This window comes from Spinacia oleracea, chromosome 5 (assembly GCF_020520425.1).
Source record: "Spinacia oleracea cultivar Varoflay chromosome 5, BTI_SOV_V1, whole genome shotgun sequence".
NCBI lineage: Eukaryota > Viridiplantae > Streptophyta > Magnoliopsida > Caryophyllales > Amaranthaceae > Spinacia > Spinacia oleracea.
The window spans coordinates 6,217,724-6,278,671 of record NC_079491.1 but is presented as its reverse complement, the minus strand read 5'-3'; the positions used below and the strand labels follow the sequence as shown (position 1 = coordinate 6,278,671).

The following is a 60,948-nucleotide window of genomic DNA, read 5'->3' as shown; positions in this document are numbered from 1 at the left end:
CTACCGAAACTGTTCAAGATCTTCCACTGAGATTGATCAACGAACTTTGTCATGAAAGAGTGTAATTGTTCAATCCTTTATTTCCTTTCCATAAGTAGTAAGTATAGATGCTTTTTTAGGACCTTTAGCATACATTTAACTTTTAGACAAAGGAGATTTTGGAAATCTACGGCTATAAATCATCAACTTAAACAAGTTAATTACCGGCCGGGAAGCAATATTAAGCAAAGGTAGGTGTGGTCCGGCAAAGGTGAGAATATAATTAAATTGCTAAGTGTGTGTAAAAGGAATATAATTAAGGCTTAGCTAGGCTTAATCTCCAATTCTAGCTAGGGAATAATTCTCCTTTAATAATTCATGACTAATTAACTATCATTAATATATACTCTTAATTATCTTGTGCTAATTAAAGGTCGATGACAATTGACAAGTACGGAACTCTATATGAAATATAGCTTAGTAAATAAAGGCACACTAATGCACCAAACTTATAGAGTAGCTCCTAACACACACATGTATCATCCTAAGTATGGAACTCTAAACATATATACGAGGGTACCCTCGAGACTCCGGTCGAGGTTTTTCTTCAAAAATTACCGTATGTTTAGTCCGGATAAACCATATACGCCTATACTGGTTGGTTTATGCCATTTCTTATAACCTAACAACGTCTCTTTTATACTATCTCCGTTTCAAAAAAATCTTATACTTACTATTTGCACATGCAGACTCATGTGCCATGTTTGACCGTTAATATATCAAATTCTGTATGCAAAAAATTATAAAAAAAGTTGATATTTATAAAATACATTTTGAGATGAATCTAACAAGATATCTCATGATAATTTTTGATAGATATAATAGTGAGAATTTATGGTCACAAAGATATCTCATGATAATTTTTGATAGATATAATAGTGAGAATTTATGGTCACAAAGATATCTCATGATAATTTTTGATAGATATAATAGTGAGAATTTATGATCACAATTTTGATTGTCGGACACAATTTTCAAAGCGTAAATAACTTTATAAAACGGAGATAGTATATCTTAACAAGTTCATCCACCAAAAAATAATTTAAACACTTTAATTTCTTTTGGTTGCTAATGTATCAAAATTAGAAAGATACCGGGACATATGATCTCAACCCTAGTCAACAATATGTCAATATATGTAACATGGAGCTAGCACTTTTAGGCAATTAGATTTATGCTAAACATATATACTTGTTATATTACACTAATATTTTTCTATATGGCTATATCTCTAATATATCATACCTCTAAGGATATTTATAATAATGGCTCAAATCAATCGAATAGAGGTTTATAATTCATTATGCCTCCTCATGGAAATCATTTGAAATCATGTTTAACTAATCCGGAAAACACAATTTTCAGATGATCAAAACCGGACTTCGAAAAACCAGCATAATGCATGAAACAAGTAGTATTTTAGTTTTTATGCAGGTTAATTAATGCATATATGATGCAAGTAATATTTAGTTTCAAGCTTCATCACAATCTATATATCATTCAAATTCCAATTAGCAAACCATAATAAATCCACAGGAACACAAGATCAAACTAGGTGATCGATCTATTCCAAAACAACTGCTGATGAAGTGCGCCTTTAGGCTACTGATTAATGTTTCGGCACCTTCAAGCTACACGATCTTCTATCAAATCATATACTCTAATTAATGCAAGTAAATTACCAATGATGTCTTGGCCCAGTGGTTAAGACTGAGGGTCTGTATACCATAGGTATCAGGTTCGAATCCCCCTGCCCCCATTTGTAATTTATATTGCCCCTGTGGCTCATTCGCACAAAAAAAAAAAAAAAAAAAAAACTAATGCAAGTAAATTAAATTAAGAACTCAAGAAGAGTACGTCTCCTATGCAACTAAAGGAGTACTGGTCTTTCAAAGAATCATACTACCTCCGTTTCAAAAAGATCTTTACAGTTACTATTTGCACGAACTCCAATGCAATATTTAACTACAAATATATCCAATTTCGTATGTGAAAAAATTATAAAAATTTGATATTCTGAAAATATATCCTGAGACCAATCTAACAAGATCTTACATGTAACGTTTTGATGTATATAATTGGTAGAATTTACGGTCAAAGTTTTTATACTTTAGACACATTTTCCAAAGCGTAAAGAACTTTCTGAAACGGAGGTAGTAAGTCATAAGGAGATCTATTATGTTCGACATATTTTGATTTATTTCAAACAAAACAAGTTCAGATAAGTTAAAGTGGCTTAACTAATTGGTTTCATTGCATAACTAATTAGTTTCAGTGCTTAACTAATTAGATTCAATGCTTAACTAATTGATTTCATTGCCTAACTTATATGACATCAAGGTGGTCTTTTGTGTAAGACCGCATTATATAAAGGTTTGTAATATACGTCCAACAAAAATAAGTTTTTTAAAAACATTTTCACACACAAATAAGTTTATTTCAAATAAAATAAGTTCAGATAATATAAGTTCAGTCAAAATAAGTCCAAAAGAACACAACCTATGAAGGCTTTTGGTGATTTATGCAACACGATTTACATAACATAGAATTTAGGCAAATTTATCAAAAACTACCTCATAAAATTGTGTTTTTCAAGAAACTAGCATAACAAATTAAGATATATCCATATATATTGCATTACAATTAAAACATCAAAATTGATCCATGGAATACAAAATTTGAATTATTTCACATATATATATGCCCCCAAAAATATGTAGCACCCCATAATTTTTTTTTTTTTAGAAACTCCAAATGACCCCCAACTAAAAGTAGTGGTTCAAATAAAGAGAGCAATATATAACCTAGCTAAAGAATAGCTAATAATAATATAGATATATTATGATGATGAGTAATAATGAATTCTCACCTTAATTCATTATGCCTTCTCAAAAATAGGTAGCTTTCTTAGCTAGGTGGGGAGCTATAACTCTATAAGATGATCACATGTTACCTTGATTATTATTATTATCACCTCCTCCTCTTTGATTAACAACATTCATGTCGACATTCCATGGAATAATCGGGTACGACGGTTGCAACATAATATCAGACGACGACGGCTGATGATAATAGTTTCCAAACTGTTCGTGTGGCGGCCTAGGCGGCGGAGGCGGCGGTGGTGGAGGGACCACCCCGATCCCCTGCATTGCTACGGTGGTTGAATTGATTTCATGGCAAGCGTAGCGAAGCAAATCGGCGTTGGCCGCATCAAGCTCCTTTTGAAGCTTTTGAACTTGGCGTTGTAAGTACGAAATTGCCCCTACGCAGCCGTAAACTGGGTCCCTGACTCTTGCCTCCGCCTCGTAAGCTAAGGAGTTGACGGCGTCTTCCCTCTGGTGAGGGAGGAGTTCGTTGAGGAGTTTGGTGACGTTGCTGGCGCCGAAGATTTTGTGAACGTTGGCGAATTTTTGGGGTTCTTCGGGTGGGAAATAAGGTGCGAAAATGCAACCTGGCATGCATTTTCTTCGAAGGAATTTGCAGGCTGCGCATGGTGAGTTGTATGAGCTTGATGATGATGATGATGATGCCATTTTTGCAGTGGAGTTTTGATCTTCTGTGTACAATAATATGATAGAAGAAATGAAGGAAAGCCATTAAAGAGATACGAGTATATGTTATCAAAGATGATCGAGTTAGGCAGGATTCAAGAACAAAATTAGGTTTGCTAGGGAATTTATAATTCAGAGTGTTACATACTTTAATTTAATTTAATTTAATTTAACTTTTTTCATAGAAGTACATTATAAATTGAGGATGATCACCTAATACTATTAAGTTTGATTTAATTCGTGTCTTACTTTTAATTTGATCTTTTATACCCAGTATCATTTTAGCTAGATTTATAACAAAGTGATAAATTTAAACTGCTTGGTGGAATTAGATTTGCAATAAAAATAAATCCCCCATTTGATTTTAACCTTAAAAACACACAAAAAGAAAAACCCACAAATTTATTGAAAGAAATCTGAAATTGGTAAAAAAAAAAAAAAAAAAAAAAAAAAATCAGAAGTTGCTGAAACTTTTTAGTTGATCAGAAATTTATTTCTTATTTTTGTTGATCTGAAATTGTTGAAGAACTGAAATTAAACACATGTCAAATCCCAATTCACCAACATAACCAAATCATCCAAAGCCCTTTCTTGTAATTAACTTTTTTTTTAAAAAAAAAAAATCATTCAAGAAAAGCTTTGATTTTCCCACCAGATATTTTGAAGTTTTTTTTACTCTACCAACCTTATGAGTTATGATGTGTATTTCATATAAAAAAAAAACTTATGATGTGTATTTTTGGGAAATTATTTTTTAGCAAAATTTCCAAAATAAAAATTCCCTTCAAAGTTTCTCTCTCACTTTCACTCTCAGTCTCAGTCTCAGTCTCCATGTGAAAAAATCATAAAAGACACAAAGACCATGATAATGATGATGATCAAGAGCAGGTTGCAGCTATAATAGACTAACAACAGTAATTCTTCTGATTCATGGGATCTGGACTCTTTTTCACCTATTTATCCAACATTTATTTCCAATTTTTTCACCTCCTTAAATAAGCTAATCTAAGAAGATACTACTATATATACTACTAGTGAACTATATTATAAAATTCCACAAAATTCAAAACTATAGGTTATAACTTTCTGTGTTGTATAACCTAAGCTATATAGAATTATAGATCAGACTTGAAGAAGCTAAGACAGTAGCAATAGGTTATAACTTGCATAGCTTGTTTCTCACACTTTACCTAAATAAAAACATTCACACAGATGAACTTATTTAAGCTGATCAGGAAAAAAATGAAAGAAAGAAAAGGAAAATTAAAATTAACATAAAAAAGACTGTACCTTTTTTCTTTAAACAAGAGTAGTTCTTGTTCCCTGATGTTAAGGAACAACTGTTTCTGTTGGAGTTAACTAGTACTCAAATTTATGATTTTTTTACAAAAAAGGAAAAAGAAAAGCCCTAATTTGAAGGAAAATGGAGAGAGATTTGCAGAGAAGAAGGAAATCATAAAAATTGATGACAAAAAGGAATGAAAGGAAGGCAGGCAAAGAGCATTTTTAGTGGAGGGGAAATCAGAAGAGGAAGAGGAGGAAAATTATATTCATTGCTAAAAGACAAATAAAGTCTAATTAATGGAGCACTATTTTCATTTTTATTTTAGTTTTATTTTTGCAAAAAAAAAAAAAAATAGTATTTGGTATGAAATTGTGAATAAATGATACTGCAACTTAATAATATTACTATAAGTGTTTGTGGGGTTATCTCCATTTCTGCCCCTCTAATCTAGATTGATCTTCTGATCTGCTCCCCTTACTGATCATGCACCCACAGAAACAAAAAAATAAATTGAGAAGATGAATGATAATGTAATAATGGTTTAATTACCTCGTTAAGAATCCGACCTATTCACTTAATTTTCACTGCATTAAAATTAATAATGTTAATTGGAGCTGATTTCAATTAAGAAATATAACACTCGCTCTATATGTTGCTGATTGGTTGCCTTTATTTCCTTTTCAGTCCGCTTCTTTTTGTTTCTGTTGTCTTGTCTGAAGTCTTTTGTTTTATGCCTTTCTCTTTCGCAATAAAAATTCAAACTAGTTTTCTCTCCTTCGCTTAATTGGTTACTCCCACATATTACTGTCTCTAAAACAAATTAACCAAAAGAACCTAAAAATTGACTTCTTAAATTGGAGAGAACAAGCCCTAAAATTTATATTAAAAAAAAATTTGAATTAGCAACCCTAACATGTGTACAAGTAATAATTAGTTTGGTAGACCAAAGAAACTAACTGTATGGATTGTGAAGACAAACAAATAATCCAACGAGTCAAATATGCATGGTGAATTATTATTTCATGTTTGTAAAAGTTATGGCCCATATCCTTTACTTTTTATTTATTGTCTTAACCAAGGTTAGATAATTACCATTAAATATGGAGTGGAAATTAATTATAGGAATAGGGTATTTGTACAGTCCCTTAGGGTGTGTTTTTACTTATGAACAATAACAATCCCTATCATTACTCCTAAATAAGGTCCTATCACTTTCCATACCCCCAACAAGTCCTAACAGAATCAAGATTAGATGTGACATTTATAAGTAGATTACAAAATCAAATAGCATATACATTATAAAAATATTATTAACATGGTTGCTATCAATCACTAACTTTTAACCATGATTGAGAAGCATATGCTTTAATAGTGGATGCAACACAAAATAAATCTTTGTACAACTTATAATGTGTTCACCTGTGATCTCCTAAACTTATTTGAATTTAAGTTATCTGAATTTATTAGATCGTAGCTGATTGAATCTTACCGAGCATGATTGAACTTTATTAGACAAATAAAAATATATAATTGTAACTTATTGGACATAATAAGACATGATTGAAACTCAACTGACCTTTTATTATTTGTTAAAATATTAATCTAGAAAAATCTAGATAATATAATTGTAAATTATAATCTAGAATAATCTTAGAAAATGTCTAGAATTATCCTAAGAAAAATGTACTAAGAAAAATCTAGATAAATGACAAGTGTAGAAAAATCTAGAAACTAGGATACAACAACTATAAATAGGTTGTATGTGCATAAGTTTAGAGGTGAGTCAATCAAGAGAGCTCCCACAATATATGAGGGGTAGAAACAAAAGTTCTACCAAAGAGATAAGTGAGAGACATGGGCTCTCGCAAATATTGTTGTACAATTCTTATTACTGTAATCAATGATAAAAATGCAATTTTGTTATATTAATCAGGCCCATCAAAACTTTCACGTGCGTCCTCAAATTTCTATCTTTATTAAACTTAGAAATTTATTTCTTTAAAGTGAAGATATATAACACACCTTACTAATATGTGGAAGTAGAACTACATCAAAGAGCATAAGGCCAGCACCATATTTTAGGGTTGTTTATGAGGTGTTCATAGCATCTAGAACATAAGAGCAAGATTAAATTAATAAGTTGTAAAAAATAGGTTGATAAGCAGTACACGTTTATTTTATGTATGTAAATGTACCCTTCATCTAATCTAGGGTTTTTGATTTAATAAGCTTAATTAGTTAGGTATGTACCCTTTTCTTCTCGAGAGATATGGTACATAAATGATTAGACAACTGTTTACTCCCTCCGTATTTAAAAAATTGTCTCAAATCACATTATTCACTTTATTAAAAATTAAGTCGAAATAAAAGCAAGTGGGTTGTAGTTTTGTCTGTTTGTTAATTTAAATAATAGAAAGTGAGAGGAGACATGTGAGAACCACAAACTATAAAAGTACGGGGAAAACTTAAAAGGACAGACAAAAAAGAAAATTAGGGCAATCTTTTAAGGACGGATGGAGTATGAGATACTCCTGTAACTTATAAAGATTAGACAATTTCCCTACTCCCTCATCCTAAACATAAAAAGAGGGTGCATATTTGTGAACTAATTTTTCGTTTACCATGATTGATTTTACATTTTCCAACGCATACTTTGACTCTTACTATTTCGAATTATGTATAACTCAAAAAAAAATTTTAAAAAAATGTAGAAAATATACATCGATACGAGTCTAACAAAATCTCAATTCTCATGTTATTACAATTTTTCTTGGATAGGAATCACAAAAAAATGAACAAAGGTCTAATCACTCTAATGTGAATAATGTGAAAAATAAGATGGTACGATATTTATAGAATGGAGGAAGTAAAACACTTTTTACTGTGTGAGGCAAACCAACAGTAAGTAAGGAGGTGAAAATGGTATTACCAGAAATGGGCAACTTTGAGGGCTGGGCTGTAGCCAACAGGGTCGGGGGTAGGGGCCCAAATAGCAAAGTAGGCTAATAGGGCAGAACGTGTGGCTAGCTCTGTTATGTCCTCATGTCTGGGCCCACTCCTAGTCATTCATCGACAACCTAATCTTCTCTTCTCGTACAATTTTGAGTGAACATATGTATTATCTACTCCATAATCCATATCTGCATATCATGGACTACTTGTCTACTTGTTCGTCAAATGTTCCCCTCAATTTTATTTTTCTATGTCATGAAGTCGAAGAGTTATGCTCTGTTTTCTTTACCTTATTCTTATTGCTTAATATATATTTATATCACACTTGAAAAATCAGATCAATCACACTAGACAAGATCAGGAAAAAAAAAAGCAAGAAACACTCACGTAAAACATTCGTACTAGACCAGAAACTAGAAAAATCAGACAATACCATGTAAAGAGAACAAAGCTTAAGGAATATTCTGTACTTACAAAAATGTTACCTATCACACATACATGATGTCATTGTAATACATAAACTTTGGGATGGATAGTTTCACGCTTTCAGCGTAGTAAATATAAATATATATGGGGTTTATTGGTTATTGATTATACGTTAAAAAAAGAACAAAACAAATTTCAAAATTGAGTGTTTCACTTATATTTTAATTATATATATTTCAAAAGAAGGGTGTTGTTAATTATTTTTCATGAAAGAATAGGAACTAAAAACTCAGATCACAAGTCCTATGTATAACGGCTCCCCAATCGATATTCATACTTACAATCTAGGCATTACACAAGCTTTCATGGCAGAAATTTGTGCGCTTCACAAAGGACTTCAAGAAGCTAAAAAGCTTAACATTAAGAATCTCAACATTGAAGGAGGCAACCTGATGGTCATCAATGCAGTAAAAGGGATTTGGAGAATCCCGTGGAAGCTTCATTTCGTCATTCAAGATATACAAGACATTCTCAAATTCTTCGACAATTGGCCAATACAAGACATTCCCATGGGATATAAAGCATGGGTGATGATAAAGGTCGCAAGTTACGATAACATTTAGTTGTCACAATCTTACGTGTCGCACTTTAATTGATACATATAGGCGCCACATAGGCTATGTGTCATCAGGATATTTTTACTATCAATTCAATATTTTTACTATCAAAATATGTAAATAGATTAATCGATATAAAAAAGGAGACAAATTAGAATATTAAAATTTTCTTACCTTTTTTGAAACATGTATAATAGATTATATAAGTTAAATATTTTAGTTTCCAATTTAAACCATGACACATAAGCATGCCATGTCATCATTGTGACACGGTTTAAAGGTCGCGTGTTGCGACCTTTATCATTTTCGATAAAGCATATCTATCGAGAAGCCAATCGAGCAGCAGATTGAATTGCAAATGTTGGTCACTTAATTAGCAACACTATGTGTATTGATTCGTATAATAGTCCTCATGTACTTTCCATTTTAGATAGTGATTACTTAGGAATATCCCTCGTACAGAGGGGCTCTTAATATACTATTTTTCTTACCTTATCAAAAAAAAAAAAAAGTCCTATGTATAAATACATTTATACTTTTAAGTACAAAGTATGGAGTAGTTTCAGTAAAATTTCAAAAACTATGGAGTACAAAGTACTATAAGAAACGGACTTCATGTTAGTATGTTACGGAGTACTACTAAGAAAGAAAAAACGGAGGAAGTACAAAATAAGCTTGAACTATTTTACTTTTCAATTGGGATAATTATTGATCATATAAATTTGACAGGAGCTCGTGTGGTGATCACAAATTCAGAACTCATTCTGTAGCGATCACATCAAAGTATTGGGCGTGTAAAAATAATAGTATTATGCTCCAATCAAATAATGGTCTAAGTTGGCGAATGTTTCTTCGTTATTATTATTGGTGAATTTACCTTTTCAGAGCCGTAGTAATAATATTACTACTCACTCTGTATTTTTTTTAAGAGATATACTTGGCCGGGTACGGTTATTAAAAAGAATAATTGAATGAAATAAAATAATAAAGCAAGTGAGGTTGGATAGATATTTTAATAATTAAATATCGGGGAACCATATCATTTTGGTGGGTGGAGGGTGGAATGTGGGGTGGGTTTATGAAAATATTTGTTTAATAGGATGGTGGGTGATAGGGTATATTAGATGTATTATTTAATTAGATGGTGGGATTGATAAGTTACTAAAAATGGTAAGTGTATCTCTTAAATAAATACGGCCGGAAAAGACAAGTATATCTCTTAAAAAAATACGAAGGGAGTAACGGTTTAAAAGTTGATTTTGGCACACCCATTGTGAAATTACATGTAATTTATTACTCCGTATATCCTACTCACAAGAAGAGAAAACTAGAAAACAAAAAACAAATGAGTGTCAAAATCAATGCCCTAACACTTCAAATCGTTTAAAATTATATTGTCTTCAACAGAACTTATAGAAGAACTATATGTTACGTTATGTCAATTGTAAACTTATAACAATGACCTAATACTATTTAATTTGGTCACACTATTCTGAACTATTTAGTCTCCACATGATGAATAAGGTGATCGAATGTCTTTACACAAAAGAATTTGTGTCAAACTTGATATGATTTTGACTCCCTAGAAACTAAGAAAATTTCATGGTCATTCCTTCAAGCTGAGTATGATCGAATCTAATTTCATGATTTTGACTCCGTATATTATAAGATATGAGTATTGTTCATTTATAATACTCCGTATATTCAACCATCATATCCTTAATATATAAAAGGTGCATGGGTAGCAATTTCGTCTTATGACTCATGATTTATCACAAAATAATCTTTCATACATACTTGAACGTACGTACGAAATGAGGATTTGAGTCTCGCTCAATGAGGGATCATAACTCGAAGGCCCCTTACCTAGTTTATCTCACATTAAGGTGCATGATGTGCTCCAAACTTTCAAGAATTTAAAGCATATTTGTTTTAATTTGTTAGGTAAGAAGAAGGGACTCTAACTGGAAGTCTGACACAACACCTATCACAGGTTAATTAACCAGCTCAAGGTTGACGAGGCGGCTATCTGATATGTTGCAAATACATATCAGTCAAGAAAACGGCAAAATAAGGAAAAAATGAAGTACCATTCATGTAAAAACAAGTATCATTTTTTTAAAAAAAAGTACCATTTCTTTTTAAAAAGTATCATCCAATGTTTTTTTGTGTTTTTCTTATTTTGTCTTTTGCTATGATATACATTTGCAAACACATATCAGATATGCAAAAATACTCCCTCTAACCAGTTCAGCTACGCAGATATACGCTTGAGCAACTCCCAAATATTTCACATGAAGTGGCTCAAGTTTCTCCACCAACTCTATCAACATATGTTGGTTAATTAAATCATGTACGCATGAATTAACTAAGATACAAATAAAAGTAAATAAATATACTTCCACGCAGGCAAACCTCAACATACGGAGGAAAATAATAAGGGGAGAAGAGAGTATAGAAGATGACTTACCTTCAAACATGAAGGCAGAGTGAGAAGAAGCCTATAAGCCTATTCAACTCCCATGCACAACAATCATCAAATGATTCAAATCTGTAAGAAATTGTCACACTTAGCTCATTTTTATGATCACACCTCTTAACCACAATAAATTCATATCACTCTACCCTAAAATATTCAACAAAAAGTGATTATATTCCTTTTGTTTGGTGGGACAATCATGGTGTTCGTAGAAGATATACGTACATCTCAATATCTCATGTATTATAGAAATTAGCTACAAGTAAATTAAAAATGATGAGTCACATGAGTGAGTGGAAGATTTCATAGTAGAGTTAAGGGTCGGGGTGACAAATTGAAAATCAACGTATACAGAGTGACAAATATTAACCAGTTTAGTCGGTAAACTTTTAAAATGTAATATAGTAAACATAAGATTGAATTCCGTGTATGAATACCCTATCTCACATACGATTGGAATCATCACAACTGCAGTGTACCCGAGTATTCATAAACGTACGACGACTTACTAGTTAATTTTCTATCTAAACAAAGGGGTAGCTATATTGGGCCTACCGTTCGTTTAACTGTTACCTCTCTTCTGATCAAAAGCTTGGCTTAAGCGAGTCAACTTCCTCCGACGGCCTATGCCTCCTTCCTAATCTTCTTTCTAGCTTGCAAATGAGAACCCTTTAAATAGGAATGAAAACAAATCTATTAAGAATAATTTTCAAAGTGTTAGTTGAAACTAGCCATCACATAATCACATTATTGAAACATCATCTTTCATGGAGTTTCATAACCGCCCAAATCTAATAAAAACCCAATTGGACCCCATTTCTAATCATTTATTTTTTGGCATTAAGCATATTTGATATCAGAATTTTCCATATATTATAAGATGGCATATTAAGTTATTAACATTCTCTCCTTACTCAATATAGCATGATGCACATTCCCTTTTTTGGTTACACACCGGTGGAAAGCTACCCAATTTGCAATTTCTTATTAGTTCTTCTTGCTCCTTCAACGACCCTCTTCTTTTCGACTTGTTTATATTGGGTTAAGTGATGCATAATTCTTTGGTTAAACATAAAAAGTACGATCAAGTACTACGTAAATTTTGAAAGGGAAGTTTTCTCGTGTAGTACCCGTTCTTAAAGTAAAGAATTTTTTGTTAATCATGGGAAGTAAGCAATGTCTCTTCAATCTTCGCCTTATTTTTATTACTTATGGAGCATCACTCAATCTTGTTAAGAAAAGACCAGAAAAGATCATACTTATTTTTTACCTTTTCACGCTTGTTAGCTTATTGACATGTGTCTTTGTTTACGCATTTTTCAAAATTACAAAAATTGGATATTTTTTATTTGAGGGTAAAATGTTGGATAATTAAAGAATATACAATAAGACAAATTTTACAAGACCCTACTTCATCATGTTTTTTCCTTATATACTTCGTATTAAGGTACAACCATACAAGTATGGTCATACTTAGGCCGAATGAGAAACTTCCAGAAAATTTCAGAGCATACCTCAGAAAATTCACATCAGAACACGATATTTCAAGCAAAGAAAACAAAAAGATCCATGATAATGTTTTTTCCTTTGAAACAAGTGAAGCCTAACATGAAACTCACATCAAATTCTTCCTAAAGTTAACACCAAGAAATTAAGAAATAGTTCAATAATTAAGAAGTTGGTTAGATTTTAATGGATAGTTTAAATTGTCTCTTGAAAGCATCCAAAAATATGGTTGTTCAAATTAACGCCTTCCAACGCCTTTCGCACAAGTGAAGTTGCGATTGTGGTCGGCGAGAGTAAGATTCCTCCATTAATAAATAATGAGGGATGATATTAATCATTAGAGATACGGCTGCCTAATCATTTCTCATATGATTACTTATCTTTGTATCAATCAAAGACCTAACTAATGGGTAACATGACTAAAAGGCTCTTTTAATAATCTTATTAAGTACGTAGTGGGATTAGTGGGGACGAAACACTTAAATATAGAGCCACTGGCGACATTAAAAGTTCTACAATGAGTTTACAATCATTATAAAACACAACTATCAATGATGTCTTGGCTTAATGATTAAGGTTGATGCATGTGTACGACAAATCACAAGTTCAAATCGTCTTTTCCTTTATTTGTGATTTGTACTGCCTAAGTGTATAATATAGCTAATTCGCACCTAAAACTTATACAATGCAACCCATGTATAACCTAAAGTAAAGAGAACACTTTTTTTTTTTTGCAAAACTAGAGTTGTTGCTAATACTTCGTTATCTTCCAATAATTATTTTTGAGACGAGTAGACGACCATAATATAACCTCCAGCCTTCATTAACAAAAAAAACGTCTTAACAAAACCCGGTTTAACCCTCCCTGCCTCCGGTGAGATTAAGCAAACTTGCTCAGTCACGGAGATTGATTAATTTATTAGAACGCGTAGAGTCATAAAACTTCCAACAACCATTTCTTTCCCTTTGAACATCACTAATGAAGGGAATCATACACATGGAAATATAGTACAAAATTAACATAGTATATTATGAATGCACTATATAGAATGCCAAGATAAAATCCATAGAAGAGATTTCTTTGTAGAAATGTGTTTGACTTGTGAATTGAATACCTAATTTAGTCCTTTGCCTTTCAACTTCCCATATTGGCTTTCCCTTTATTCATAAAGTATGTCAATATAATCTACAAAATCAGATGGTACAATGTACCAAATGTTTGCCTCCCTAGCTAGGCTCGTAGCTACAGAATACTTTCTAAGCAAGGCTTTCATAGTGGAAAGAATTTCACCTACCAACCAAAAAAAGGTTGGGGATTCAATCCCCATTAGGAGTACTTTGAGAGAGCGTTTCCTACCAACTCGCCCACTCTCAAAGTTTCTTGCCCGCTAACTCGGACCGGATTGACCTATACGGGTTCTGGTCCAATAGGGCGCTTCATCTTACCTTTTTTTTTAAAAAAAAAGGCTCCTAGCTATGGAATACTCGTACTTTCGTATGTGTTATTTCAATGTATTCTAGCATTTCGATATTCCCTTCCAACAATACTCTCAGAGTCTCAGCTCTAAATCCTGTTAGAAACAAATGAAGTTTTTCCAAAAAGGAGACTGTATTGGGCCTTGGGTCTCGGGCCTCGACCCATCAAATAGGAGATCAAGGTTTTTATATAACTGGGCCATGTAATTCAAAAGAATTTTCCATTGGCTCACTTATCAAGGCAAACCCATCACATATTAACATAATCACATGGAATCGGACATACGCCACATACCAATTTGTTAATAGTTCTAAACTTTGCAAATCAAAGACAAATTATCAGTGTACAGAAATATTGGACTATAATCACTAATCAGAGTATTTTTTGGTGACTTTTCTAACTAAATAGGAGAGCAGAATTAAGATATGCAGTAAGAAAATCTGAAGATCGGGACTTTTTACTCGAGTCACATGGATCGAGCATGTGTTCCTCAAATTTCCACGACCCTTGACTTCAAAAGGCAATAAAAAGATGGAAATAAACCAAAATCACATCATTAACTTTTAAGAGGAGACGTCAACAAACATCGAATGACAGTATTATGTACTATCGTCACCATTCAGAACTGTAACCATACATGAATATTAATTATCAGTGTACAATGGTTTGTAAAAGTTAAAGCATATAGTGGAATTTAATGATTCAAATTTCTGTACATGAAATTGGATTAAGCTAAAAAGATGGATGAGATTATGGTTGAAATATAGAAACCTGAGTTTGCCGTTGATTTCGCTACTTACAGAAAGGTTGGGACATAAAACTGGTCCTTAAACTTCAAAGTCTCGTTCAAGTTATGGTAACACCGTAACAGTGAGTATAATAAGGTCCTCAAATTGCCAAGTTTCCTCCCATTCCAATGATGACGGTGTCCATCATGTCCACCATGTCTGTGATAACATAGGACGAGAAATTTCAGAATGGTATTGAGCAGATTAGCAGAAGCTGAATAAGATGAGCAAAACAGCATATCCTGTTATAGTGTTATATCTAAACTAAGCATACAAAAGAAAAGTTCAGTTCAGTTCAGTTCAGTTCAGCTCTAAAAAAGAACAGGGCCTAACTTTGTAAGCTGTAATTCTCTGAAACATATCCTCATATTCATGAAATTTATCAAATGACAGCTGAATCTTAACTCGAGTAAGGTGTTTCATGATTTGAATTTCAATATAAGAAATATTGTGTGAACTTGACATTGTATTATGTTTATAAATGAGTACCATTTGGAGGTCACTACCAGAGTACCAGGCAAATTCACTGTCTATAGTTCTATGATTTTCTATCACAGTAAAAGAAATAAGCGAAAGAGATTGCATGTTTTCATGCTGAACTGAAATTAAGATATGAATCTGTCTTCATGTTCATAATTCACAAAAGTATAACCAATAGAATACTTACCTAAGAATTTGTCTGCCCCCTTTTTCTGAAAAACAAGTAAGAAATATAGTTAATAACACAAAGAAGAACATGAGTGACATGAATGGTCAAGTAATAAGTGGGAACCCAGGAAATAAATGACACAAGTTTTGTTTTGATACACAAAACAAACAGTTGATTTTGCAGCACAACCATCATGATACGGAGTACTCTTGTTACAGCTAGTAAGAGAACATTATTTCTGCATAGAAATGAACTTACATATGCAAAATACATGGTGATGAAATGCAGAAATGAAAGACAAAACTAGTTGAGGCAAAGTTTCATGCAAATCACATTTAGAACACAGATTTAAACATTAGAAAAAGTTTCTGAAATGAAATAGCTCCCAAGTTATCATGCGGAACCTTGGGTTAAAAAAAAATGTAGCCACAGCTTATTTCACTTGGACGGTTACATTTAGCCAGATATTTTTGTGATGACAAGATGTTCTATTGCACTTGGAACTTGAAATTAACCCCCCCCCCCCCCCCCCCCAAATTTAAAAAAAATCCAGATATCAATCAAAATACATGATTATCAGCCATGGATCCACACCCTCGGAGAATTTTATCCCTATGTTCGAGTAACACGTCCCAAATACACTAGCAAGTGGAAAAAAGCCACTGTAACAAAAAATATCACCCTAAAACACGTCACAAGGACTAATGCTGGATGGACATAGTGAGATTGTTGACTATTAAGATTTATAAGAACAGTAGAAAAAGAAAGATCAACAACATTGTCAAAGTTCTGAGAGATACCTCTTTAAAGAAGTGATTCAGATCAACTTCTGCAGGTACTTGAGGTACTCCTGTAAAAGACATAAATCGATCAAAGAACATCCATATTTCTAGATAAGTGTAAAACAGCTTAAAAATTAGCCTTATCAATGTACCTAGATCAATCCCAGTGCAACAATCAGCAAGAAGTGAGGTAAAGCTCTGAGGCAATGCAACGTCTGTGCTTCCAACAGCATGACCCTGAGCTGCTGGCTCTGGACATGAGTAGGGGACATGTTCTTGGTTGATTGAAGGTCCCCAAAATGGCGTATGTTCTTCATTAGACCTTAAAACAAAAAAGATCAATTGTCAATTCTCTTTTTAGGCCTTATTTTGAAGAAACCTGCTACGTGTTTTCATGGTTGTTGCTTTGTTATTCCTTATGAAAAGGTTGACTGTTTCTTTAGAAAGTGATGCTTGATACCCCTCGGTGATCATACGCTGTGGCAAGCCATTTGAACCGTTTCTTTGTTCCTTCAAGCACTGTCAAGGTACAAAGAAGTGTTGAAGATGTTACTATGACTGCACAAAACTTTCACAAATTCACAATCATACTGATTTTACCTTTAATGACTCCATGAATTTCTGTGACTCTATAAAAGAGAAGAACCGAAGGGCGAACTTCTGAATCTGAAACATCACATAGGTTACATTTCAGGCTCTTGATTAGGAAAGCTAGACTTGCTATAATGAGCAGAAAAAAGATAATCCTAAACAAGTTTCTATGAAGTCGGTATTATAAGCATGAAATAGTCATAAACCAATATCATGTGCAGAACATCAACTAATGAAGATAATCAGAAGCATGTTTAGCACTAGAAGAAAGACAAAGAGTGTAGTTACTGAAGCAAGGAATTCATGTGTTGTAAGAATTGGAACTTCTTGGAAGTTGAAAGGATAGAGACAGAACAACGATGACAGGGCACAAAAATGAGCTATGTGCAGATAACTTCAGTGCACTTGTGTTCTTGGAAAAGGCTTTTGGTTTTGAACCTCTAAATCATACTTCCTAGATAGGTTGGTGGCAATCAACAAAAATGGTCACAACTCTCTACCAAAACATGTCTAGCACAGTCAGCTTTCTGAAAGGCAATTCAAAATTTTTGCAGACGAGAATTCTCCTATTCTTAAAGAAAATGTTGCCTGAATAGATCACATGTGCAAGGATCCTGAGAAACTAACAGGAACTCAAGTGTGTTAATTGCAAGGTTACTGAGATATATTCATGGAAAATTATTGCAGTAAATTATCAGCAGAGCCACATACTTCCAGATAATATCTCCTAGAGTTTAGACTAAACAACTTCAATGCTAAACTAATGGTAAATATTATCTATAGAACATTCTTTGCAAGAAGTGTGTTTGTCAATGCATGAAAGAAGATAATCAATCACTAATCAGTGGGAATCCCGGTCTAGAAGCTTGCCTGACCCATGCCATCTCTGTAACTGGCAAATACTACTCTGCTTTTCCTGACACATCCTGAACCATTGATACCCTGTGGCCATGTAAAATTCAACTTCGAAATGTAGTGTTCTTCCTGCAAATAACCAGCCATACAAAATAATATTAAAACAAATGTTAATGCTTCTGCTGTTTATTCCACCATCAGTAAGATAGTTAAAGATGAGTAACATCCTGTAGAAAAGGATTCATTCCCAAGCACGAAAAAGAGGAAGATATCCGTATCAAAGAACAATAATACAGAGAGATTTATGCATAGATAAAGAAGATAGCTATAAAACTGCATATTTGACTGATCTTTAATTCTTCAGGAAATCATGTAGTTGTCTTATAACAAAATAAATGAACCGGTACATTCCATAATAAAAGAACTATCACAGGCAGACTTTTGTAAATGACCCTATCTTGTACTGTTTATCTAATGTACGTTTTACATTATCCATTGAAGCTCTCAAAAAGCCCATATTGAGCTCTGAAAACTAACAAGGATTTCACATCATACATTCCAGAATAAGCTTTCGGAACATTGTATTTTGAGTGTTATAAAACAATCTCAAAGGGTACCACAGAAGAAATCAGAACCCTCAGCAGTACTGATGTGTACATACAGGTAAAATGCACGATATAACCAGTGCACATTGATTAGTAAGGTTATGTAAGCATTTCTGATCAAAATAGGCTTTCAGAATCATTCAATGTCACTTATACTTAATCACATTTCATGAACATAAGAAAACTACAATTCGAACACTGAATATAAACAGATTTATTGCAGCTTATGCACCCTCCATATCTGTTACCGAAAAGATATGTTGAACTTGATTACTTTTCAGTAAAGGTCCAACATTTTCGGTCCCACAAGAAAGATTAGCCTTAAAAGCCCAAATAAATTAGGACACTTTATGTCCATAATCACACAGTTAACAAACAACCCATATCATCTTAGACAAACACAACGAATTTCTAGCTTCCAGCCACATTCAATTCGTAGATTAACAATGTCAATGACCCACAACAGGAATTAACTCAGCTAAACCAGAAAATATGTAATTAAGGCCCATAATCAAGCAGCAAAACTACAACTCCATAAAATTTCCATAATTTTCTAATAAGGCATTCCATAAATTCCTTGAATAGACTACCCATTGACCCTTACTAGACTCCTATTAATCTGGATTTGACCGCGACAAAGAGGCAATATAAAATTCAGTGTCAAATGTCATTGAGAACTATAATCAAACAGTTGGTAGGCAACCCATTTAAAGGGGTACTCACATAGATGTTTTCGTCAAGGGAGACAACGAGGGTTGGTTCGGAAAAGGAGTGATCAAAGAAGAGAATGTGAAGAGAGACATTGGAAGAAGAGGAGGGAAGCCAAGTACCCTTCACCCGATTCCGCTTGCCTGCGTAGAGTGGCCGGAGTAAGGAACAAGAGGTAGTGGTAGAAGAGTGAGTCTGTGGGAAGTTGAAGAATCTTGCGTATTGGATTTTCCAGTGTGCGTTTTCTGTCATTGCTCCGGTGGTTACCTAAAATCAGAGACCCGACGTACGATAAATCAAAGGCAAAAAGATAAACAGCTCGGGAACTTGTCGAACGAAAATGGCGAAATGAAACCCAGAAAGCAGCAACCACCAAAAGAAGAAAAGAAACCAGCAAACAGACCGGAGTTCACTGCAGAAAAGGAAAATCGCAGAAAAATTAAGTCTTGAAAGAAGTTAGTGACCGGAAAAGCGAAATTTCAGTTTGAAGTTCTCGGGAAGTTCGAGCGAGTGAGGAGAGAGAGAGTGAAAAGTGAAAAGTGAAAATGAAGGAGAAGCGAAAATGGAAGTTCTTATTTTGGATCATACTGTGGAGTGGATTTTAATTTTAACAAGTCGTAGTTATTTTGTAAATTTGTAACACAAGCAGTAATAAGTCATTAGTTTTATTATTATTATTATTATTATTATTATTATTATTATTATAATGGGAAAACATCAAAACGTTACAAGCTTAACAAGCTACAAAGATCAAGTGAACTACAAGAAGTTGGAGGGGAGTCGAGATACAATCTGGGCCCCCACTCCTTTAGCTATGGCGAACCCCATCCTGCTGAAAATGTGGGCAGCTGCTCGTGCCCCAATGTCTTGAGCCCTGGAGTACGTCTGGACCCGCTTCAGCAAAGAAACAGCCCCTTTCTCTAATTCCCCAAAAGAAGAGAAGGAAAAAGGAAAGAAATTGTAACCCAAAGCCCTACAACGTGCCGCATACTTATCCTGCTTCCGCTGCGCTGCAACCGCCACAACCCGACCCGGAATGAAGCCTGACAACCCAGGTTGCGTCATAGGGGAATACCCAGTCAAGTCAACACACGCATCTAGACCGCCATCCCATGAGTAAAGCAATATATCTGCAGGACGAAGAGCTCCATCACTCTCACTAGTCAGCCCAACATCAACCTCCTTGCGAGCAGAAATACCCGACCGATAGCAAATATCCAAAAGGGTATCACGAACAACATTATGTCGATGTTTGATACCCACAATCCCAGCACAGGACACGGCATGATCCCCATAAATGTCCCCGTCGAAAACCCGAGAGCAAGCAGAACACGGCGTCGAATCAGAGAACAACGGAATACCCAACCGATAGCAAAGAACCGAACGATAAGTCTTATCGTTCATAGTCTGGCCTAACCCCGGGATGGGGACTGCCCGCAACCAAGCTGAGGAGTGATCCCCCTGCTGTGATTTCCATAGGGCAACAAGACGTGAAGATAAGGAGTAGGCGGATTCCGCATCAGCAGTAACCTTCGTGAAATATATGTCTGCCAATTTCTTCATGAGTCTGGGGGCAGCAATCTCACTAGGGCTACGCATAAGGTCGGTCTCCACGGTCCTATTGAAAAGACCAAGAGCATCATCAAAGGCCGGTCCCGGACCATCAACACCTGAAAGATGAAGAAGCGAATCCTGCAAACCAGAAGACTGCAAACGGGATGCAAGAAAAGCATAATGCCGAACATCACCAGCTGAATAAACACCCAATCCTCCATAAGAATAAGGCAAGGTGTCGGTCTGAATAAAAATTATTATTATAAAAAAAAAGTCATTTTTGATTTTTTTTTTTTTTTTTTTTGAGATAATAAGTAACTAGTTTTTGGTGTTGATACTAGAGTTGTCAATTCCAATCGAATCCGATGGATATTCATCCACCCGATTCAAATTATATGGACGAAAACCCAAAAATAAGCGTATGGGTGACGAATGATGGATGGATGGATCGGATAACGGACGGGTGGATCCAATCCATCACCCGATCCTTCAACCTATTACATTAATTGTATGATTTAATTTATCATCATTTACTTTCATAATATATTTATTTATTGTAAATAAAACTATATTAGACATAAGCGTAACACAAAATATTGTATTCCCTTAGTAGGATAACACAAAGATAAATCTAAAGCTTTGTAATAGTTATGCTATGGTTTTTCAAAAGAAAAATAGTCATGTGGACTATATGTGGACTAATTATTTCTAATTGCAATATGTGTCACTTTAAATTGTTTTTTATATATTTTCAAATAAATTTCACCTGATTCTCACCCGACCCATCCGAGGATGATGGATGGATCGGATGTGGATGAATAATTTTACGGATGATGGAGGGGTTGGATGACGGATAAAATGTCATGGATGGGATGCGGATTGAGCCTCACCGATCCAAATCCGATCCACTGCCACCCCTAGTTGATGGGAAGTGATAAATTCAAGGAAATTTTTACTTCTTCCAAGGAAATCCACATTTTTTTAAAGTTGATTTCCTTGGATGAAGTAAAATTCTTCCTTGGATTAATCATTTCCCCTAGTTGATACAGACTTATGCTTTCCTTTTTTTCACTTTTGTTGGGTTATTTGCTTTGATTTGCTTGATTCTGTTTTTAATAATCTGCAAATTAATTAATTATTGTTCATTATGATTTTGCAGTATTGTCATTTTTTATTTTTCAAATACAAAGGTATCTTATGAAAAACAGGAGAAGTGAAAACGTTAATTCTTCCGGGTACCCTTGACCCGACCCGCAAAGTCGGGTACCCGAATTTCCCGGGTCAGCTCACGGGCCGCATTTTCAACTACCCGTAAAAGCGAGTCGGGTACTCGGTAATGAACACCTCGGCCTACCTATATGGCTATACCTAATCTCCTTGTCGACCTAAAGACTTGTGTAGCTGAATACAACATGTTACTCTGTACATTAGCTTGACCAATACAACAATGGTACTCGAAATGTGATAATAAGAATATACATATATATACGTGTACCTCACAGATTGTCACATAAGGCATACACATCAGAGGTTGTTTTTTCGGATATCAAATATGTGTGGCAACGCACATATCAGCTAAACGACAAATATCTAAAGACAAAATAGCTAAAAAAAAGTACCATTCTGTAAAAAAAAAGTATCATTCTTGTTTTTAAAAGTACCATTTAATGATTTTTTTGTCCTTTTTTCTACTTTGTCTTTTGCTATGATATGTATTTGCAAGCACATATCTGATATCCGAAAATACTTCCTCTAAACACCATGCCCCCCTGTTTAAACTATCAAGGTAAGGTCAATAGTCAATACACCCGATTTCATGACGATATTGTGCATCTCTCAAAGATTCAAAAAAAGAGTAAAAAGAATAAAACTAATGTTCACGTAAATAACTGACCATTTACACAAAACATATAACCCTCTCAATTCTTTCCAAGTGCAAATTAGTTAAGAGGTAGTGTCTTTTGAACTGTGGTCATCTAACCAAGAGATAATATCATTAAAAATACCAAAAACAACCTCATCTGGTTCTCCTTCAAGAAGTTGGTGACAAGCATTTTTGTAAAGATTGAGCTTCTTGTCCCTGGTGCTTGCCTTCTCGAATAAGGCCTTACTCACTGATGGATCAGTTAATGCATCAGCCTCTCCATGTAAGATTAGCAGAGGTAAACTAACCTGATTAAACAAAATGATAATTAGAATCACATAATCATGCACGAATAAAGGAAGAAGAAAAAAACACCACAAGTTAAGGTTGGTATTGGTTAAGCCTTGAACTGAATTTGTGGTAGTTGCAGAAAAGGCACACTAGAAAGTAGAAACTAAGCACAAGTTTGAGGAAATGCCTCTTTTGGGCTTATATGGTTCTAAATTCCTCTTTCTATTTTGTTTTTCCCACAAATGAGCACAAAGGAGAGTATCCATGATGATGCATGACCAATGATAATCTTAATATACGTTTGTAAAAGCTAATGATTCTGGAAACAGAATATGCATGCATAATCAGTCCGAGTTGATAGCTATGACCATGAAAGCCAGTTCGGATTTAAGTTTTCTGAGATATGGATTTCAGTTATCATTTACCATAACATGTCAACTATTCAAGACGTTATTATAAACAGATAGAATATAATGATAACATAAGTTGAAAGGCTTCACATACTTCCTGCAATCGACGTTCTATCTCCTCTGTTACGTGAAGCAACTCAACAGCTGTCCTTAGTCGTGGTTTATCCTTGTAGGCAATGATATTGTAAGCTGTCTGGGATCACAAATTGAGACAAAAAAAACAAGGTTAGGTCTGCAAAAGTGCAAAATTCGAACAATGGTACAATAATTTTAGTGTTACAAATAAAATCAAGGGATAACTGCACTACTGTAAAATGCGAACAATAATTCCTGCTCCATGAAAGTCGTGTATTCCGTATTAGTTTAGACATGATAGATTAAGGGGCTAACCAGCTCTTTATTCTGATGGAAAGCAATATCATCTAAATCTTTTGACGGAACCAACTTTGACTTAGGAAGAGCTTTAGATAAGGCAATCAAAAGACGGGTTACTAAATATGGAGGGCGCAAGTCATCTGCAATCTACATAAGAAACAGAAAAATAGAAATTAACATTAAATTCTCAATTCATAGAAGGTATATATACTTGTAAGTTATACCAATTCCAGGGTGGGTAAAATACTTTGCACATAGGGGCCAAAAGAATCGCGCCACTCCAAGCTTTAGGTTGCTTCAGATGCACCTTCAAAGCTACAGCCCCACCCATCGACTGACCAAATAAAAAGCTCGGAAGGGCATGGAACTCTGGTTTGTCTGCTAGGAAAAGGCAAGTGTGTTGTCAAGTACCAATACAAGTGTAGATGATATACTAAGAAGAGTCAAAGAAGAACAAGAATTTCAGAACCTAAATGCAAAAAGGAAAAGAAAAAAAACAGAACAGGACCATATATAACAAGAGAAGATACTAATAAATAAAAATACTCCTTATTAGCAGAAGAATCTAGTGAAGAGTGAAGAATAGAGAAATAAGAAAATGTAAAATACCTTTGATTTTGGAGTAGTGCTCAGTTACATCATCAACGAGACTTTCAAAACTCGGGATGTAGCCATGAAGACCATCTGAAAGGCCAAAACCAGGGTAATCCAATGCAAAAACTCCATATCCTGCTGAAGCAAGTTTCCTGGCAGTTCCTGAAATCAAACACAGATAATTGAGTGTGTTTTTTTTAATCAACATGATGAACAAACAAGACGATTCTCAGCAACCACAAAAGCATAGCTACATGCCTTCAAAGAAAAATGTACAGCTTTCTCCATAGCCATGACAGTAGCAAATGATTCCTTTTGGAGGATGCGATTCAGGAAGCCAACTTTTGGAGAAAATTTCCACCCCTCTTGAGTTCTTTTCATACCTCTGTCCCAGAAAAATGTTACAACATGAAACAGAAAAACAAAGAAACTCAGTCATTGATGTTGCTGTAACTCACTTGCTACCAAGACTTGTATTTTAAGAAGATAAGCAAAATTCTGAATACTGAATAAAGTTTGATCTTCTGTGCAGTACTAGAACCAATATAACAATAATACTTACTACAGCAAGGTAACATGATATCTGGTTTTAGAAAGCTTTGAAAGTACAAGAACTAGTAGTAAAGAAGTAAAACAAAAGTTACCTCATCTATCTTTAATCCTTCAGTTGGCACCTACAGCATTGAAAAACATTTGTTAACCGAGAAACGATTAATTCAAAACTAAGCACAAACAGAAAGACATACATAGCTATATGCCTATATGTAGAAGAATATCTTTACATCTACATCAGATACCATAGAACTACATTTATGGCTCACTGGTAGATGGTATCAAATGGTGGTAATGGAAATAAATCTGAAAGTAAATTTGCAAGAAAGTATCATCTGAACTTGTGTTTTTCTTCGCGAAATTGGGTGTCCCATCAATTTGTATTCCCCCTTTAATAATTGCTACCTAATTGATTCTTTATACTCTCAAATGCACATAAAAATTGGCTAAAAGAGGTCAGAAGTTTCAATTTTCTTTAACCAAAATCGTTTATATAAGATTTTGTGATCAATACTCAATAGGCAACTAAGACCTTTCAATTGCAAAATGAAATTCAGGTCACCAAAAAAAAAAAAAACTAAATTACTCCACAATTAATCAAAATACCTTGAACAAGGAGTGGTCAATGGAAAGCATAACACCTTCAAAAGCTTCACGAGCGCGGCGGCGAGCAAAAACTTTATCGAAATTGGCGTCTATGATTCGCTTAAGCTCATCAGAAATGTCATTGAGCTTAGCTGATCGAGGAGGGGCCATTGCTATTTTTCGTCTACTATTTTCTCTCTCCTCTTCCTCCTTGATTGACTTTTTACATTCCTTTTCTCCATTTCCTTCCACACTAATTCAGACTACTTCAATTTTTCCCCCCAATTTCGAATAAAATCAAAAAAATAATACCAACTTGGTGGAATATAAAACAAAATGAAAACAGAGTAGTCAAAAGCAATTCTTAAAGGGTGTTTGGTTGAAGTCTTTGGATTGCGGTTGATTCCATTCCTTGGTTTGGTCAGAAACTTTCGAAAGTGGAAATGATTAGGGATTTGGGGTATCAAATTCATCCCGAACCTTAAGGAATTGAATCAATCCCCAGAAACCCTAGTTGCGTTTAGTAGAGAGAAGAAAAAGAGGTTGAATATCGGACTTACTCTTAACGATTACGACGGGGGAATTACTCTTTCCGTTTCCGGCGGGGAAATTGGATGCATTTCATTCCCTCCTATTCTCCGGCGTCGGCGTCGTTATCGGCACATGTACAGCAGTACAGCCAACACCGGAAAATTGCGCTACACAAAACTAATTATCGGTTCCGCCCTTCCGAGTCCCGACCGTTTCCGGTTGCTTGCGGTAATTAGATCAGTACGGGTCGGGTCTATTCAGTCAGGTTAGATTTCGGTAAACGGGATTTTAAGTCGGGTATGGATCAATCGGTCGGGATGGCAATAGTAAATGAATATCCGTTAATCCGATCAACCCGCAGTTATTAAAAGGATGGATACCCGAACTAAATGAATGAATGCGGGTGACGGATGAAGCGGGTGACGGATCTGATCGGGTGTGGATGATGCTCGTTCCATCCTTTAATCATCCATCGACCCGTTTAATATATTTTTCATCTTAATAAAAATGTTAAATATTTAAGAAACTAATTTAATTTCTTGTTGCAATTTTTTTTTTAAACCAATTGTTCTTGTTTTTATAATTTTTATGTACAAAATATTTGTTTATTGATGAAAATGAATATATATTAGTGATGATTTTAATTATTTTTTTAATATAAAATATTTATCCGTTAGTTACACGATCCACCCGCTTCATCCGCGAATGAAGGATGGGCCGGTGGATGTGGATGACGGGTTAAGTTGGTGACGGTTGGATGCGGGTGGAGCTCCATCCGACCCAAATTCGATCCAATGCTATCCCTAGGTAGGGGTCGGGTATGGTAGCTCTAGTTGGTAAGGATTATTTTGGTTTATATATGAGTTGAATTAAGTCAAATTTAAGGTTTGTTTTGTTCACTCTGTCCTTATTGCTTATTCCGTATGAAATATTACTCCCTCCATATTTATTTAAGAGATACACTTGCCTTTTCCGGCCGTATTTATTTAAGAGATACACTTGCCATTTTTAGTAACTTATCAACCACACCATCTAATTAAATAATATATCTAATTTACCATATGACCCACCATCATATTGACAAATAATTTCATAACCCCACCCCCACCTCCCATCCCAAAAAATGACATGGTCCCCACTTGTTTACTTATTAAAATATCAACCCAATCCAACTTGATTTACTATTTTATTTCATTCAATTCTAATTCTTAATATCCGTGTTCGGCCAAGTGTATCCCTTAAATAAATACGAAAGGAGTACTTATTTTTCTTACAATCAAACAAAATATAAAAAATTCAGACCAGAAAAGTAAAAAGCAATAACGGACAACATTGACCAGACTAGAAAAGTTCATATCACCCCATAAGCTAGCAAAAATTATATCAGACTAGGTGAAGAAATTAGTCTACAAAAAATCAACTGATTGTGCGCGAACTGACTAGGTGTCTTGTTTGATTTATCTCGCTAATGATTTTGAAAATATCAAATATTACTACTCCATACCTGATGGATCCATCCGACATCTGATAAAAATCAAAGTAATCCCAAATAAATAAATAAAATCTCACATTACAATCCCCATGAGCAAAATGATCCTGCAAAAAAAAAAATCCGAACAGATTATACACGACTTGTAGCTGACCGATGACCATTTCACATCCCTATATATATTGTTTGGAGTTTTGGACACACCTCAAATATATTTTTAGGGCAGTTTTAAGCCAAAGCCCAAACTAGCCCGAAAAGCCCACAGAGAAACTCCCAAGATATAGTAGTATGTTTCAATTCATTCCATGACATAACATGAATAATAATTCCAAGCAATCAATAAACTAAGACGGTTCCAATTTTGTGGACCCAGTTCTGAGCGGTATCGGTTTTTTGATTTTTGACGGGTATTTTTTTTTTAAATCTGATTTGATATAAACGTAAGTATGTTCTAATGTTTTATAATTCTTTTAACAATTTTTATAAGTGTGTTATCGATATCTTAATTATGTAAACACCTAAGTGCTAAGTTATTAAACTAAAGTTTGATCACAATGAACTAAAATAATACTTCAATGACTTTCTTCTCTAATTTGTTAATTAAAACATATTCCTACATACATGCTACACATTCTTAAAAGTATGTACATTTTCTAAAACATGTAAGAAAATTTATTTAAAACTAAAGAAAACAAATATACATATTTATATGTAATAAAATCTATTTAGGAATTAATGTAATAACAAATTAACTAAAACAAACGTAAAAGATTGTGTTTTTACTTGTTCATTTTTTTTTTGCCGCAAATTGCTTGTATAACCATATAAAATTAAGGTATGATTAAGAATAAGACTAAGTTTAATTTTGTAATAAAAAATGTAAGATTGAATGGATGAATTCCAATTTTCTTAACTTCCTTAATATTTGCTTTCATGTTTGATATAGGAATTAAATTAAATTGTAGGTAACTTTTAGTTGTTACGTGCATTGAAATTTCATTTTTTACAATATGAAATTAATTATCAGTTTTTAGAATTATTAGAATTAAATTAAATTAAAACTTTTTAAGGGTATTATAGTCTATTTCATAGGGGACACCAAAATGACATTTACCAAAATGACCCCATGAATTTCATTATAAAATAGAGATATATATCTTATATGCACGCGATGCATGCGAAATTATAAAAAACTTAAAATTGTATTTTTACTTAATATTGATGTATGGGCGTAAGCAAAGATCTTGTACATACTACGTGCAACTATACTCTTATGGTATTTTCTACATAATCATATCTTACCATTCTTAGAGAGTGAAGCATAACTTAGTTGGTTAGAGCTTCCATTCCGGTTCCAGGTGATCCTGGAATCGATTCTCATCCCCGCCCTAATGGCTCATTTGCACACAAAAAAAATTCTTTCCATTCATATGGAAAATAAATGCTATAATAGTTTCCTAATTTTATAGAAAGTCAAAGATCTCCAAATATTAGACCGTTAAATTTTACACGTATGGAGATTAACCCATAATGCTGGCACCAAAAAACTTTCCTGATTTGTTATTGATTTTCAGTTTTTAAAATCAATAAATAATTAGCTTTTTAATTGAAATCTTAGAGGGTAATTTAGTCTTATCCTAGAGGGACACCAAAAGTGGTGTTACCGAAATACCCCTCTTCGCTTCTATAATAGAGATAAGTTTGTTGCTAAACAGTTTTAGTATTTGGACGAGGCGGAAGATTCAAACCCCGAGACCTATTGTACACAAACCCTCAAACTTAACTACTAGGCCAACACCTAGATGAATCTATGTGAATTTATACTGATTGATTTCAAATTAAACAAATTTACTAATAACTAGCTTAATGATCGAATACTATAACTATTATCGTTTGAGAGAATTAAGTGGGAGCTCAATAGTACGCAAAAGCTTTCACCTCGCTAGGTAAGCTGGGAGGTGAGAGCACTCCACTAGCTTGTACTCCCTCCATTTCTTTTTGTTGTTCCCATTTCCTTTTTTGGCGTTTCTTTTTGTTGTTCCCCTACTGAATCTTTACTATTTTTGGCCATAGTTTTTTTACCAATTTACCCTAAGATTCCCCAATATTTACAAAAAATACCCTAAGATTCTACCCTTTCCCACCCACTTTTACCCCACCCACCTTATTTAATTATTTAACCTAACCCTACCCCCCCTCCCTTTATTACCCATCCCTTTCATCCCTCTGATTTCACTCTCTCATTCTGATTTCTCTCTCTCTCATTCTGATTTCTCTCTCTCACCTCTTCGGATCTCTCTCTCTCTCTTATTTCACTCTCTCTCTCTCTCTTAAAATCCCTCCCCTGTTCTTGAGAAAACCCTAGGTTTTCCGCCTCTGATCTAGGTTTTCCTCTCCAAATCTCACAAATCTGAAACGTTTTTGCCGAAAAACTTTCATACAAATTACTCGGATTGATTTTCCGATCAGATCCCCTCTATTTTTGTCCCCTTTTTGGTCCCTAATAGTCGCTGATCTTTGTTTTTCTGGTACGTTATGGGTTCTTCTTTTTCTAGAACTCGAGGTGATTCTGGGGTGGGAACTACTGGTCAAAGAATCCCCGATTCCAACTGTGATTGGGGATCCAAGTGCAACTGTCCCAATAACGAGCATTCCTACTCCGCCGAATATAAAAACAATCTGTATTTGGCCCAAAAAGAAAATACGAGTACTCGAAACTATTTGGAAGAATGGTTTCGGAAGAGGGAAGTGGAGCCAGGAGAGGAGGTTGAGTCAAAATATGACGATCGGAAACCCACTCCCTCAGATCTGCGTTTTTTCGGTGAAGGAGATTCCGATGAGGTATTACTTTTGATTTTTTGCGATTTTTTAAGGGTTATTGATGTCGGTTTTAATAAAATGGTTTGATGATTGTTTGCATGTCTAAAAAAGTGGGATTTGATAAATGTTGGATTTATTTGGAGTATTGTTCATTAAACTCGGATTATTTTTTGGATAAGTTGGTCTGATTTCCCATTGCATGTGTTAAAAATGCAGATCTGGTATTATTTCGAAATGATTGGGAATTTTTTGGAGATCTGTTGGATTCATTCGGGCTTTTTATGTTATTCTTTGCTCTGTTTTCTCATTGCATGTTGTTAAAATTGAGTTCTATGGGTATTTTGTGCTCTGTTTTTTCATTGCATGTTGTTAAAATTGAGTTCTTATTTTATTTGGAGGTATTTGGAAATTATTTGAAGAAAATCGGAATATTCCTGTGTTTTGTTGATCTGATTTCCCATTGCATGTGGTTAAAAATGGGATCTGGATGTTTTTGGGATATTATTTCACATTTTTTGGGTAAAAATGGGATCTGGATGTATTCGGATAATTAGTTGGATTTTAATGGAATTATTGTGTGATTTGCTCTCATTTATCTCATTGCATGTGGTAACCATGGTGATCTGAAATTATTTGGAACTTTATTTTGAGTTGTTTGATTAAATCTGATTTTAATTCATGGTCCCCTGTTATTTTATGAGGGCACTAATCATGTTGTTTGTCCCCTGTTGATTGCAAGGAACCAAGTGGGTCTGATTCATTTGATCTGGTGTATGTTGGAGAGTGTGAAAATGAGAATGGTGATGCTATTGGGTCTCCAGGACAACTTTCATCTGGTTATCCCTCCTCAAAGAAAGGAGGGAAGGGAAAAAAATCGGCTTCAGCGTCTGATGATGCTTAGATAAGTCTGTCTCCTTTCTCCCTTTTTTCATTTTATTGAATGCTGGCTAGCTGTGGAGTCATAAGGTGGATGCCAACAACTGTGATCTGTTGTTGGCCAGGGGTGTTGTTGTTTGGATGATGATGTTGTGATTAGTTGTATGGATGTTGATGTTAGATAATGATGTTATGAAATTGATATTGATAATGATGATTGGATGATGGTGTTTCCATATGGTTATGAAATTTTGTGGAATGTTGTCTGTGTGATGAACATGATTTGATGGCTTAATGTCCCCTGTTTTATGGTATGTTTTGTGTATGATAAATATGATGCTTTGGTGAGTATGAGATTTGATCAGTATAACTATGTTTTGGATTAGTAAGGGCATGAAATGATCATAATTTGGGGATAGGGTTTGGGTTATTTCAGTCCTCTCAGTGTGGCCTGGTGTTGAATGCTTAATGTCCAAGCATGTCCCTTTAGGATACAATAATGTCCCTTTATTTGTTGTGATCGATGATGAGTCTTTTTTTTGCTGAGGAACAAGTCCAACTAACCACAAATGCTCGTGCTGCCATTAGTATCAGTAATGATATTTCTCGGGCGCTAAGTGTTTGTGGTTTGGAGTTGTTTTAATGATGCTTGGGGACATTCTGAGATCAATATTAGGAGGTTTGTGATCTTCAATGATGTGATTGTTGATATTCTGAGATCTTTGTTTTGATAATTGTCCTTTAACTTCTTTTGTCGAACGGAGTGAATGTCATTTCACACAATGGAATGTGAATATCAATCATTCCGTTCGGCAGAAGAATGTTAAAGATATGATAGTATTGAAACTACTTGATCAATGATGTGTGTCAATATGTCTGAGAAATGAAACCCTACATGTTAATGATCTGTTTAATGCTTCATGTCCCATGAATCAGTGGAGGTCTGTGATGAGTCTTTCATTTGATGAGGTTCAAACCCTATGTTTTGATCAGTTCATGGTGATCTGATGCATTGTTGATTGATATTGTTATGCTTGATCTGTGATGAGTCTTTCATTTGCTGAGACTCAAACCCAATGTTCCAATAACACTTGTGCACCATTAGCATCATTGATGCTCTTCCGGAGCTAAGTGTTAGGGGATAGGGTTTGTGTCAATGATGCTTGGGGACATTCTGAGATCTTATGTCAGGTTAGACAGGAGAGGCAATTCATGTATTGCAAAACATGTATAATGTGTTTCTGATATTCAATGAAGTTAGTGTTTCTGATCTGTGATGTATGTGTTGATAACCTGAGATATTTGATTCTAAACATGTCCCTCACCACCAATCACCAAAGGGAATACAGATCATGTCACATCATTGATTGATCTAGTATCCCCTTTGGTGAATTGGTGGTGAGGTTGTAAATCATTTAGAAACAAATCTGTCAATGATGTAAAACAACTTAACTGAGAGTCAATGATGTTGCCTTGTTCATTGCTTCCTTGTTTTTGCTGCTTTGTTCTTGTTTCCTTGTCCATTACATCTTTTGGCACATCGGCATCCAATGGGGAAGAATTTCCATCTGAAAATGATGTGATATGCATTCTTTCCATTTGGATGCCGATGTGCTTAGAGATGTGATGTGATAAAGTTTTTGTACTTATGCCTTGTGATCTGTGATGAGTCTTCATTTTATGAGTGTCAAACCCTTTGTTTTTCAATCAAACTCATGCACCATTAGCATCCATGATGTTTTTCAGGAGCTAAGTTTAATTGGAAAGGGTTTGATTCAATGATTTTTGGGGACATTCTGAGATATTTATGAATCTTTGTTTATGTGAGGCATATTCCATGTGTTATCAATGATGAATTGATTGTTTTTGTCAAAATTACATCTTTTGACGCATCGGTTTCAAAATGGGAATAATTTCCATCTGAAAATGATGTGATATTATTATTTATTTCCATTTTGAAGCCGATGTGTTTAGAGTTGTGATATTGCAAATGCTGCCTTGTTCTTAAGAACCCAATGCTGCCTTGTTTATAGTGTTGCCAATGCTGCCTTACCTCTTGTGCCTTGTACTTTTTCTGCCAATGCTGCCTTTTTTATTGCCTTGCCTTGATTACTCTATATTGATGTGAATAAGAATGAAGGAAACAAACTTTACTACACTTAAACATGAGATTCATTCATTGATGCTTCCAAAAGATATGCTTACAAAATGTTTTGCCTACATGTTATGCTTGCATTTAAGCTTACAAAAGTGACACATTGGTTTTACTTGTCAATTTAAAAACATGTCCCCAAAACACAAAAAGTTATCTAATTGTTTTCACTTTGCTTCACTGGTTTGCTTTCCATTCATCATAGAGTTGCATGCATTCATTAACTGCCCATATAGGTGCCTTGACTTGCTCTGGCAGTCTGCCTTCATCTTCTAAAATCTTCTTCTTGTTGTGTGGAAGTTGGTAATCATTGTTGCCTTTGTGTTTTAGAATCTCATTAGAAACAAACTGTAATGTCATCCACACATTAGACAATGTCTTAGGATGCAACTCATTAAAAGAATCATACACTGCTCCACTTAAGTCCTCCACAGTTTTAGGCATTTTCTTGTGCATAAGTGATTGTATTGACCTGAAAAATCCCAAGTCCAAGATGTTGCAATCTGGACTGTTTGCTGGCTGTTGAGTCAACACAAAAGTGAACCCATCTTGTTTGTAGTGTAGTTGCCATTCAGGATCACTTTGCAATATATGTGCCTTTGCATTATCTTGAATGATATAGATGACCTTTTCCCCTTCATGTGGTGGCCACTTGGCCTTGATTGCTGGAAGGAGGTTGTTGATCATCATTGCCCTTGTCTCTATTTGATTTACAGACTTCACTGGCTTTGTTTCAATGGTCCCCTTGAGTCTGTTTTTTGATGTCCTCTTGGCTGCATTTGCATTTGTGAATGGAAATATGCCTATTTTACCATCAAATTCACATTCCCCATTTTCACCCCACCTTGGTCTGGCTACTGCTGCCATGAACATGAATTTTGGTATCTTGGTTCTTGAACTTGCACTTCTGTGTGGATAGGGTTCATTGTTTGCAAGATAAACTCTCTGGTTTTTTTGAGTCAAATAAAACCACTTCTCATCAATATGAATGAAGTCATACATGCTGTAATATGTTGGTTCCTGTGGTATAGTGTAGTCCATTATCAGTCTGATTGCCCACCTTATCCTTGCCATTTTGCATGCTTCTGAAATGCCTGGATGCAAGGGACTTGAGTGTGGCTTTATAATTTTCCTCTTGATGAGCCTCCATACTGTTGTTGGTCCCAAATTCAGCATTCTTGCAAGATCTACGATGCATGTTCTGTCCCCCATGCCTATTTTTGCAATTGAGTCATAGGAGACTTGAACCTTTTTCCTTCCACATCTGTGATATTGGCTTTGCACAATATATGAATTCATTGCTGCCTTCTGTTTCTTTGCTTTGTCCCATATTTTGCCTATGGTTTTTCTGGTGTAATCATATTCTATGACTGCATCCCTTATTGCCCCATACAACAAAGTTTATGAATCTGGAATCTTTCTATTGAGCAGGTACACCAATATTTCTAGCCTCAATTCATTATTTATTCTTGGAGTCCTTGGCTTGTGATGATCTGTTGTGTGTGTTGCTGTTTGATGATGATGAGGTGATGCATTTTCTGATGGTGGTGGAAAGTTCAAATCAAAAATAAATGGTACCTCTTGAAAGTTGGTAGTTTGCTGCTGCCCTTCCCCTTCTACTTCTGGTACTTGCTGTACATATTCAGTGCTGTTTGGTACATATTCATTAAACCCAATGTCCCCAAATTCAGCAGCAGTATTTTGAGAAGCTTGTACCAAGTCAGCAGCATCATCACCTTCCTCCGAGTCAGAATCGGAGTTAATGCCGTCGCCTTCATCATCAGAAAAACCGAGGAAATCGTCTTCCTCTTGATCTGAAGCCATTAAGTCCCCTGTTTTTTAGCTATTTAATGCTGAGTTGAGGAATAAATTTTGGTGTGTGTTTGTATTTATTGAACTTGAGTTGGATCAGAATTTTGGTGTTTTGTGGGGAAAGTCAGCCTATTTATAAAGGCATATCACTTTTTCTACCCCTCAAAATTTTGGAGGGAAACACTAAGTCAATGTTTAATTTTTTGGGAAAATTTCATGGAAATTTTGGAGGGAAATTTGGGAGTCTGTTTTTTGGGCAAATATTCCAGCCAAAAAAAACGTGACTCATTGTAATCTGATTGGTCCATGTAATTTCTGTTGGGTCCCCTAGCCCATGTGACTGAAATGTTTGTTGATTTAATTCAATACTTTAATAAATATCTACTTTTTCCCCAATTAATTTAATACTTTCTCTCTCTTTACTTTATTCTTTTTCTTACACACAATCATTATTCTTACACCCAATCATTACTCATATCCCAATACAACCCAAGATTCAGTTTTCTTAAAAAACCCCCAACATTCCTTATGGGTACAACAAAAAGGAATGGAGGGAGTATTATATTTTTAACAAACTTTTATATATGTTTACTCCTGATGTTTGTTGCTTTGCCTAGGTTAAGGATTTTCCGGGGTGGAGGGGCAATTGTGTATTTGTGTTGTGTTCCCTTGGGGTAGCTTTCCTCAATATTCTGGTAAGATGACCCTTGATTGTAAGGTCTTCATGTCACCATATGAGGATGACATTCATATTGCTGCTTTTCAATTTGAGGATGGTGATTGTAAGATTGTTGAAGATTATCCAGGCTATTTAGATCTCTTTTGAACACAAGGTGAGAGTTGTAAAAGAATATTGAAAACTATGTTTGCTCTTAGATCATAATTTGATTTGATTTTTGTATGTTTAAATGCTAACTTTGAGATCGATGTTCTTTGGTGATTTCTTAAGTGGAATTGGTTATGAAGGAGGAGAACAGCAAGAAGGAGACAAAAGCTAGTATTGAAGAAAAAGTTGAACAAGAACACAACAATAAGCTACAAAGTGATGCTTCTTGTCAAATTGCTCTTGTGCTCAACCACGGTGTCTCACAACTATGTGCAAGTTTGAAAGGATATTCAAACTGATCAAGAGCACATATATAGTTTGTGGGGGTGATGATAATGGTCGCAAGTTGTGACAATATTTAGTTATTACAGTCCTATGTGTCGAAATCTAAATGGTACATATAGGCGCCACGTAGGTCATGCGTCATCAAAATATTTCCCCTATAAATGCAATATTTTTACTATAAAAATATGTAAATAAGGTAATAGATTAAAAAAAACAAATATTTATTATATTTATAATAATTTATAATATTAAGATTTTCCTACCTTTTTTGTAACATGTATAATAGGTTATACACGTTAAAATTTTTAATTTTCAATTACGTTCATGACATATAAGCATGTCATGACATCATTGTGACACGCCTTAAAGGTCGCAAGTTGCGACCTTTATCATTTTCATAGTTTGTGAAGGTAATCAAGCTTTACCCCGTGCATATCATGTTGTGCACTCAGTGTAGTTTAACATTGACGAACAAGGGGGATAAATTATGACCAACATATAAGATCATATATCTAAGAGGTTATCCAGTTAATTGTAGCTAGGTTTAATGAAGATATTGACATCATATACTAGAGCTCCTTGTCCATTTTCCTATCACTTAAACAAGCCATGTTATATCAATTTACTAGCTTTCTAGATTCTATGCTTGATCACACAACCTCAATTAACTTGTTATGTTCAGTATCAAGCTAGATTGCCTCTCTACATTGTATCAACTATCAACTTGTTATGTTCAGTATCAACTATCAAGCTAGACTGCCTCTTTACATTGTATCAACTACTACCTCCGTTTCTAAAAGTTTTTTACGCTTTGGAAAATGTGTCCAAAGTATAAAAACTTTGACCGTAAATTCTCATTATATTGTTATATACATCAAAATGTTACATATAAGATCTTGTCAGATTGGTCTCGGTATGTATTTTCAGAATATCAAATTTTATAATTTTTTCACATACGAAATTGGATATATTAGTAGTTAAATATTGCATTGGAGTTCCTGCAAATAGTAACTGTACAGATCTTTTTGAAACGGAGGAAGTATATATCAACTATCAACTTGTTATGTATTCTATCACTAGTTTAACTTCGATTTGTCGCCAAGAAGAAGCATTGTTTCGATTTCAATTTCCACGTTCAGAAAGTAGTCATCATCTTTAGCTTTCGAAGCATCGTAAAGTCCACTGAATGAGATTTTGTTATTGGAAGAGAACCAAAACTCAGCTGAAAAGAAAAATAAAACAAACATGTGTTAAATATTAATCTAGAAAAATCTAGAAATATGTGATTGTAAATTATAATCTAGAATAATCTTAGAAAATATGTAAGAGTTAGCCTAGAAAAATCTAGTAACTAAAATGTTTAGAATTATCTTTAGAAAAAACTAGATAAAGGATGGGGAGTAGAAAAATCTAGAAAACATAATACAACTATAAATAGGTTGTATTTGCATAAGTTTAGAGGTGGGCTAATTAAGAGGGCTCCACAAAAATATGAGGGGTAGAAACAAGTGTTCTACCAAAGCAAATATTGTTGTATAATTCTTATTAATGTAATCAATGATAAAAATACAATTTTGTTATATAATTGAGGTCCATTAAAACTTTCGCGTGCGTCCTCAATTAAATTTCTATCAACATGAATTTATATAAATGTATTTCGAGAGAATACGACAGTTATATAGGCTGACTAAGAAAAAATTAAATAAATTTGTTGTTTTATTGATTAATAGATCATTTGTTATATGTTACAGTCAGGGCAACCCTTAAACTGTAAAGAGCAAATAGTTTAAGTTTGAAGAACTCAAACCATAACAGAAATTATCAGTAAGTAAGAAAGAGATCGAGAAGAGAGAAGATTTTTATTAATTTCTGAATGAAATGATTACAGTAACGTGTAAAGGGAAAGAGAAAACTAATCTCACAAAGCAGCTAAGGCAAAGATGAGAAATAACAGAAAAGAAATCAGTTAGAAATAACAGAATTTCCCTCCAAAATTGAAAGTCAATATTAAAGTCAACATGATAAGTCAAACACAAGCTTATACTAGTTTGTATCATATACTTAATTAGCCAATTTCGAGATTGATCTATGTGTATAGTTTTTATTTTGAAATATATTAAAACTGTAGTAAAGATCTATGTGTACTCTGTATTTTATTTACAAATTACACATTAATTATTACAAATTAAACTAATATATGGAACTAACAAAGTAATTAAGTTAAAAGATTATAGCGCCATTTTCATCGAGCAAAGATTAACTTAAGGCATTCATTAAAGAACTCATTTAAAGATTCACTAATTCATGGACCAAACATTAATCTAATCTAAAACAACTCATCAAACCTAACGCATTGCATAACCACGGAGGAAAACAAACAAGAAACTAAAAAACTAATTAATTTAAAGATTATACCGCCATTTGATCAAGGCTTGAAAAATAATTTTTTGAAATAATTTTTGAATTAAAAAAATCGAGTGCCACGTAGATAAATAATTAGGCGTCACGTAGATATTTTTATTAACTAATTATATTACAAGTTTTATTTTAACTTAACAATTTATTAAAATTCGTTAATCGCACAGGCTAAAATCTAGTAAGAATATAAGATACCACCCTTTTGATTCGTCTAAAGGAAAGCATGTCTAGTTTTCTAGACCATCTCCCACCTTCAGTTTATTTATTGATTGAAAAAATGTGTAATTACATATGAAAGATAACCGGATACCCGGTTCTAGAACCGGTTCCCACCGGTTTCGGGACTTGTTCGAAAATTTTGGGACCCGGTTTGGCTGGTTCCAATTTTGTGGACCCGGTTCTGAGCGGTACAGGTTCTTTGCCTGGTACTACTCACCTCTAAGTAGTATAAGTTTGTTGCTAAACAGTTTTCGTACTTGGACGAGGCGGAAGATTCAAAAGTCGAGACTTATTGTACACATACCCTCAATCTTAACTATTAGACCAAGACCTATCTTGTTGATGAATCTATGTGAATTTTATACTGATTGATTTCAAATTAAACAAATTTACTAATAACTAACTTGATGATCGAATACTATAACTATTATCGTTTGATAGAATTAAGTGGGAGCTCAATAGTACGTAAAGCTTTCACCTCGCTAGGTAAGCTAACAATTCCAACAATATAAGTGAATATAACCAACAATATATTACTGCCGCCATTAACAATGTATCAGTCTTTTAGTCAGAAAGAAAAACTCTAATAAAGGAGGAATTGAAGGAAATAACTTTTAAATATATAATAATACTTAACTAATTCTACACATAAATTCAAATGTAATTAGGAGAAATAAGAGTTTGAACATAATTAACCACACTTAGAACATCAACACTGCTATCGAAACATCTAGAATATTCATTATAAACATGAATATACTTAACTTTACCTTTACCTTTACGTCCTTCGAATATCAGCAAATTCTGAAATGGAGTATGCCTCAAACTCCACGAAATTTTCTCAAACACTATAACATTACCATTACTACTAACTTTTAGCATTTTATGATTGTTCTCTATATTGCTCCATTTCCCTTCAAGTCTATACTTCTTTTTCCACAAATCGATATTATTATCTTCTAAAACTCGCATCTCCACCACATCTGGGTTTACTCCACCATAATAAGTTACATTGTAGGGTGGACAAATATACATTACATTGTATAATTGACAAATATACATTTTATTGTCTCCTGTAACTCCAATTTTAGTCTCCCTCAAGTACTTTTTTTCTTTCTTATTCTTCTTCAAATCGGAAACCATCTCGAAAGTTTCATTCACCATGTCGAACTTTAAGATATATATATGGTTCATAATCATAAGGATGATTTTGTGTACTAGGTTTCATAACCCAATGTAATGAATCATTCAATAAAACTGCCTCCATATATCTATCTCTACATCCATACCTGTAAGTATATGTATTTGACAGCTTCAAAGAACTCGGAAAATCAAATTCCATCCACTCGTTACGCCTCGATGAGTATACATTAACAAAATTTCCATCTTTTAACTTAGATTTATGTACAACTACCAGAACGATTTTGTAGTCGTCGATTGCGGAAGCATAGCCAAACCCAGATAAGCAAAGATGCCCACCGGAAAAGTAAGGAGGTAATGGGATTACCCGATATTCGTTAATTAAGATTAAGATCGAGATGAATGGAGAACAGAGTATCATCCGATCGAATAACCAGATGAGATGATGATAGATAGAGTTTTGTCGAAAATTGAAATTGGGATTTGGCAAAGGATGGGTTTTTGAATAGAGAATACCAATTTTTGCAGACTGATTTGAATCGGAGAAGTGATTTTACAGGCAATCGTACAAGTATTTCTATGATTAAATCATATGGGAAGCTAACTCCATAATCCGCTGAAGAAGAAGAAGAAGAAGAAGCAGCATTTTCCATCTCTTTTTCCACATTGGTTTTCGTCATTGCTGCGGCAATTTGGATATGTTTTTGTTAGGGTTTCTCTAGAGAACTTTTATGTTTGGATGATACCTAGAAGAATAAATTAAGTTTTGTTTTATAACGGGCATGACAAATAGATTGACATCCCTTTGACCCTTTCACATACCAAGATAAATGGGTGCCATGTATGGGCTTTTATTTGTTCTTTTAAGGGATGTACGTATTCCGCCTAAATTTTAACCATCTCTTTTAGTTTATTTTGTAAAATTGACTCTGATACTCCCTCCATCCGCGCAAATTATAAGGTACACCCGGTTGTATATAATTCTACATGTAACCGGATTAAAAGCACATATTTTTACGACTTAAAAGTACATTTACATACTTAAAAAACACATTAACGATTTAAAAACACATACTTATATATTTTTCATTTCCTTTTACTTGCAAAACATTGCTTTTCATCTGTAGCAATGTGCTTTAAAACTGTAAAAAGTGCTTTTAATTTGTAAATATGTGTTTTTAAACTATAAAAATATGCTTTTGAGGGGTTAAAAGTATAAAATGAACGGGTTGTCTTTGGTTTTTTATATCCTCGAAAAATAATTAATTATCAAAAATATTCTCCAAAATAAAGATCCGATTTAGGCCAGATTTAGTTCACCTTATTTCATAACCTTATTACTTATTTCAGATTTAAAAATAAGTTCAAATCATACTACTATTATTTTATTACTCCCTCCGTCCTTTACTACTCGACCTATTTTGACTTTTTGCACTATTCATATAATTCACTTTGACCTTATTTTATTTCTAGTATATGAAAACAAATGTTAGTATATAATATATTGTTGGCTTCGATCATCTTAATATATATTTTCAAAATATTAATATTTTTATAAGTTTGTATAATATGTTGTTAAAGAAATTGGTGGTCAAAGTTGTACATCGGCAAGCGTGTCCGGTCAAAACAGGTCGAGTATTAAGAGTCAGAGGGAGTACTATTATGGCTTTAATAATAAAAATATTGTTGTCTAGATCTAAACCGATATGCCTAGATCAGAACCGATATGATCATAACATGTCCAAATCTAGGTCCGCCACTGCATACATACGTTCCCTTATATACTAGATATATGGAGTAACTACTCGTATTAATACGGAGGGAGTACCACAAACAATGAAAAATAAGAATAAAAGTGCTCTCCCGGAAAACCCTAAAAATATATTAGATTTTATTATTATTATTATTATTATTATTATTATGGGAAACCACCAAAACGTTACAAGCTTAACAAGCTACAAAGATCAAGTAAACTACAAGAAGTTGGAGGGGAGCCGAGATACAATCTGGGCCCCCACTCCTCTAGCTATGGCGAACCCGATCCTGCTGAAAATGTGGGCAGCTGCCCGTGCCCCAATGTCTTGAGCCCTGGAGTACGTCTGGACCCGCTTCAGCAACGAAACAACCCCTTTCTCTAATTCCCCAAAAGAAGAGAAGGAAAAATGAAAGAAACTGTAACCTAAAGCCCTACAACGTGCCGCATACTTATCCTGCTTCCGCTGCGCTGCAACCGCCACAACCCGACCCGGAACGAAGTCTGACAACCCAGAGTGCATCATAGGGGAAGACCCAGTCAAGTCAACACACACATCTACACCGCCATCCCAAGAATAAAGCAATATATCTGCAGGACGAAGAGCTCCATCACTCTAACTAGTCAGCCCAACATCAACCTCCTTGCGAGCAGAAATCCCCGACCGATAGCAAATATCCAAAAGGGTATCACGAACAACATTATGTCAATGTTTAATACCCACAATCCCAGCACAAGACACGGCATGATCCCCATAAATGTCCCCATCGAAAACCCGAGAGCAAGCAGAACAAGACGTCGAATCAGAGAACAAAGGAATACCCAACCGATAGCAAAGAACCAAACGATAAGTCTTACCGTTCATAGTCTGGCCTAAACCCGAAATGGGGACTGCCCGCAACCAAGCCGAGGAGTGATCCCCCTGATGCGATTTCCATAGGGCAACATGACGGGAAGATAAGGAGAAGGCGGATTCCGGATCAGCAGTAACCTTCGTGAAATATATGTCTGTCAATCTCTTCATGAGAGTGGGGGCAGCGATCTCACTAGGGCTACTCATAAGGTCGGTCTCCTCGGTCCTATTGAAAAGACCAAGAGCATCAACAAAGGCCGACCCCGGACCAACAACACCTGAAAGCCGAAGAAGCGAATCCTGCATACGGGATGCAAGAAAAGCATAATGCCGAACATCACCAGCTGAATAAACACCCAATCCTCCATAAGAACAAGGCAAGGTAGCAAGACGCCATTGCCAGTCACCGAACCCAGGTCCCGAAGCAGTCACGATACGCTCTAAAGAAGCCCGAAGAGCCACATCAAAAGATAATTGGGCCGCTTCAAAAAGATGAGGCGGACAAGTGCGCATAGCAAAGTAGAGTTTAGAAACTCCAGTGCACGCACGGAGAAGTAACAACTCACACTGGGGATCATTAAGCTTAGCTACAGCATCCATCAACACAACAGTCTTCGACACACGTCGCGAAACCAACCCCTTACAAAAAGAGGAATTCGTACTGACAGGACCACCAAGCAACTTAACACCAAGCGCAGGACGAGCGATATCCGTAGGAAAGACACCCTCTATACGACTGCGTGGGTCCTCCGAAGGCCAGAAAACCTCTGTCTTCTCAACATTAACATGGAGACCTAAATGAGGACCCTCCTCCAAAATCAAATCCAAGACCTTTCCAACCACCAAAGTGTCACCAACGATAGTGCCATCGTCCAAGTACCAAGCCTGAAGAGATATATCAAAAGAGTCTCTGATTCGACACACCAATGGATGTAGAACCAAAGAAAAAAGCAAAGGGCCGAGAGGATCCCCTTGCTGCACACCTTGACAAGATCACAAGGTATGCTCCCCATAATACAGCCGCGCTGGAGAAGCGTAGCAGAATTCAACCCAACGAGAAAGAGCAGGACAATGTAGCCGAACCTCACGCAACAAAGCCGATCGATCAACTAAATTGAATGCATTCTAAAAATCCACCAATAACATAGAGAGGCCAACATCGGCCCAACGAGCCTCAACCAAACGATTGACAGCATGGAGAATGGCCTCACCACCTGCTGGAACCCCAACTCCAAACTGAAGCCCTCCTAAGTAGTTTCCTAAACGCGGACCAATCATAGCAGCCCCGACCTTAGAAACAAGGCGCCTCCAAATAGTGCCCACAGCGATAGGCCGAATACCACCACCAGGCTTAACAAATGGCGTAAGAGGAGCACTAGCAATATATCCTCCAAGCTCAGCAGGACACTTTCCAGCAAGAAAGAGATTAACTACCTGAGTGATAGAATCCACCAACTCATCAGATACAGCTACAGCAGCACCACCCAAGCAATCCAAAAGGTATTGAGCACGCAAGCCATCTCTACCGCACGAAGTACCACGCGGAAAGCCCCTAATCTGCTCCAACACAACAGCGGAGGAAGCAGTAAGGTGATGATCAACAGGGATATCCGGTAAGGTAGGGACCGGAACTGAAGGGTGCTTTGCTTGCAAATCTGCAAGAGTAGCATCATTGTAAGGGGCAAGACCAGAGGACGAAAGAGCTCTAACGGCAGCAGTGTAGTGACCGTCAGAAATCTTTCTCTTGCATTGCTTAATATTACGCTCCGCCGAATCATGGTCTTCGTCAACATCCAATGGAGACACGCTAGCCAATTTGTCTATGACAAGTTGCTCAGAACCTCCAGGCACACCCCAAGAACGAATAGCAGAGGTGATACTCTCTTCCTGTCGTCGTCGCCTAACACCAGAGGAACACTCACGATTACTCCGCGGAGAAAAAGTCGTGAGGACACAAAGAGCTAACACGAGCAACTGAACCCAACAAGCGATGTCATCTGGTCTACAAATCACCTTATCAAGCGCCCCTTTCAGAACTCGCGAAAAATCCAAATAACATTTGGGAGGGATGGATTTCACAGAACGCAACCGCTTAGACAATAAATAGTCTAGAAGAGCAACATCAAAAGAAAAATGATGTTCTCGAGGCGCATCAGAAGAAGACAGCTCGGAAGAAGGAGCTAGAGGTTTCTGAATGCCGTAGAGAATATAAACGAATAATACCATCCCCGGAATCAGGTGGGTCCACAAAAACAGTACTAGAACCACTGCCATGTCGACACCTAATACGATGAGTATGAGTCTTGAAACAATCTCCACATAGCCAAATTCCCATACGACGAAAGGTCACCTCAGCAGTAGAAAAAACCTGCAAATTGGTAGTAAGGGAGTGACGAGTTACATCCCGCACACCAGTGCAACAATGACGACCCCGCAAGTGAGTGAGCAGAGAACTCCTCACCAAACCACGCCCACCTCCGTCTTGGCACCCGCTAAGACCCACAAAAGGGTAATGAAACTTCTCCACGGAAGTCGCCATATCAAAGCACTTCAACCGAATAAAGGTTATCCGAAATAAACAAGACAACCAAAGGAAATGGAGTACACAAAACCCCACGCAAGACCCCTGCCACTTCAAAACCACAAAATGCCCCTGCAACAAGACCCTGCAACAACAAGACCTCTTGACCCTGCAACAACACGCACACAAACTGATCACAAAATGCCCAAGAAATCCAGTTCAAACCGCCCCGAAACTGACCCAAAACTCCCGTATAAGCCGCTTGATTCCCCACTAATACACGCCCGAGAAGACGAACCCAAAGCTGCCGGAAAAACAGACCCACTGCTGTCGAAAAATGTCATCGAATCTGGACCAGAAAGCACCGCTTGTAATACCGCACCAGAAACAAGACCCGCCGAAACACAACACGACCAAATTGCACCCCCACGAAACTCGAAAGCCGCCTGAAACTGAACCAAAACTGCTCTGAATCGACGCCTGGAAATCACCACAATAGTCGCCTGAGAAGCCCCCTGCAAACTGCCTGTACCGCCGCGTGAAAAACGAACCCACACTGCAATTTAAAATCGAAATGGCCACCCGAAAACCGCCTTAAAACCGCCTGAAAGACCGCCTGAAAACTGCCCTTTACGCGCTGCTTCACCACCTGACACTGCCTGAGTCATTCGCCGGACCACCTTACGCCACCGGCGCCAGATTGTGGACGTGGAACGTATGCCCTAATTGGCCATAATTACGTCGTTGTTATTATTAGGAAAATTTGGTAATATTAATCCAACCTTTGGCTGGTTTTCTTTTATTAATCCTACCTACGACATATTTTTTTAAAATCCCACCTTTACTACCCAACGACTTTTATTGGGCTTATGTGACCGGTAACCGATGAAAAAGTCATCGATATGGTGATGATTTGACGGTGATGACTGAATATATCGAGAGAGAGTACTACCACGTAGGGACATATTACCGCCTACAATAGGTTTTTGACATGTTGGGCCCAATAAAAGTCATTGGGTAGTAAATGTGGGATTATTAAAAAATATGTCGTAGGTGGGATTAATAAAAGAAAATCGGCCAAAGGTTGGATTAATATTACCAAATTTTCCTTATTATTATTATTTTTTAATTTTTTTTGGGGTGTGATCATGTGAATGAATTCTGATACCGCCCCCCCCCCCCCCCAAACGCTCTCCCGAGAAACCTAAAAAAAAAATCCAAATTGCCGCAGCCCATGACGAAAACCAATGTGGAAAAAGAGATGGAAAATGCTGCTTCTTCTTCCTCAGCAGATTATGGAGTTAGCTTCCCAGATGATTTAACCATCGAAATACTTGTACGATTGCCTATAAAATCACTTCTCCGATTCAAATCAGTCTGCAAAAATTGGTATTCTCTATTCAAAAACCCATCCTTTACCAAATCCCAATTTCAGTTTTCGACAAAACTCTATCTATCATCATCCCATCTGGTTATTCGATCAGATGATACTCTGTTCTCCCTTCATCTAGATCTTAATCTTAATTATATCCATGACAAAAATACAAAAGAAATCAAACGTAAATTCGTACCAATGCCTACTGAATTCTTCAACACCTCGGTAAAAAACCCTTTTCAATGCCTCGGATCGTGTAATGGGATTCTATGCATTCAGGTCTCTGGCACAAAATCTATTTATTTATGGAATCCCACCATTAACGAATATCGGGTAATCCCATTACCTCTTTCTTACTTTTCCGGTGGGCATCTTTGCTTATCTGGGTTTGGCTACGCTGCCGCGATCAACGACTACAAAATCGTGCTGGTAGATGAACATAAATCTAAGTTAAAAAAGGGAAAGTTTGTTTATGTATACTCATCGCGGTGTAACAAGTGGAAGGAATTTGATTTTCCGAGTATTTTGAATCTAACTGATATATATTGCGGGTATAGATGTAGAGATAGAGATATGGAGGCAGTTTTATTGAATGATTCATTACATTGGGTTACGGATCCTTATGAGTATGAACCTTATATTTTAAAATTCGACATGGTCAATGAAACTCTCGATTTGAAGAAGATCCGGGAAATGGAACGATATAGGAAACAATCATAAAATGCTAAAAGTTAGTAGTTTTTTTTGGTTCTACTACGAGGAGTTCCCACCGCCTTCGGCGAGTGGACTAATCTCCCGCGGGAGTTTGCATGGATACCTCGATGGGCAGACCTTGGTTAAGGAGCAAGAGGCCCTTAACCACTCATGCCAACCTCAATTGGTGCTAAAAGTTAGTAGTAATGGTAATGTTATAGTCTTTGAGAATGGGTCGTGGAGTTTGAAGCATACTCCATTTAGGAACTTGCTGATATTCGATGGACGTAAAGGTAAAGGTAAAGTTAACGGTTTTTTCATGAAATGCCCCTGAGGTTTCACGAAATTCACCAAATACCCCTGCGTGTTTCAAAATACATAGTATACCCCTAATTTTTTCATACTGTTCACCAAATACCCCTATTATGACTTTCCGTTAGTCCTCCGTTAAGTCATGTTTATAATTCACTAATTGCACCTATATATAAACTTTTTGCATAATATACACCTATTTGTAAAGTTCTTTGCACCAAATACCCAAACTGCCTTTTTTCTTTTCTCTCCATCCCTTCTTTCTCTTTTCCTGATCCATCTTCTCCAGTACTCCTATTTGCTTTGTCAGTTTTCAACGGGATGATTGTCCTTGCAAATGTGTGTTTTAGTGTTGTTGTGTTGGTGCTTTTGATGCATAAATCAAGGTTGTTTTTAGGTGTATACAAAAAGGGTCCAAGCTTGGTAGTTAAATTTCTAAATCACTACATTGATGATGCCATATACGAAATACTCTGTATTAGGTAACTACTTCATCATAATGAAGCATATTCAGTCCAACTAACGACTAATCCATATTTTACGCTTTGCAACAAATCTTTCATCGATTTCATTGCTATAATCATAATAGATTAAAACCCGACTACAATATCAACAAAAGAACACGAGATCTATATTTAACAACAAAGATCAAAAGATTTATCAGACATGCAATTATAAGAAAACACCATGTCAATTTGATTCAAGCCAACAATACAAAACACCCCCAAATTACACTATTAATGGTAGAAATTATATACAAATTGAAATGGAAAATGAATAAAAACAATTGGAACCATCAACAATTGGAAAATAATCGCCCACAAATTGGACTGAGATTGGAGATACAAGAAGGAAGAACCCAGAAAAGAACATACGGGAATGTAGATTGGAGAAACTCGCGTTCATTGCCTTCCTCCGATTCACCGCATTATCCATCTTTAAAATTGCAAACCCCAAAAAAATCAAATTGGGTAAAAAATTGAAAATTGCAAACCCAAACAAATTATCCATTATATCACCCACAAAACTGCACCAAAATCTAGAAAAGTCATCCACAAATATTATGGAAAAGCAGTCCCTAATTTGCAGAAAAATCGAATAAAATTAAACTCCCACAATCCCTTTTCGGTGCTTGTCAAGTGGTACTTCGTGGGATGATGAGAAATGGGTTGGAGAATGCAATACTTTTAACCGGTTCCGCCATCGTCGCGAACGCCTGACACGCCGCGGTGAGATCCGCTCTCATTGGCGACCGACACGGGCTGACCGGAGGTAATAGCATGTCGGATAAGTCGTCGCTTGAACTGATATTGGAGAAACAAGAAGGGCGAACCCACAGAAGAGGGTATAAGGTTGAATTCGGATTGGGATGCGGATATGAATTTTTGTTGGGTTAGGCTAATCAATGGGGTAGAAATATTTGTTTTTGTGAAGAGAGCAAAAATGGCAGAAGAAGAGAGGAGAGAGAAGAAGAAGAAGAGAGAAAGATGGGTCGAACAACAGAGAGGAGAGGAGAGAGAAGAAGAATAAGAAAGAGGAATTTTTTTTTTTTTTATAAAAAAAAAGGTTAAATGTAGAATATTGGGTGAGTAAGGGTATAAAGGTAAACTAACGTTAACGGAGCACTAACGGCCGTTAAGTCTAGGGGCATTTGGTGCACTTTAAGTTTAAATAGGGGTATACTATGTATTTTGAAACACGCAGGGGTATTTGGTGAATTTCGTGAAACCTCAGGGGCATTTCATGAAAAAACCGTAAAGTTAAGTATATTCATGTTTATAATGAATATTCTAGATGTTTCGATAGCAGTGTTGAGGTTTTAAGTGTGGTTAATTATGTTCAAACTCTTATTTCTCCTAATTCCATTTGAATTTATGGCGTAGAAATAGTTAAGCATTATGTAAAAGTACGTGATTAATTTCCTTCAATTCCTCGCATTAAAGTAATTGAATTGTGAGACAGACTTTTGAAAGCTTGATATATTTGTAATGGCGGCAGTAATTTTTTACATTTAATTAATTAACAGTGTTAGTTATATTGTTGGATAAAGTGTTAATTAACAAATTTTTTAAATTTAGGTGGGATAAAGTAAAAATGTACCGGTTAATTTAGTACTCGTAACTCATAATTTATAAGTTGATATCATCAATCTAGCTAACACTTGCTTGCATCTAAAAAACTAATCTAACACAACAAAAATAATAGTTCGATCAACATGGAAAATGACCCACTTTAAGGTAAATACGGAGTATATGTAAATGGAATCTCGGTTAGAAAAATAAAAAAAAAGCAAGGAATCCAAAGCAAAATGACAGTGTTCAAATAAATGGGCCTTGGCGGACTCGATCACGCATCGCCTGTTACACCAAAACTCTTCTAAAACCAACTGTGCTACAACTCATCAGTATTACAATCTAGCTTTCTTAATATTATATAACTCATTTTCCGATTTCGGGGCCCCTTCTCCCACGGGGCCCTGGGCGGTTGCCCCTCAAAACAACCCCCAGGGCCGGGCCTGTCGATGAAAAGAGTCGTGGGTACTCTTTCGTGTTTTTTTATTTACGATGATATTGGCGATCTATCTAAACTGTTTAATGAATTTGTTATTTCTAATGTGAAGGGCCGGGTAGGGGATACGGTACCTCGTCTAGTGACAATATTGGACACCTAGGTAGTTTTGAATTAGTTTGTATCTTTGTCTCTTTTCCTAAAGTGTCACTACTTTAGCGGAGCTTGATTTGAAATATATCCCTATTTAACAGTCCGAAAAAATTTAAAATTTATTTTTACCACCTGAAATGAAAAAAATTGTAATACATGTTTGTTTAGAAGACTTGCTTAAGTATGTGTTGTATTAGATTCCAAACTTCGAACCGTAACACTTTGGGTTTTAAACTTTTGATTGATTAGTAGACTTTGAACCAAAAAGATGGCAAGTAAGCAAGAGTGGAGATGGTGATTGGAGATTTGCTACCGTCGTAAATTCCGATAGCAATAACACAGCTATTAGTGTGAGAAGGGTCGCACGTGAGCGGATAGACTAATCACTAATCAGTAATCACCTCCATCGCCTCAACGTGCTTACAAGCATAACCACGGATGATTTTAAGCTAAGATTTTGGAGTTAAATGCTTTCTGCAATACATAAACTATATTGATTTCGATTAGTTATATTCATATTTGTCAGGCAATATTACATACAGTAGTACATCCTCTGTTCCACAAATATTGTGACGTTTGGACTTTAATTTAATACATCCTCTGTTCCACAAATATTGTGATTAAGGTGACTTAAAAGCTTAATGAAGGATTCATATTTGTTGGGTTTGTAACTTTGTAATCAAGTGCAAAGAAGGAACTATAATTGGGTTTAAAAGAGAAAGCTAAGTTTTGCTTTGATTTGGGGCAGTAGCCACAAAATCAATTAAGTAGGAAGGGAAACAGTCAACCTCGTTTAGTATGGGGAGACAACTTTTGTCTTTGGGTCTAGCCCACGTAGCAATTAAGCAAATAGAACGATCCAAGAGTAAAATGATTTATGCAATACTCAAATTATTTCCACGAATAATGGATATTAGGTTGTAATTCCAAGGATTGGATCGAACATTGTTTAATTTTTTTATTTTTATTTTTTGAGTGTGAATGAGCCACCAGTGAAATATAAGTTATAAATAGAGGCGGGAGAATCAATCGAATTTGGGACCGATCATATACACATCCTCAATCTTAACCATTAGTCAAGACCTCAATGGTATTAGAATGAAAAGTTGAACACGATCATCGATCTCAACTAAAAAACTTAAGAAATCTGACAATAAAACTTGATTGCAATTGATTGAACACACACAAATTAAACACTACATTGACCTGACTCATCTCGTCTCCTTAATTATATTGTAGTCTCATGCTAATCAAAATACTAAACAAAACAAAAAAAGCACGAGCAAGACTTGAAATATCTTGTTACAAAATTCAAATAGAATAAGGCGAGACGAGACTTTGAACAAAATTGATCATCCGGTCAACATAAACACCAGTTTTGTAAGGTTCGTAATATTCATTACTAAAATGAATGCATATATTTTTACCTTTACCTCGACGTCCATCAAGGATAAGCATACTATCCATTTTCCAGCAGTCAGATAGTTCTTTCTCAAAAATTAAAACTTTTCCATTACCGATAATTCTTAGCAATCTATGATCCCTTCCAACATTGCTCCATTTCCCTCCAAACCTATATGTCTTCAAATAATTATTGCCATGATTCAACACGCTTAAGTCGAAAAAATACGGTGTTGATTCAACCCCCCCAAATTCTACCTTTATCTTTCTCGTAGTACACTACAAAAAAATCGTTTTATAGAGACGAGATTTTGTCTCTAAATAATCCAAATCCGTCTCAAAATGATGATTGGAGACGGATTTGAGACTGAAATGGGGCGTCTCAACAAAATTTTGAGACGGATTTTGGCAAGTTTGAGACGAAAAATTTGAAACTCTATATACAATCCCATCTCAATTTTAGTTTAGAGACGAAATTTTAGTAATCTATCTCAAGTTTGAGATGCTTATAGTTTCCGTCTCAAATTCCGTCTCTAATAATCCATAATTTTGTAGTGGTATTGCTGATAAACACACACATTATTGTCTCCCATCACCCCAATTCGAGTCATTAACAAACCCCTTTCCTTTTTTTCGTCACTAGGACGGCTTTGAATTAGTTCCGCTACATTGTCAAACACTTGATTAACCAAATCAAACTTAAGTATGAAATATCCCTCACTTATACCCCACCCTACCCAATATAATGCGTCATGTAGTAATACTGCCTCCCTTTCATCTTCCCTACAAAAGAGACTTTTGGTTTCGACATCCAATTCCCTCCGCTCATTGTTTTTTAATGAGTACACATGAACTCGTTTGCATACACATTTGTGATTGAGTTCGTAATAAGATACCAATACGATTTTGTAGTCATTAATTGCGGAAGCAAAACCGAAACCCGTTACAGAATATTTGAAACTATCAAACTTTATATTCGGATGAGCAGAAGGAGGTGATGGGATTACCCTAGATTCGTTAATGGTGGGATTCCATAGATATACTTTCTTAGTGCTGCGAATATAAACGCATAGTATTCCATCACACGAACCCAGAATATTAATATCGTACGGTTCCAAACAATCGATGAATTTGGGAGGTTTCATTTGGACGAATTTGCCTTTGATAGGTTGATTAGGGTTATCTTGGATATCATTCAAATCGAGGTGAAGGGAAAATAGAATTTCATCGTCTTTTCTGAATAGGAGATGGGATGATGTGAGATGATTTTTGGATAGCTGAAATTGAGATTTGGTAAAGCTAGGGTTTTTTAATTTTTGGAGACGGATTTGAATCGTGCAAGTGATTGTACCGGCAATCGAACAAGTATTTCAAAGATCAAATCATCAGTTAAGCAACCTCCACCACCCGCCACCACCACTACCGATGACATTGTTTGCTTATCTTCCTTGGTAAACCACCGCGTAACGGCTGCCACTTTGGTTTGGTCTCGATCTCTAGGGTTTTATATTTATGAGAGAATACTGTTTGTAGGTCCTACAATACTGTTTATAGGGTCTTATATTTAGAGGTCAGATTTATCTCTACTCTTTAAAAGTGGGAATAAGCTTACTGTAGCTTATCTACAGTAAATGAAACGATTCGTTTCCTCTTCTTTTACACTGGCGATACGCATTACTCCGTATTTTCCACTACACTGCTCGTCTCTCTCTCTCCTCTCCTCTCCTCTCATTCGTAGTTCATCTGATTTCTTCCTCCCTCGAATCCCCCATCATCCATGGAGACTGATTCATGCAATGGATTCAAGTAACGGATTATTACTTTCTCGATGTTCATTTTAATAGATTGATTAATGTTCTGGTAAATTTTCTCTCCATTTTGCCTCAATTGTCAATTTCTTGAATCATCCTGAATTTTCTCTCTATTTTTGGTGAAAAAAAAGAATTTAAAATGTTTAAATTTTGCTAGAAATTATCATGACATCGGTTGCTAAGAAGAGAAAAGCTTCCAAGAGAAAGGCGCAAAAGCTAGCAACCCCATAACACTGATGGGTCTCACCTTCCAGGTATAATTTTTAAAATCTTTTGCTTAGACCCTTTTATTCACATGGCTTATCTATCTGTTATAATTATTAATCAATGATTAATTTCAATTTTTTTTGGTATTTAATTGTTCATCTACATGCAATTTGGGTATCTAGGTGTATGTTTGTATTTTGATTTGGGGTTTCATTTGATAGGTATTTGATTTGTGTTTTTTTTTGATGTGATTGGTTCGTGCTGTTTTGGGAATTGGTTTTGTGGGTATTTGTTTCAATTGCTTGAATTGTTTGATTCTGAATTGAATTGGGTTTTGTGCAATGGATGAAACTATGTTAGGGATTGATGAGGCAAAATCACATGATGAGAGGGAGAGGGGTGAAGGAGAGAGAGAGTCTCTTGAGATTTCATTTTCAGTTTGGAGTAATGGTAATTTAGAATAACTTGTGTTGATTTTAGTGTCAAATGTATCATTTATCTATTAATTTCTGTGAATACTGGGTAATTTATTTGAAGTTCATGGACTAATTGGCCAAAGCCAATTTTACTTTTGCAAATTAATGTTTTTGTACGGCTTTGATGCAGTTGAGAAATCTTGGAGGCCTAAAATTATGTTTTTGTCCAGTTTGATCATGATGATGGATAAATCAGGCAGAGGACTTTATTTATTTGATTTGTAGTATGGTTTTGTCATAGTATTAGGAAAGATTGACTAATAATTTAATAAAAAATGATGGTGATGATAAATGGAACAAGAGATATAAAACCAATTTTGGTGAAATTTGGTGTGGCTTTAGCACTATCCTTTGCTGGATTCCTCTACTCTCGAGTTCGAATCAAACGGATCAAGCCATCTGGTCCCTCTCCTTCTCCTACAGTTTCAGGTTTATAGTAATCTTCTTTCTTAAATTCACTAATTTTGATTAGTTTTATGTAATTGAGTTTCTTAATTTGACTAAAATTGGTTTGATTTCATGCAGATTCTGATAAGAAGGTTGATTATGATGGGAGATTAAGGGTTAAGGATGATCCTCAACCCGAAATGGATTCTGTTGATGCATATGTGAGTTTTAGTTTGATTTGTTTCGAAAAATTATTTGGCTTTCGATTTGAATTTGTTCAATTGATTAACTGTTGAGTGATTATGGTGTATCTTTACTAGACATGTGCTTTTATAGTGCATATTTAATACTTGAACATATCATGGGGGGCCATGGCACCCGCCAACCCCCCTAATTCCGCCCCTGCCTCGAGGTAACATCACGAGGTGTAGATCACACATACATGTGAGCACACCTCGTGCTACAGCTGTGAAATACTACAAGCACAAACAGACAAAGAAAACAGAATAAAAAGCCTATGTGCTAAGCTAAACTATAAGGACTAATGTAATTCTAGACTTAGCTGCCGTTGTTGATGTGCATATTTGTTCACTTGGTCATCCTCTTCAGTCAAACTATCAAGTGTTGATAACTTAGTGTGATTCTCTGAGATGTTTAGAATTATGAACTTATTAAGTGTTGATAACTTAATTAGTTTGATTCTTGGTTACATATTTACATTGCTTTAAACATTTATCTTTGATTAAGTGGCGTGAGAGAACATTAAAGATAAGATCCTGATGCCTAATTAATTAAATTAATTAATTGCTGATTGGTTTCTTTCAGAGATCTGTATCTGAGAATGAGCTGCTTTTTTCTGGGCTGGCCATTTAAGCAAAAGGTAATGGCTGTGTGATGTTCTTTTTACTGGTACAAATATGAATGCTACCTTTCTATACTGGTTCTGAAGTAAAAAAAATGTCATCGGGGTAGAGTGGTTCTTCTAGCTGTCGACTGTCATTGCTTCCTAAAGAACAAAGTGAAGCCTGTTTTGATTGCTTTGAATTTTTCAGAGAATTGCTGTCATGTCACTTTGAGATGATCTTATCAGCTATCACATAGAGTTGAAGATTATGATTATGAACTAGTGTAATTTTTATATCGAGGTTGGAACCTGTGATCATAGAGCAGAACTTTGACACTTGTGATAACTTATTCCTTGATTTTGTACGTTCCATTAATCAGGACAAGCCATGTATTAGGGTCCGTATTGATAATTCATCAATGCATGCCTCACCTAACAGTAGATATAGTGGAGATTGAGATGGGTTCTTGTTACCAGCTAGAATTTGAACTAAACACGCCAGATTAGATTGTATTGGCTCATCATCCGCAATGTACTAACAACACCTCAATATGATAATGGTATATGGTGATTTTAGTGTCAACGCCCTACTTTGATATGATCCTATTTTATTCAATTTTCCACTTTATTTATTTATTTATTAGGATAAGGTGCATAATGTTCATTCTTTTCCACACAACTATCACATGTAACATACAATTTTTATTTTGGTTCTTCAAGCTCAATGACCTCCATTCTTGTGAAAAACATGTTTCTTTTCCCTTTTTCCTTGTCTCTTCGAAATAAGTGTCTGTGCCGGTTCAGACTAGCGTCACACTTGTCACTTATGATTAAGGAACGACAGTGGGTTACTAAAAAAGGACCACGGAGCCGAAAGAGAGGGAGAGGGAAAGGGAGAGGGAAAACTAATTAAGTGTAAGGTATGCTGTGATACTTCTATATATACCTTAGAAAGGTAGTGTTTGTCTAAATAAAAACTATGAATATTACTTTTTACCAATCTTGATATAGCTTTTTTCTTTTTTTTTTTTTTTGTTTTGCTTCGTAGGCATTAAGATTCTTGTATTTGAGCATTAACATTGTGAGTTTGGATAATTTCCTTGGTATATGAGAATCAACTTCTATTGCCATTTTCCCTCATAAATTGTAATTATGATCTCTCCATTAGATTTCTCATTTTATTCGATTGGTGATATTCCAGTGGGTAATCATGGTTTTTTTTTTCTATATGTGGTTTTCCTCCCATTTGCGTTTATTCTTTTTACTCCCACCAACTTTTAATTAAACAGCTGAAGGGGAAAGTAGAGGACCTAAAAGGGGTCAACTAAGATCTAAAAATGAGATAATATGTTCAATTACTCTTGACTGTGATTTTGAATCATTAATAGAATCTGTAATAGCAGCTGTATATCTTGACTATGATTTTGACTTGAAGTTCCTTTGGCAGGTTAGTACATTGCTTCTTTGTTCTCTTGTCCTTTTCTGAGACTTCGTCCTCCAATGACTCTCCCAATTGTTAGATGTTCCAGTTGTTATGCCAGTAGAGAAACCACAAACTACTGTTTATGAACATTGCCTTGATTGTATCACAAGGTGTTATATTGTACTAAAGCTCTATGTCTTTTACCTGTTTTATTTATTTATTTATTAAATTCTTCTTTACCTTGTCACGTGTATAGGACATTTCACTTCATAACGTTTACATAGATGCACGTAGAATATTTGGACCAAAGTTGGTGCCAAATAGCTCCTCCCAGCCATACCGCGCGCAGGCCCAGGCTACTAGTTTCTTAAAAAAAATATTGATCAAAAACTGATTTTAGTCCTACAATAATTGGTTATATAAACTTGCTCCCCAAGTGTAGTTTATCATTCTATAATTACGGTGCATATCATTCTAATAGAATAAGCAAACTACAAATCCGGAAGAATAACATAAATAAGCAAGCTAGATAACACACACAAATAGTCAACCATGCATCAAACTTAAACTCAACGCATCAACTCAACAGTTCTCCTTAATCATGCATGCACGAGTAGTAAGAGTTGCCTATACGGCAATCACAAGATAACAAGAACAAACCCTATCATGAGGATTAAATATCAGACCCCTTTAAATAACATATGATATCATAAAAACAACATATTACCGAACGTAACGTAATTATAGAAATTTCGTAATATAAACCACCCTAATTCGCATATGCATGATACTAAAAATTTAAAATTCACATAGTTTCACAACACACACAATTTTACTCTAATCTTCCTATCAAAAATACTTGTAAGATTAACCTGTAAACTAGATAAAACCGCTAGTTACCTCGATTGTTATGGGAGTTGTAAGATCGAACTACACTTCACAATCGTACGAATACATTTGGTCTCTACTCTTCCTCGATTGCTCCGGGAACGACATCTAACCATGCCTCCTTGTATGAGACGCAAGAAATCCGAGATGAAAACTATAGTACATCACAAGTGATCGTAGGAGTAATATGGCAAGGAAGAGAAACAATGAATTTGTAGAATTACAGCCGAATGAAGCAATCGAAGGTGAAAATCATTAAGGTACGTATTATAGGTAAGAGAAGATGAAGAGAAAATCAAGTGTGAAGGAGAAGGAGAAGGATGGTTGAATAAGTATAATTGAATCAATGAAACGGTGCAACTAAGAGTAGGCTTTTTCATTATACTCATTAAGTTAACGTCCCAATTAGAGTAGGGAAGTGATGCATGTCTATCATCACATTAATAACTATTATTATTTAATAATAGAGTAAATTGAAAGATATATATTAAATAAAATATACTCCCTCCGTTTCTTTTTGTTGTATCCGTTTCCATTTTAAGCATTTCATATTGTTGTATCCATTTAGAATCTATTCTATTTTTGGACATACATTTTATCCTAAAATACCCTTACATTTCTATCTAATTACCAAAATACCTAAAGATTCTACCCATATTCCCACCTAATTTTCCCCACCCATAATATTTAATTCTTTTCTCTTCCCCATATACCCACTCTCTCACCTCCTTTATCACCCATCATTATCACTCCTCTCTCTTACCTTATTTCTTTATTATTTTTTCACTCTTTTATTTATTATATTCTCTTAAATCCAATCATTTCTCTTACACCCAATCATTACACTTATACCCATACAAATCAATATTCCAATTTTCTTAAAAACCACACCAGATTCCAAATGGATACATCAAAAAGAAATGAAGGGAGTACTATACTTCGTATATATTAGGAAGATATATTCCAAGCAATACGTTTGTTCAAAAATAAATAGATGGCTATTGAACCAAAAAAAAAAGAGACAATTATCAAAATGCACTTTAAAGCTTATTAACTTAACCTACAAAGGGCCAAAAATTTGAGGTGTTACAACATTACCCCCTTAAGAAAAGTTTTGACCTCAAAACTTAAGACACAATACATCCTAAAAAAAAACTGTTAGGAAACTTCAAACATTTAAAAGATGATATTGAAAGAATATACAACATAAGATAATATTATAAATTTTTATATACTTAAATACAAATTTCAAGGACAACCCTTCATAGATAAATAAATAATTTGAATAGTTGTAGTGCACCTCTACTTTCTAACCCTAGCTAACCGTGTCTATAAAAACATAGGAGTACTACTGTCTTAATAAGACCTACCGTTTTTCCCTCTCATCTTCTTTCCCTCTCATCTTCTCGCAATTCTGAAAGAGCTTTGGGGCTTAACCAATCTCGGCCAACGACCATACTACCACCCCTTCCAACAACCCACCACCACCATCACCACCAGTTCTCCTCTCACTCTTCCAATTGAAATCCACATATCTTCATTCGATTTTTATTGTAGGTTGCATTGCTGTGTTAATCCCGATTGTATCCGATACTACCAAAGCTATGTACAAAGATCATTCGGATTACATCACACTGCTCTTTTATTTACTTCCAACATTCACTCTTTGCCATAATGTTATTCTGGAGATTACTCAACATTTGAAGGGTTTTTGGTGGAACACCATTCTATCCGCGGTGGTTCAACTAGTGGGTTTGGCCATTAATGTCATATTTATTGGTTTTGTTACCAACAAATACGATGTAGTGGTATCATTTTGGTACGAGTCGTTGTCTCTACTCAGCTCTCTGAAAGATCTATGAGACACAACCTATCTCGGTTAACCACCATCCTACGAGTGCAGCCACACATTTCCAACAACGTTGGTTAAACTCATTATGTTTTACCCAAATTTAATATTTTATCACGTCGTTATTTTTAATTTTATCTCATGATTGGTCAAACAAACTTAAATATTACAAATAAATTTTATTTTATTAAAATATTTCATATTTACAAATTATTGTTTACGAATAATTAATAATACTCCGTAAACACATTTAAGTCCATCGTGCGTTGCACATGTCATAAGCTAGTATAATCATTATGTTAATGTAACGCCCCGACCTCTAATTCAATTATTAAAGCTTAATTAGCAGCGGAATTAACCTAATTTGGTCGGGACATTACCTGCCGTAATTCCGTCTTGGAAATTACAAGGCAACATCATACTATAATAATCCTTTATATTCTCAAAATAAAAGTACATAACTTACTAAAAGTCTTTAATTAAACTATTATAACTTTAAGCATAAACTAGGTGAATATTATTAAAGTGAAATTCCTCGCCTCTACTCGTTTCCATCGATCTCCGCAGTACCTAAAATGGAAAACAAAACGGTGAGCCGAAGACTCAGTAATGACTACCCTAGCAACGTAAATTCATTTCAATTCATTTTATTTAATAACACAGAGAGAATAGAATAAGTAAAACATTTAATAAAACATCATAATTAATTCATTCATAAACTTTTAATGAAAACGTCATTCATAAACGTTTAATTAACATGCTAGTTGTTGGCAAGTACGAACCGTGAAGGAATTCTCCACTGGGCCTGGGCCCTAAGCCTGGGCTCATCATCGTAAAATGGGCATGGGCCCTGAGCCTGGGCTCATAAACCATGGGAGCCTGGACTCGTAATCCATGGGTGGACAAGTGTCCGTGGTGCATGCATGACCGATAGATAGGAAGATGGTAGTTTATATACCGCCAGACAAACCAGGTCTTTCACTTTCATTTATCATGTTGTATGTAATTTTACCAAGCCTTGGCTTGTATTTCAGTTGAAACAATATAACTCTTTTAGATCATAAAACATCATTTTGATCCTGGGATCAATAAAATATCAATTCTTTCATGGCATTGCATAAACATCATTTTATGAGAAAACTCAATCAAATCATATTATAGGAAACAATTCAATCAAATCATATTTCATCCCACAATCCATAAAACACATCAAAACATTTAATTCATAAATTCAATCATAACGTCATAATTTCATAATACATTTATAAGGGGATTGCGGGTACTAGCAATAGTCGTTACCTCAACCGTAGTTTTATATTTCCCGTCTGATGGATCGTTCTTCCTGAGCTCCAAGTCCGATTTCTTTCAGAATATTAAATTATTGAATTAGT

General features: G+C 35.3%; 4 protein-coding genes across 9 annotated transcripts; 1 reads left to right on the top strand and 3 right to left on the bottom strand.

The window, feature by feature from the left end:
• Nucleotides 1-2,644: 2,644 nt before the first annotated feature.
• LOC110799635 (protein LATERAL ORGAN BOUNDARIES) lies at nt 2,645-8,007 on the bottom strand. 3 transcript variants are annotated; one of them, XM_056830181.1, is made up of 2 exons: nt 7,805-8,007; nt 2,645-3,595 (listed from the first exon to the last, which is right to left on the bottom strand). In XM_056830181.1, exon 2 carries the CDS (start codon nt 3,570-3,572, stop codon nt 2,982-2,984), a length of 591 nt encoding a protein of 196 aa, XP_056686159.1. In that variant the 5' UTR covers nt 3,573-3,595; nt 7,805-8,007; the 3' UTR covers nt 2,645-2,981. The 3 variants fall into 3 exon arrangements, with proteins under 3 accessions (XP_056686159.1, XP_056686158.1, XP_021860611.1); XM_056830180.1 differs by lacking the exon at nt 7,805-8,007 and adding an exon at nt 4,881-5,151 and having other exon boundaries at nt 2,645-3,592; XM_022004919.2 differs by lacking the exon at nt 7,805-8,007 and adding an exon at nt 4,881-5,148.
• A 6,863-nt stretch (nt 8,008-14,870) lies between these two features.
• Nucleotides 14,871-19,910, bottom strand: LOC110799627 (protein POOR HOMOLOGOUS SYNAPSIS 1). Of its 2 annotated transcripts, XM_022004909.2 has the most exons (9): nt 19,714-19,910; nt 19,326-19,577; nt 18,013-18,126; nt 17,152-17,217; nt 17,012-17,070; nt 16,704-16,873; nt 16,570-16,619; nt 15,788-15,812; nt 14,871-15,279 (listed from the first exon to the last, which is right to left on the bottom strand). In XM_022004909.2, exons 2-9 carry the CDS (start codon nt 19,560-19,562, stop codon nt 15,221-15,223), a joined length of 780 nt encoding a protein of 259 aa, XP_021860601.1. In that variant the 5' UTR covers nt 19,563-19,577; nt 19,714-19,910; the 3' UTR covers nt 14,871-15,220. The 2 variants fall into 2 exon arrangements, with proteins under 2 accessions (XP_021860601.1, XP_021860600.1); XM_022004908.2 differs by having other exon boundaries at nt 19,326-19,910.
• Nucleotides 19,911-22,720: 2,810 nt separating this feature from the next.
• Nucleotides 22,721-26,523, bottom strand: LOC110799628 (caffeoylshikimate esterase). Of its 3 annotated transcripts, none has more exons than XM_056828346.1 (9): nt 26,096-26,523; nt 25,557-25,780; nt 25,043-25,072; nt 24,657-24,783; nt 24,414-24,560; nt 24,052-24,185; nt 23,820-23,951; nt 23,524-23,622; nt 22,721-23,036 (listed from the first exon to the last, which is right to left on the bottom strand). In XM_056828346.1, the coding sequence occupies exons 2-9, from the start codon at nt 25,704-25,706 to the stop codon at nt 22,809-22,811; spliced, it is 1,047 nt and encodes a 348-aa protein (XP_056684324.1). In that variant the 5' UTR covers nt 25,707-25,780; nt 26,096-26,523; the 3' UTR covers nt 22,721-22,808. The 3 variants fall into 3 exon arrangements, with proteins under 3 accessions (XP_056684324.1, XP_056684323.1, XP_021860603.1); XM_056828345.1 differs by having other exon boundaries at nt 25,557-25,788; nt 26,096-26,522; XM_022004911.2 differs by having other exon boundaries at nt 24,052-24,182; nt 25,557-25,788; nt 26,096-26,517.
• Nucleotides 26,524-46,464: 19,941 nt separating this feature from the next.
• On the top strand, nt 46,465-47,407 carry LOC110799633 (F-box protein At5g49610-like). Its single transcript, XM_022004915.2, has one exon. The coding sequence runs from the start codon at nt 46,465-46,467 to the stop codon at nt 47,323-47,325; it is 861 nt and encodes a 286-aa protein (XP_021860607.2). The 3' UTR covers nt 47,326-47,407.
• Nucleotides 47,408-60,948: the final 13,541 nt, after the last annotated feature.

What these genes read in the sequence shown, in the direction of transcription:
- LOC110799633 (XM_022004915.2), top strand. Translation starts at nt 46,465, where the DNA reads ATGACGAAAACCAATGTGGAAAAAGAGATGGAAAATGCTGCTTCTTCT.
- LOC110799635 (XM_056830181.1), bottom strand. Translation starts at nt 3,572, where the DNA reads ATGGCATCATCATCATCATCATCAAGCTCATACAACTCACCATGCGCA.
- LOC110799627 (XM_022004908.2), bottom strand. Translation starts at nt 19,562, where the DNA reads ATGACAGAAAACGCACACTGGAAAATCCAATACGCAAGATTCTTCAAC. An exon ending in CAGCGTATGATCACCGAGGG is followed by an intron (nt 16,874 to 17,011) that starts GTATCAAGCATC and finishes TTTTGTTTTAAG; the next exon opens with GTCTAATGAAGAACATACGC. An exon ending in GGGGGCAGACAAATTCTTAG is followed by an intron (nt 15,280 to 15,787) that starts GTAAGTATTCTA and finishes ATGTTATCACAG; the next exon opens with ACATGGTGGACATGATGGAC.
- LOC110799628 (XM_056828346.1), bottom strand. Translation starts at nt 25,706, where the DNA reads ATGGCCCCTCCTCGATCAGCTAAGCTCAATGACATTTCTGATGAGCTT. An exon ending in AAGGATTAAAGATAGATGAG is followed by an intron (nt 24,784 to 25,042) that starts GTAACTTTTGTT and finishes TTTCTGGGACAG; the next exon opens with AGGTATGAAAAGAACTCAAG. An exon ending in TTTTGGCCCCTATGTGCAAA is followed by an intron (nt 23,952 to 24,051) that starts GTATTTTACCCA and finishes TTTCTTATGTAG; the next exon opens with ATTGCAGATGACTTGCGCCC.